General features: G+C 34.2%; 3 protein-coding genes across 3 annotated transcripts; 2 read left to right on the top strand and 1 right to left on the bottom strand.

The window, feature by feature from the left end:
• The first annotated feature begins 22,082 nt into the window (after positions 1 to 22,082).
• LOC113734510 (putative late blight resistance protein homolog R1B-14) lies at positions 22,083 to 25,727 on the top strand. Its single transcript, XM_027261088.2, has 2 exons — positions 22,083 to 24,515; positions 25,225 to 25,727. The coding sequence occupies exon 1, from the start codon at positions 22,083 to 22,085 to the stop codon at positions 24,477 to 24,479; it is 2,397 nt and encodes a 798-aa protein (XP_027116889.2). The 3' UTR covers positions 24,480 to 24,515; positions 25,225 to 25,727.
• A 970-nt stretch (positions 25,728 to 26,697) lies between these two features.
• Positions 26,698 to 31,749, top strand: LOC113734509 (heat stress transcription factor A-5). Its single transcript, XM_027261087.2, has 2 exons — positions 26,698 to 27,098; positions 30,333 to 31,749. Exons 1-2 carry the CDS (start codon positions 26,856 to 26,858, stop codon positions 31,554 to 31,556), a joined length of 1,467 nt encoding a protein of 488 aa, XP_027116888.2. The 5' UTR covers positions 26,698 to 26,855; the 3' UTR covers positions 31,557 to 31,749.
• An 11,379-nt stretch (positions 31,750 to 43,128) lies between these two features.
• LOC113734508 (adenosylhomocysteinase) lies at positions 43,129 to 45,671 on the bottom strand. The gene is made up of 2 exons (XM_027261086.2): positions 44,834 to 45,671; positions 43,129 to 44,213 (listed from the first exon to the last, which is right to left on the bottom strand). The coding sequence occupies exons 1-2, from the start codon at positions 45,542 to 45,544 to the stop codon at positions 43,467 to 43,469; spliced, it is 1,458 nt and encodes a 485-aa protein (XP_027116887.1). The 5' UTR covers positions 45,545 to 45,671; the 3' UTR covers positions 43,129 to 43,466.
• Between the last annotated feature and the right edge of the window lie 18,854 nt (positions 45,672 to 64,525).

Genomic DNA, 64,525 nt, shown 5'->3' with positions numbered 1-64,525 from the left:
CAGTAGGCTATCAAATTAAATTAAATACCCGGTCGTTGATATTCAATTAATAAAATACCCATGAATAATTAATCCAAGAAACGCACGAATAGTAACAAATTGGAAGAAATAATGAAAGTTTGATTAGACCTCACAAATGTTATGGACCGCGCCCTCGCGTCAACCTTTGGGTAGAGGAGAAAATTAGCCGCTCCTCATCGTGTCAATCCCGCGTGATTTAATTGAATTCATTCAATTAATTGCCGAAGAATTGGGGAAGGTGAATTAATTGAAGAAACAACAGAGAAGACCCGGACTTCACCTTCGTTTTGGAGCCGCAATTACAAAGCAAAAGTCTAACCAAAATTGTCCAGAGCAAGGGTTAAAAGTCAAAAGGAAAAAGACGTCTAGCCTATTCTAATTGCTACTGAAGAGAAGAAAAAAAAGGGAAAAAGCGTCTGACGGTACAAAAACAAAAGCTAGCCTAATTAATTTCTACCTAAAAGAAAGCAAACGTCTGATACTATAATTGAAAACCAAAGCCAATGTCCCTATTAGATGTGAATCTAGCCTTTTTATATCTTCAGTAGCCACCGCAGGAGAAGTCCACCCAAAAGTCCTCTTCAAAGCTTTTCTCTTTTGGGGTATTAATCCCATGTGTCTGGTCCACGTGGACCACTTTTGGTTTCCTGATGTTTCACTTGTTTTGCCAATCCCGCGGGTCCGGCTTTTAGGTGTAGCTCTTCAATTTCTAGAGTGGGCACGCCATGAAATAAAGAGTCTTCTGAAAATTTGCCTCGTGAAAGCACTTTTTACACCAATCACTTACAATTCATACAAATATGAAATATGAGCAATATCTCAATACTTAGCACAGTAAGTAGCCAAAATTAGGACAAAATAATAGTGTAAAATGTGCCAAATAATTGCTCTATCAGAGAACCAAGAAAGGAATGAGGGAGAAGGGGCGCAACAAGGGAGAAGTGCAGCATCCTCTTCCTCACAACTGGATCAAGGAATAAATATCCATGGTGAGTATTTAAAGTTTTGATAAGAAAAATCTGCATGAAATGATCTTAGTTATCATCTTACTTCTGATGAAGTGCATCAAGCATTAGACAGAAAACAATGAACAAGGATCCATCATCCATGTAATAGTCGAGTTATTCTCTCAAATCTAGCTTCTTTGATTCAACCCTTTCTTTAGATCTCCAACAGTAGAACTTCTTTACACATTAAATCCTTTTTTTTTTTTTTTTGGTTGGGCCTTTACACATTAAGTCCTGTGCAGAAAGGGTGAGAAAGTGCCGGTGTTGTGTTCAAATTCTTGCATTATCCTCAGGGTAATAAGCTTGTTATAAGTAAACCGGTCTCTGAATTGAATAATGGCCTAGTCATTGGAATCAGGAAATCAATGCAACAATTATTCTCTATTTGTTACTCTTCTGCATATTCCCCTTTCTCAGGCTGTTTATCACTCCTCTACAGCACATAAGATGTCTATTTGCTTTTTGTCCAAATAATAAATATTTTGTCTCACAATTTTGTTTGTCAGAGTAACATCTTGTCAGCCCGCAAAGATGGTGATTTCTGGCTCTGTTTGAACTGAGACGGTGTCCAGAAACCATGAGCAAAGTCTTTCTGATGCAGTACAGAAACTGCTTTCTGTATCTCCTTTAGCTGCTAAAGCCAACAGGCTGGGAGAATTTAATATTGCCTATCTGAGAAGCTGAATCTGAGAGGCCAGTGGAGGCCATGAAATAAGATACTTTTCTACCATTTGCTTCTTGTGCTGCTGGTTTCTTGTTTCTCTGTATGTGTCAAGCTTTCCTTGGTTGCTGTGTCCAAAGAGTTTGAATTTGTCACAAACTTGCAATTCTGTCTTCTTTTCTTGCTGTGAGGTCCAAAAACAAGTTTAATTACTATGGCCTAATGTACGCTGATGATACATCTTTATTGATCATTACCATCTTCTGAATGAAATTATCTTTAGGAGTTGGAACATCTATTGACGTGGATTTAGATAGAGATTAGAAATCACGCCTTACAAGTATTTAAAGCCAAAGGACATGGTTCACTCGTAATATCCAGAAGAGCGAATGAGCGATTGCAACAGTGTTCAAAAGGCGCAGAATTAGACACGGAACCTTTAAACACGCTTTATTGTGGTATAAAGCCAGTTAACGAAGGCGTAATTCTTCTAATGATGAAAAAAACCACGCCTTCAATAGCAACCATTCGCTGACCAATCTCCTCAACCCCCAATGGATACACCAAACGTCCCCTTCCCATTTGAAACCCCAATTAAACCCTTTGCCATTAAAACCCCATTATAATATCTCTATCTTCATGATCCGCCAGCCCAACACCTACGTGTGTAAACTCTAAAATTTTTGAATTAATTAATTGATCATTTCTACATTGTATTTGATTTTGGATATATCAGGTTTATTTATGTCTAATGTTAACTTGCCACAAGGGTTTGCAATGATAAATCCTGCGATTAATTAATGAAAAACATTAAAGTTTTACGAAATTGTCGAAAGAAGACTCCTTCAAATGCCAAGTCAAATACTAGTGGAGATGATAAGATAGCCTGTAATCTAGTGTAAATAAATAAAGTGTTATTGAAGATAGGTCTAAGACAACCCACACACACCGTATTTACTTCACCTTCGCCAGCTTATGGGCGTAATTTTTTTTTCTTTAATAAACAGCGATTTTAAATCCAAAATCTTCTACTTACAATCTATCTCACCTTATCGTCCAATCCAACCGCCCCTCTCAAGTGCGCAATATAACTTCACAAAATGTGTGAAAAACAATTCTACTCTGTCAAATAGCAATATTTTTGTTATTTTTATTTGGGGGTTATAATTGGGATCCTCCTCCGATCCCATGGACTTACCTTATAGGTGTACTTTTTCCGGTTTGAGCAAATGCTCACTTCTAGAGTTCCTCTTGCATTGCTGGGTTCTAAAAAGTATGGTTTGGATCACTAATCCGCATAAAGAAGAACATGAAGGTTGTTTAAATCCTCATGCAGAAAATTGAATGACTCAAACTTAAGTGTGAAGACAGAGCATCCAACTCACATTTTCATAATTTTCAGTTGCTGGTTAGCATAAAGTACCGCGAAAAGTAAGCATTTCAGATCATCAATTTGATAGAGATATTTTGAAGGAAATCAACAGGGAAAAAAAAAAGAGTAAAGCATTAGTAAACATCAAGCATAAGATTTATTTGGTACAATGTTTACACTTAAATATTTTCATTTAAACATATATATTCCATTTCTTAGTATGACCCTAGAACCAGGGTTTAAAAAAATGCAAGCAAATTTTCACATTTTCCTGGAGCTAAATCCAAAATTAGAAAAGGCGAAAACCTCATTAGAATTCACCCTCCCCTACAAGTAGAGCAACAAACCTCTCCTGGTGGCCACCACCTCTCCTGGTGGGGTGGGAGGTCAGGGGTTCAACCCTTGCCTCCCACCAAATTGTCTGCCCCTCATGGGCAGCTCGGTTGGTCACAGCAAGCCTCCTTAGGAGCTGGTGTCCAGTGCCCGCAAGGGTCCGAGTCCCGTGATTATCGTGTTCGGGGAGATGGGGCATCTCCTCCCGGGCTGGAGTGGGATTAGTCGGACCCTATAAGAATTGACCCGGACACCCACTCCGTCAGCAAAAAAAAAAAAAAAATACAAGTAGAGCAACAAAATATTTAGGCCTTAAACATGACTACCGAGTACCAGCAAGTCAGCAACCAACATTTTCAAGGAATGGTACATTATTATACTTGTCCCAAGGCCCTAATAGAAGAGAAAACGGACACGCACATGTTCAAGATTTCACTATTTTGGCTCCTAACTACCAAGAAAAGGACCAAGTACCATGTAAAGTTGAAGAATCTTAGTACTGTAACCTCAATCAGTGTAATCTCGTCAAAATTTACACTTTCCCACTGAATACTTGACATTTGATTTGATGATACCTACGCCAGAATGAAACCAGCCCACAAAAACAATCTGATAAATACGCATTTACAAGCATACAAATGTGTCAAGCCATCAAGAAGATACATTTATCCATTCTTCAGATAAAAGATTCAAGAAATAGTTTCTAAGAAAATACAAGCCAAGAATTTTTAAACAGGATTTTTGTGATTTATGGACATAAAAAAATCTTGAACAGCAAATCAAGTGCCCTGTATTGCAGAAGTTACATCTTAATGGCAGTGAAAATCTTTGCCAAAATGAATTTCTTACAGTCAAATGCGCCAGAAACTAATTAAGTTGTAAAGCCAACAGTAGCCTTTTGGAAGGTTATAAACCTTTACGTGCTTCATCATGTCATACACATGGTTTTGGTAATTCTCATTCAAGTTTTTGACTACTTTGCAAAATCATGATCTTTCAATCAAAGCAAGAACTTCAAGAACACCTCTTTAAGATGGCACCAGGTGGAAGCAGGAGTAACCAAGTATTGAGATAATTATAGAAGCTAAAAGGATCAAATCGAATTTAAATAACATAGTCTAACAGCTTTTATTGCTGCAGTGTTCTGCTATTGATTGACATGGAGTGATTTTCAATTAGGCTGTCTAGTTAACTGAGTTTCTTTAGTCGAATTGAATATTCAGGAGTCTATACTACTTCTCATAATTTGAACCTTCTTACTGTAGTTTACTTTGATGCGCTTATGTAGGCATGTCAAAAGAACAAAAGCATCCAAAGGTGACTGCTGATTTGTGGATGTTTACGCCTCTTCCAATCATCTTTTCCCGACTACAATGAAAGACCAGTTCAGTTTGAAATCTACTATAACAATGCCCTGTTCAAGTAAATCTTTCTCGAGCCTGTAGAGACATTAAGACCATTTTATGCTCATTGTCAAAACCATTGGAAACCTGGGATTGATCACCTTGATCTTTCTACTTGTTTCACACCTTCGTAAAATTTGTAATTTTATGGCAGCTATAGTATGTCATCATGACACTTCCTAAGATTGCTTGTCGTAAAACTGGTTTTTTGAAAGGTTATCTTTCATCTCTTTCCTGTTTTCTCTTCCCAGCCCCCGCAAATGAATGCGCCCAGCACTCCTTTCCCGTTTAAAAATGCAAAACCCAACAAAACCTTCTCCATCAAAATCCATCAAACCACAACCAATTTCAGCAAACTAATCAATGGAGGCAGCTGCGGTCGGTCTGATTTCCATGGTTCAAAGAATCAGCCAAGTTCAAGATGACTCGGCCGAGTCCTCACCGGATCGGAGCTCTCCGTTTCGATATCGGGGGACGAGATGACTCTGAAATACATGGATCACCGAAAAATCGGCTGAGTCACCGAAAACTCGGTTGAGAAGTCTCTAACAAGGCTAGACTCGGCTGAGTCATGCCAAATCGCCCCGAATCAACTCGAATCCCACCCAAAAAATACATTTTACAAATTTTCTTTTGCTAATTTTTATTATTTTTGTTTAGCATAATTTTTTTATATTATTCACAATTTTTAGAATATTAAATATTTTAGAATTTGCGTCTCGCTGAAATTGTGATCGATATTCAGAGATCGATGTAGAACGGTCTGAACCGCGACTGCAGCTTTAAACCGCCCCAGGCGGCTGAGGAGGAGCTAGGCCGGCTCTGTTCTTGTTGAAAACGCATGACATGGTGGATGATTCGACCCCGGACAACACAGTTGCCTGGAGTCCGACTACAAAGACCTTCATCGCGTAGAGTTGGAAAACTGCTGCTGGGGTGAAACACTTCCACCATTTTGGTCTCCTTCCTCAGCTCAAGATTTTTAAGATCATAGGGATGGATAGTGTCAAAAGTATTGGGAAATAATTTTTTGGTTTTACCGATCTCTATGGTGAAATCAGTGATTCTATTGGTGAGAGTAGCAGTTCTACTGGTCCTTCTATAACATCTGATGTATTTCAAATGTTAAAAGAGTCACTTTACAGGGGATGATAAGTCTACAAGCAGAGTATCTGTCAACTAAATCGATAAAATTGTTTCCTTTCTTGGAGAAATTTGAAGTTGAACATTGTCCCAAGTTGATATCCTCGCCAGACGTGATTCTAGTTAGCGGCTCTACATGTCTCCTGCAGACAGAAACAGCACTGTGTGACAAATTGAATCATCTACCACATGGAATAGGAAGTGTCAGAAACCTCAGAAGTCTGACCATAGGTTCCTTCTCTGGTGATTCAAAGGAAAGTTCCTTTCAAAGAGGGTCGACACTACAGAGCTAAAATTTTTGCCACAGCAAATTCAGTATCTTTCAGGTTTGAGGAATTTAACCATACGGGGATATGCTGCATTGGAGGCTCTTCCTGAGTGGGTGGCCAATCTGAAATCCCTTCAGATTTTGAACCTTGAGTTTTGCTGGAAACTCATGTATCTGCCACCAGCTGACAAACCGAGACAACTCACCCTTCTTGAGGACAGATGCACCAAAGCTAGCCGCCCAGAGTGGAACAAGATCTCCCATATTCCCATAATACGATAACTTGTGAGACTATCAAATCTCAGAGGAAGCTACAACTTTAAATTGTAAGTACGTGATTCTTTCTTAATTGCTTGCTTCCTTTTCTGGTGACTCAACTCCCAATCAAATTTGTCAAACTCTAAAGCCCATTTTAGAGCTTGGATTTGTTTGTTAGTGTCATTTGGCAGGTCTTATGATCGATGATTATCACACCAAATATGTGGTTAGAGCTTTAGTTGAGTTGAGGGCGGCCAGAACCCACGATTAATAGCAGATGCTAGTGGGTACATGGTTCAAAGTCGCGGTCGCGGTTTGGACCGTTCCACATCGGTCTCGGCATATTGGTCACAGTCTCGACGAAACGGGCGAATTTTTGAAATATTTAATATTTTAAAAATTGTAAAAAAATGATAAACAAAAATAATTTAAAAATTAGTAAAAATAATAAAAATTCGAGTTGACTCGGGATGATTCGGAATGACTCAAAGTGATTCGGTGTGATTCAGCCGTTTCAATCTTTCATGGTGACGTTTCACCGAATTGAGTATCTCGGTATCGTTTTGTCACGGTATCGTATTGGTGAGACCAAGTCGTCAGTCTTCGAACCATGAGTGGGTAAGATGAAGTTCAGAGACTGTCTAAGCTTCTGTTTGGTTTATACAAAGCGTCAATCTTCAAAATCCAGTCAGGGCAATATCAGAATTCAAAAGCACATCTTGACTTGCAACTGCCATGCAAAGGAAGGACCAGGAAAAAGATGAGCAAAAATTATAGTATGGTGATCCAAATGCTCTTGCAAATGTGCTTCCTAAACTGTTGAAGAATCGCTTCGTGCAGAGCCTCTGTTTTAAAACTCAGCCTCGAGGCTTCTTGCAACTGTTCATTACATCATTCTTGGCTGTATCTAGTAGCCAAGTTGGGAAGCAATCCTTCCAGAAAACATCTTCACGCAAGTCAATGGCAAATTTGTTTGCCCTTCTAGTGAAGGAACCGAAAAACGACTCGCATTCCACAAACTCTAGCCCAAGTCTACCAATACCCTTTAGCACGGTATTCAATAGGATTATAGTAACGTGACAGACAAAGTTACAGACAAACTACGACACCGTCAATCCTTAATTTTGCACTCAAAAACACAATTTGGAAACTGGGTTACCCCAGTTGGCCGATTTAGTCAGATTTGAAAACTGGGGTTCACAGCTGAGAGTTGATTTTTAGGATGTAAAAGTTTGGGTTTTTAATGTGAAGGACCAATTTGTTTCGTTTTAAATGTGAGGGACGAAAAAATTTTTTTAACTAAATATGAGGGATGAAACAGGTCATTTTTCCTTCTTTTTTTTTTCCAAATTTTCATTGGCAGATTTAGTTGGTCATAGTGCATTAGTACTTGCCCAAATGGAATTGAGTTGGTATTGATATCAAAACTTCTCGTTTTTCAAGTATTTTTTGCATTCGCCCTTTACTTCTGATCTCTCAAAATAGTTTGGGACTTATTATATTGACTTCAAAATTTTTTTTTTAGACCAAAAAGTTCAAGAATGTTCAAGATACCTTAAGCAGATGAAAACTCAAACACAAAATTTGGGAACACATACAATGAAAGACACCAGTTTTGTTTCAAGCAATTACAAGCATCTTCTACCCGAAATATGTTGGGCGATAAAAACTTTTTTAGCACAATGCTTTTTTCTAAACGAGTTATAAATCCTACTCAATTTGATTCATTAATTGGTATAGATATTCAATTTTCAAATTTGAGTTCGGCTCATTAAATTAAACCAGGTGAATTTGAGCTTGGGTTCAATTTCAAATTTGAGTTTGAAAATGATTTAGTTACTTTTTTTTTTTTTAAGTAATACATGGTTTAGAATAAATTTGAGCTTGGCTGCACTATTAACGATTGATGGCAAGTGAAGAAAGGTTATGCTGGCACCGCCCGACTCTGGAGAAATTTTTACCGCTGAATTTGAATGGAGTAGAGGTAGGAAGAATACTCCACCTATCATATATATATGTGTGTGTGTAATCATTTCTTTTGAGTAGACAGACAAAAAAATACATCAACATTTTTTTATGATGGCTCCGATTGTTCTTGACTTAATTAGGCTTGAATAAGTAACAAACATCACGGACAAGCCAGTTTTCCAAGACGTGTTTTACAAAGCTCCACCATCCGAATAGCCCCAGTTTTGAAAGTACAACCATGCAAATGGAAGATTTATTTTTTGAACGCATCTGCTATAAATATTTTCTGAAAACACCCAAGACAAAACTGATCCAGCTTTTATTATTTGTTAAGAAAAAATTACTGTTTTATTCATTTTTAAAAAAATAAAATAATTATTTTTATTTTTTAAACTCGAGTAGGCTCGACCTCGAGCTCGACTCGGCCTAATTTGAGGTCGAGTTCAAATTCGAACTTTATATTGAGAGTTCGTCGAGTTTGAATTTGGTAAAATTGAGTCCAAACTCAATTCAATTAAATCAAAACTTGACTCGAATCAACTTGTTTGCAACCCTACACCAGCCAAAAAAAAAAAATTACTCCCAAAAATTTTGTACACTTAAAACACAGTCGGATGAACTCAATATGTTAAAAAAGGAAAGTAGAAATCCAAAGGAGTAATTTTCAACCAATTCTATAGGCAGAATTAGTTGGCCATAGTACTGGCTCAAAACAGAATTTAATTGATTTTCTGTCCATTTGAATTCCAGTATTGTCTGCTTCAGGTTTGTATACCCTTCTCTTTTCCTGTTAGTTAAAGGGCAGCAAATGTTTAAATTAAACTTGGCCTTCCTAGTCTTGTAGATATCTAAGTTTTGCCCAAAACTTCCCATTCTTCTCTCCTTTCGCCTTCCTGAACTCCCATCAACACGTTGTGGTTGACTCGGGATCATGACTTTAATCAAATGGTAATAGCTTTTATATGTCTTCCAGAATGATGGAAAAAGTAGGACGAAATTGAATATGGAAATTATTTGGAAAGAACCCACAATTACACTTAAGTTCAAATCGAGTTGCCAAAGATCGTTACTTTGTACCACAAACGAAACTAGTACTTATCCCAACTTTACAATTCAGGGAAGACTTCGGAAGTATTCTGCTTTGGTCCCTCTCTCCTTCCCTTTCTTCTTCATTTTTATTTTTTTTTTAGAGTGAAACATATAAGATGTCTATTCCAATGGGCCAAGAAATTTAATGCAATATTGAAATGTTCGATGAAATTGACCATTTTTGTCTTCTATGACTAGTTCTCCCTACTGTGAATGGCTTGAATAGGAAAGGACTTTCCAATTTGTCTATTTCATTTTAGTGTTTAATATGGCTCGTGTAAGCGAAAAAACCCTTTATCTCTAGGATACTCATTCCAAATTTTTTAAATTCCACTAATTGACTACTACATTTTGGAAGCTATTGTTGACAAAAAGAAATTCGTCTAAGAGCGATGATGGCTACCCAAGTCTTTTCCTTGAAGTAATTCCACTAATTGATTACTACTTTTTGAAAGCAATGGTTGAGGTTGATGAAATGAGTTTATTTTTGAGAGCGTTGATGTATCATCTTGACTAAAAAAGTCTTTTGGAATAGAGTAAAAAAGTCTTTTTCATTTTAGAGAACTGATATATATCATCTTGACATTTTTAATCGAGAAGTTCACTTAAACTTACAAGTCTTTCAAAAAATAATAATCAATTAGTCGACACTAAGTTCTCGACACTAAGTACTCATTCAAACTTTTTCCTGAAATCTCATTCCTCATAAAAACATAGGAAAAGTTCTTTCCACATTCATTCTAGATGCCCATATAGTAGGATGTCAAATCTTTATACTGCATCATGATATCTTAGACTATTTGTAAGTTCAATTAATATTTAAATGTAATTTGCCATAATAATTAATTGTCTTTTGTATTTAAAATAATTTTTTTCTTATATACAAGGAAACAAATGTTTTAAGATATTTTAAATAAACTTTATTTATAATTTTTTTATATTACCAAGTATTTATAAATATTCTTTTATTAGGCCATTGGTTGAAGCAGTGAACCATCCATGTCGTCTGTCTGTCGACTTCCTTGTCGGGCGAGTTTAATAAATATGATTAAATATAATTTTTTAGAAGATGGTAGTCCTGTTTTTCTACAAATTTAATTTGACGCTAACGTTTACTGTCAAAGGCCTAACAGACTTTCACAGTCAATGTATATTTTCAAACAAATTTGATGTTGGGCCCTTGTTCGTAAGGGTCCGGCCAATCGTCAAGATGAATCCAGTAGCGGTCGGCTTCCTGCAATTGTCACATTGGGTCCTTGTGTACGAAGGTCCAACATATAGGATCAACTTGACGAAAATTTGGATGGAAACAGCTGATGTTTTCAAACAAATTGAGTGGTGGGCAGCTTTGTTTTGAAACTCGGACCGGACCGGCCGGTCGAACCGGTCGAACCGGGAACCGGCCAGGTAGCCGGTCCGAGTCTTATTTAAAAACCGGAAATTTAAAACCCGGTCAAAGCCGGTCAAAAACCGGGTTTGACCGGATTTGACCGGAAAAAATCGGTTTTTTCGGTTCAACAGTAATTTTTTTTAAAAAAAAATTCAAACTTTATAATATTATGTTTTGACCCCCTAAATTGTTAAAACTTATCGATATACCTCAAATATTTGATACTTTATAAATATTGTCCTAAAATTTGATGTTTTTTTTCAATTAAACTCATAATTTTAATTCTAAATTTGTTAATATTTATTAAATAATATAAATTGCTACTTAATTGTTCTAATTTCTTTATATTTTCTTGTTAAATATATTTGAAACATCAAATATATATGAATATACCTTTATTAATATCAATATATTATTAGATATTATAAATATAATATTTTAATTTTTAAATAATTTTTATTTATGACGTCATCCGGTTCGACCCCTATCGACCCCCGGTCGAACCCATTGACCCCTGACCCCTGACCTTGGCCGAGTCGCTATCCGGTCCGGTTTTGAAAACATAGGTGGGCAGTTGTTAGTAAAAGTCCCATAGGCATGGTTGATTTTAAACATATTTAATGTTGGGCCTTAATGGCAAAGGTCCAAAAGACTTTTCAGTCAAGATGAGGTTGGCTGTCCAAGTCTTTTCCTCCAAGTAATTCTCTACTAATTAATTACTACATTTTGAAAGCAGTTGTTAACGAAAAGAATTTATTTAAGAGCTCGAATATATTTATCATCTTGACTAAAGAAAATCTTTTGGGATACAATAAAAAAGTATTTTTTCATTTAAGAGCGCTGATACATATATCATCTAATCGAGGAGTTTACTTAGACATTTTAAGTTCTTTAAAAAGTAGTAATCAATTAGTGGACGCTAAAAAGACATTAGTTGGAGGAAAAGTCTTTAAGGGGATAATGACAAAAGATCAAAAACTAAAACTAAGGAGTGCCAAAATCTTCTTTTTTTTTTTTTTTTGACTCTAGGAGTGCCAAAATCTTAAACGTGACCCGACGTACAATTGCTTGATATGTCCCGACGTACAATTGCTGGTGAACAATCATGATGCATGTAAAATAAAGCATGAGCGATGCCTTGGATGGTTTTCAACTTCTTTTGCCAGTCTTGTTCCTTGGCTTCTTCTTTGACGCTCAAAATTTTTGACAAGCTTCCTCTTTCAAGGTACTAATAGACCAAATATGAGTGCTGAGCATGAGCTTGAGCAGCTTCTCAAGCTTCTAGGTATTGGACGTGTAAGCATGTTCTTAGACACAGAAATGTTTTGGAGTGTGCCATTTTGACAAAGTAGTTCTGGCAATGGACTAGATAATTGATTTTAATCCAATTCCAAGACTACCAACTATTTTAGGTTTCCAAGCTCTTGTGGGATGGTATCAGAATATGGCCTTTTAGGAGATACTACGGTTTTTCTAAGTTACTCGAGTTACCAATTAAAATAGGGTTGGAACCATATTAAGTTGGTTCTTACCTAATTCATAGCTAAAAGGAATTTTTGATCACCCAAACTCTTTGGAATTGAACCAGAATGTTGTTGTCAAAGAGATATAAATGCATCAAATTGGTTAAAATTGCCTAGCGACTTAGGGATTGAACCAATAAGATAATTTTGAGACAAGACAGGAAACTGAAGTGAGACTAAGTTTTCGATCGCATGAGGAATGGAACATAATAGGTGATTTTTGAATAGATATAAGTTGACTAACCTATCGAGATTCAAATAGACTTTCAAGTTTGACTCAAGTTGGCTTGTTACTTCGTATAACAAATGATGCTAGTATTTAATTATCCCAACAAAACATGTAAAATTTCAGAGGTCTTCTTGTTCTGTCCCTTTCTCCTTTCCCTTCTTCTTTGGTTTTACTTTTTTTTGAGATTTAAACACGCATAAAATGTCTATTTCGATATCTAAGAAATTTAAAGCAATGAAATGTTTTAATGAGATTGACCGTTTTTATCTTCCATGACTAATTTTTCCTACTGAATCCACAGAAAAAGGTGATTCGAGTAGCTTTTGGAGAAATATCTAAACCATGATCAGTCCATAGGCTAAGCCATTTATGTTGTAGTTCTATAATTTCTGGTGACAGATTATGCTAGAAAATTCGATAGTATTTTCAAGACAAATTATGCTATTTATGTTGTAGTTATATATTTTCTAGAGACAGATTATACTAAATAATTCGTGAAATTCAAGAAAGTCAGAATAAATTGGCTAAAGCTAAATTTTTATCAATTCCAGGCAGATTTAGATGGTCATAGTACTTGTCCAAATAGAATTTAGTTGGTATCGGTATCAAAACTTATAAATTTTTCTATTTATTTTTTAGTTTTTTTGGCTTCAGGTAAATATACTCTTTTCTTTTCTTTTCTTTTTAGTTAATAGGCCAGAATTAGGAGAAGCATTTGATTAGAAGGACAATTTGATTAAATTCAGATCTGAAAGTTTAGAACTATTTATGCTGATGGATTCCAAAAATTTTATATTGTAACTAAAATCTCCGCCAAAAAGTTCAAGAATGTCCAAGACAACATACATATAAACATGAAACACAACATTGTTCAGAAAAAAAAATTTTTTTTTTTTTGTGAAGAGTGGTTTTCTGTTGTGCAACTTTGATCATTTTATGTTCTTTGATAACGTCAGAAAGAATTGTTTACGCTCTATAGAATTTCTTTATTACGCAAACAAAATATTGGCAGTTTAAAGATGCATTTTGTTTTCTTTTTAATGTAAGTTGTAAATATAATTACTTTATTGATCTTCAAGAAATTTAAAAAGAAAAAAAGAGCTTCAAGAAATTCGTACACCTTGGTGAGAGAACAAAAAAAAAATCATTACTATCAAAAAAATATTCGTACTCCTAATATTAATATAAGGGTATTTTAGGAAAACATTATGCTAGATTTACCTTTCTAATAAAGTTAACTAATTTTTCTTAAATTGTGTGAGAACAAAAAATCAATACTATCAAAGTAGAATGAAAGTAGTAACATCTAAATAAACTTGATTTATAAATTTTATACATTACCAAGTATTTATAGATATTCTTTCACTGAGCCATTGGTTCAATCACCTACTCAGTAGTGAACCATCCATGTAGTCTCTCTGTCGACTTCCTTGTCGGGTGAGTTTAATAAATATGATTAAATATAATTTTTATAAGATAGTAGTCATGTTTTTCTACAATTTTAATTTGATGCTAATGCTTACTGGCTAAGGCCTAAAAGACTTTCAAGTCAATTTATATTTTCAAACAAATTTGTTGTTGAGCCCTTGTTGATGCACTTATGTAGGCATGTCAAAAGAACAAAAGCATCCAAAGATGACTGCTGATTTGTGGATGTTTACACCTCTTCCAATCATCGGTTTCAATATTGAGACGAGATGACTATGAAATATATAGATCACCGAGAAATCGACCGAGTCACCGAAAACTCGGTTGAGAAGTCTCTAACAAGGCTAGACTCGGCTGAGTCACACCAAATCACCCCGAATCAACTCGAATCCGACCCAAAAAATACATTTTACAAATTTTCTTTTGCTAAGTTTTTATTATTTTTGTTTAACATATTTTTTTATATTATTCACAATTTTTAGAATATTAAATATTTTAAAATTTGTGTCTCGCTGAAATCGCGACCAATGTTCAGGCACCGATGTAGAATAGTTCGAACCGCGGCTGCGCTTTAAACCGCCCCAGGCGCCTGAGGAGGAGCTAGGCCGGCTCTGTTCTTGTTGAAAACGCATGACATGGTGGATGATTCGACCACGGACAACACAGTTGCCTGGAGTCCGACTACAAAGACCTTCATCGCGTAGAGTTGGAAAACTGCTGCTGGGGTGAAACACTTCCACCTTTTTGGTCTCCTTCCTCAGCTCAAGATTTTTAAGATCATAGGGATGGATAGTGTCAAAAGTATTGGGAAAGAACTTTTTGATTTTACCGATCTCTATGGTGAGATCAGTGATTCTATTGGTGAGAGTAGCAATTCTACTGGTCCTTCTATAACATCTGATGTATTTCGAATGTTAAAAGAGTTCACTTTACATGGGATGATAAGTCCAGAGGATTGGTCTGGAGCTGTCAACTAAATCGATAAAATTGTTTCCTTACTTAGAGAAATTTGAAGTTGAACATTGTCCCAAGTTGATATCCTTGCCAGACGTGATTCTAGCTAGCAGCTCTACATGTCTCCTGCAGACAGAAACAGCTGTGTGTGACAAATTGAATCATCTACCACATGGAATAGGAAGTGTCAGATACCTCAGAAGTCTGACCATAGGTTCCTTCTCTGGTGATTCAAAGGAACGTTCCTCTCAAAGTGGGTCGACAGAGCTAAAATTTTTGCCACAGAAAATTCAGTATCTTTCAGGTTTGCGGAATTTAACCATACGGGGATATGCTGCATTGGAGGCTCTTCCTGAGTGGCTGGCCAATCTGAAATACCTTCAGATTTTGAAGCATGAGTTTTGCTGGAAACTCTTGTATCTGCCACCAGCTGACAAACTGAGACAACTCAAAAGTTTGAAAGATCTAAACACCTGTTGCTGCCCCCTTCTTGAGGACAGATGCACCAAAGCTAGCCGCCCAGAGTGGAACAAGATCTCCCATATTCCCATAATTACGATAACTTGTGAGACTATCAAATCTCAGAGGAAGCTACAATTGTAAGTACGTGATTCTTTCTTTTCAGGTGACCCAACACCCAATCAAATTTGTGAAACTATAAAGCCCATTTTAGCGCTTGGATTCGTTTGTTAGTTTCATTTGGCAGGCCTTATGATTGATGATTATCACACCAAATATGAGGTTAGAGCTTTAGTTGAGTTGAGGGCGGCCAGAACCCACGATTAATAGCAGATGTTAGTGGATAAGATGAAGTTCAGAGACTGTCAATGCTTCTTTTTGGTTTATACAAAACCTCAATCTTCAAAATCCAGTCAGGGCAATATCAGAATTCGAAAGCGCATCTTGACTTGCAACTGCCATGCAAAGGAAGGACAAGGAAAAAGATGAGGAAAAATTATGGTATGGTGATCCAAATGCTCTTGCAAATGTGCTTCCTAAACTGTTGAAGAATCGCTTCGTGCAGAGCCTCTGTTTTAAAACTCAGCCTCGAGGCTTCTTGCAACTGTTCATTACATCATTCTTGGCTGTATCTAGTAGCCAAGTTGGGAAGCAATCCTTCCAGAAAACATCTTCACGCAAGTCAATGGCAAATTTGTTTGCCCTTCTAGTGAAGGAACCGAAAAACGACTCGCATTCCACAAACTCTAGTCCAAGTCTACCAATACCCTTTAGCACGGTATTCAAGAGGATTATAGTAGCGTGACAGCCAAAGTTACAGACAAACTACGACACCCTCAATCCTTAATTTTGCACTCAAAACACAATTTGGAAAATGGCCCTAATTATTTTGTCATAATTTAGAAATTTAATTTTTAAAAATAGTAATTTAATTATAATATTTATGCTTCTCTTTTCAATCTTATCCCAACAAATTCAAATTTTGAATTTAAATGATAGCATGCATATGATTAAAGGAAAAGATTAAAAATTGTTTTGATTTTTTTAACGTGAAAAATATTTTGAAACATTTTAAAGGGAAAAATATGACACTTTCAATGGGATAGAATAAGTATTTATTACGTATTTGGTTTCTCTCCATCTTCTTCTATATCTTTCTTTCCCTCCGTCACCTCTCTCCTTGTCTGCAATTTTGTCTCGCCAGTGTCATCATTTTTCTTGAAGACAATTCTCTCATAGTTATTTAATATGTCTTTTGAATTAAATTGCGTTCCAGGCGAAACTCCACGTGTACACTTTCGCTCATAGTTATTTAACCAATATTGCATCTTTGAAAAGAATTTTGTATTGCGTCATATGATTCAACCTGCCCCGCTAGAGGGCTATGTTTTCAGAATCGGACTGGATAGCGACTCGGCCGAGGTCAGGGGTCAGGGGTCAATGGGTTCGATCGGGGGTCGATAGGGGTCGAACCGGATGACGTCATAAATAAAAATTATTTAAAAATTAAAATATTATATATATAATATTTAATAATATGTTGATATTAATAAAGGTATATTCATATATATTTGATGTTTCAAATATATTTAATAAGAAAATACAAAGAAATTAGAACAATCAAGTAGCAATTTATATTATTTAATAAATATTAATAAGTTTAGAATTAAAATTATGAATTAAATTGAAAAATAACATCAAATTTTAGGACAATATTTATAAAGTATCAAATATTTGAGGTATATCAATAAGTTTTAATAATTTAGGGGGTCAAAACATAATATTAAAAAGTTTGAAATTTTAAAAAAAAACACTGTTGAACCGGAAAAACCGGTTTTTTTCCGGTCAAACCCGGTTTTTGACCGACTTTGATCGGGTTTAAATTCCCGGTTTTTTAGTATGACTCGGACCGGCTACCTGGCCGGTTCCCGGTTCGACCGGCCGGTCCTGTCCGAGTTTCAAAACAGAGCTAGAGGGAGCCATTTTTGCCACGATAGTCTGATCAGTAGGAAATACCCTGAAGACATAAAATGATCAGTAGATTCCCCTTGTTAAGGAGATCACATATTAATTCTAAAGCAATTAAAGATTCTGTTCATTTTTTTTTTGTTTATATAGTGTAAGTAGGAGGACTCGATTCTATTCATGTATTTATCCTCATGCAACTATTTCTGTTTATGAGTTTGTTCCGCAGATAGATGCGGGGCTTGTTTTTCTGGCTCTAAGTTTTGGAATTGAGTTTTTGCTTCGAGTTATATTCTCAAACCTATCAATCGTGACTTTGTAGATGCTTTGGAAAATAATGGAGAACTGACAAATTAAAGTTGAAAATTGTTCGCTTGTCAAGGAAAATTAGGCGATAATAACATTTCGGTATTACTCATTTTTTATCCCATAAAAATAGATCCAGATGTTGGCATATTAAATCAAGGCTAAAAAATAGAAGTTTCCATGTTGTTGTATGGTAGTAATATTATAGTCAAGTCAAGTTTTTAGTAGTTTATTAGAATCAAATTACAGTTGTTCTGTTATATACGAATCAGCATTTTATCCGATAATTTCTTGTGGTTGTCAAGACTTGTTTTCCAAATGATGTAATCTATAAATAAGGAATCTCAATTGAGAACAATGAAAATTTGAGAATATTATTATTATGTGTGATTAATGATCAATTGTCGACATTATTCCTCTTCTCCAAAAATATATCCTGTTTTCGCTGCCAAAATTGGCAATATTGGCGTATAAAATCAATGCTAAAATATAGAAATTTTCATGTTATTGTTTAGTACTGGTATTTTAGTCAAATCAAGTTTTTAGTAGTTCTATTGGATTCAAATTGTAGTAGTTTTATTATTTAAGGATCAGTAATTTATAAGATAATTTCTTCTTGTTGCTAAAATTTGTTTATGAATTCATTTAGTCTATAAACAGGGAGTGAAAATTAATTTAAGAGTATTATTATTATTATTATTATGGATGATTAATGATAAATTGTTGATATTATTCCTCTTCTCCTACTCATATTTTCAGTTCAATAGAAGCCACTATTAAAAAGTTCATACTAACCAAAAATTAAAAAAAAATGAAAGAATTCAAAAATGTTACAATAAAGGCATTTTTAACTACGCCTTTAACTAGCTTTTTCCCCATGCAGCAAACCAGATTCTTTTTTTTTTTTTTAACGTGATTTACAATAAGCTTCAGAATTTTGTCCTTTTCATAAAATGTTTCGATGAGAATGATAAAATTATAAATTAGAAAGAGCCCTTAAGCAGTGTCAAATGAATGTCACTTTCCTACCAATTTGGACTAAGACTTGGTCCACATTAAAAAAGGGAACACATAGAAGTATATTCATTGTGGTAAGACACTAATTTTGTTATTAATTGTTGTAAGATAATAATAAAAAAAAAGGTGACTAGAACCAATGTTTCGAGGTTGGAATCCTTTGTTTTCCAAAACGAGAATTAGATGGAGTTAAAAATTCACTATCAACATTCCAGTCTTCTGAATGCACTAATTTATTTAAGAACTTATTGATTATCTGTTTTAATATTCATCATGATGAAATTAGACGATGTTAATTAGTGAGGGTACTCAAGAAAAGTAAAAGGAATTGATTACTTCTTAGCTTGACTTTTCCTCAAGGGGTAAACTGCTTAATTGTAAATTATCTTTTATTCTCCTGCGATTTGATGCTTTACCACACAATCCCTCTATAATTTAAAAATTTATATATAACTCCTTCGTTATTTGAATTAAAGTGTTACCAATAGTTTTTCATTAAAACTAACAATCAATAGTAAAAATTTAAAGCCAAACTAATAAATTGATAAAATTTACATCTTTCATTAATTCTTTTTTCCCTTCAAACAAAAAAAAAGAAGAAATTGAAATAAAAAATAGATAAATAAGAACTAGAAAATACCATTAAAGATTTGGTTTAAAAATCTATAATGATATTTGTAGTAAAAAAAGTTTTGGTATTTTTTGTTTCTTATTTATTCGTTTTATATTTTCCTTCCATCTTTTTTGTTTCTTATTTATTTGTCTTTTTATTTTTCCTTGCATCTGTTTTGCATTTGCTGAAAATTAAGATTTTGTAGGCCAACATATAATTTTTCAAAATCATCTCCTCTCTCCAGAGAGAGAGAGAGAGAGGGAGAGAAGGGAAAAGGAAAAAAGAAAAAAGAAAAACATTAATGAAATAGTGATCAATTTATTAGTTTGATTTTAAATTTTTACTATTGACTGTTAATTTTACAAAGAAACAAATCACGACAATTTAATCAAAACTACGAGGAGTTCATATATATATATATATATATATATATATATTTATTTATTTATTTATTTAAATTTACCCTTTAGTTAAAGAGGCAAACTGCAATTGTAGTATTCTTGTTTCAAATTTCACCATTAGTGGTGGCTGCGTTCTACTTTATCTGTTGTTCTTTTCCCGTTTCTTTGGAAGTTTCTTTCAGTCTTCTTTGGAAGTTTTTATTTCAAAATCATTCTCAACTGGAAAGAAATCATCTGAATAAGAAGAGAAGACTAAGAAGCAAGCTGGAGATGGCTTGGAGATCTTTTGAACCGCAGTTTCACCTTGGTCTAGCCTTAACTGAGCTCCATCGGCAATTGCAGCAGGAGGGATGGCGTTTTGGCTACGAGGGTGTAGCTGGAGTTTCAGGTTTGCGAGGATTACTGAATCCAAATTTGCGCAGGATCGGCGATCAGAACCTGTATAATACTCTAGATGATCACATAACCAAACTCCAAGACGATGCCAATTTCTTGATAACTTTCAGGGATTGCATTCACAAGTGGACTGATCCAGGCTATGTTATTAGGAATTCGGGATTTCTTGTCTCTAAGATTAACGCTGAAATTGTTGATATTGCAGGCAAACTCAGCATCGCCTGTCGCAAAAAGTATGTTTCGAAATGTCCTTCCAAGCTCATTGATGTGCTCAGCAATTTGCTGACCAACATTCAGAAATTGAAACCGGAAATTGCACAAGCATGTCAGGCTCTGTCTGCCTCCCGCTCATTTCAGGTTGTTTCTCCCTTGCACCGTTATTTTCTGTGGGTTGAATTTGTCCACTCCGTTGCAATCACGAACTTCAGGCCTCTGTTAAAGAGGGTGGATCGTTTGGATCAACAAGAAAACTTAGCAGCCTTGGTAGAGAACCTAAATAAGCTCATATCGTTCCTTAATCGTGCACAAAAAGGTTTTGAAGATGGATTTGTAAGAGACCGCAGCATAATTGATGGCTTCTTGGTTCATGCTGCATCTGTGGTGATAAGGGCAGCAAATCTGTCATGTTTTTTCTGGTCCAAACATTGGGCAGATCCAACATCTGATCAGGCCATGGTAGACAGTACTATTACTGATCTTTCAAATCTGCGAAGCAAGATTGATTTTACTACTCCCAAGATGATAGAGTTCGCGATCAAGTTCCTCAATGCTCTCAATAAAATCAGCCATGGACGAACTGCGAATCATGAGGTGGATTTAGCAGCTAATTTTCTGGAGCATGTTCTTTGTGGAGAATCCAAGACTTGTTTTAGCAAGGAATTGATGCCCCTGGTAATCTTTGTCCTCAATGAGCCAGGGGAGTCCCTTCAGCCTCTGGACGCCAAGTGTTTCTCTGCAGAAATTAAACATTTGATCCTAGAGGTGGCATTACAAAGACAACGTTGGGTCCCAGGAAAGATTCGGCTTATCAAGGAAAAGATGTTGCTTCTGGAGGTACAGATTTTCCTCAAGGAGCAGCTCGGCAACAGCACTATATTCAAGCAACCTGCCGAGGACCAAATTAAGGCGCTTCATAAAAGGCTGAAGGACCTGCCAAATGATCGCTCTGGCCTACAAGAAGCGGAATTTGAAAATGGGAAGCTGGTTTTTGACTGTATCGAAAAAGCCACTGCAGAGATAGAAAGTCTATATCACTCCTTTAAGGCAGAGAAAATTAAAAAAAGCAAGGTGAGGAGTTTGGTTTCTCTGTTGCTTTCCCAGATTCTGCTTTTCAAGGCCAGTTGGGTTCTAATGGAGCTACGAAATGGTGAGGAAACTTTGACGGGTCTAAAATCTGAAGATCAAATTGAAGCCTTTCTTATTGGGGCGAAATTGTTTCTAGCTCTTCTTGAAGATAAAAAGGAGAAGAGCAAAGAACATGAGGAAAAGATGTACATGATACCAGTGGAGGCAATTAGTTGGAGGATAACACATTTGTATTACTTAATTATTGCCCAAAAAGTCAACAAAGAGGTGATCGAGAATTTGTTTTCAGGTTTCATAGATGAGATGGAAATAATCACGGCAGAGCTGAGAGGGATCTGTCCAAAAATTTCAAGGTCCAATTTCCCAAATTTCATAGGGATTCAGTTCCTTAATTTTCTTTCGGCCAATCTTTTAGAACTGATAAAGCGTAATCCAGATTCAATCGCTCTAGTGAAAGATCACATTGAAAAGATTCAACTGGACCTGGCGTTTTTCATATCTCTGTTCACAGGAACTTCGTACCCAGACAATGAGCCTTAAGAACTGAAAGATCTTACTACATGTCTCACAGAGATGGCATACGAGGTGGAATATGTCATTGACTCGATTGAGATGGGGATAGGTGCTAATTTGCAACATTTGCTATGGATTTATGATCTCCAAGAAAGGATTAGATTCATCAAGCATCTGGCAAAAAATACTGGGGTCCTTAGTGTCGCCCAGATTAGGGGGCATGTACGACAAGCCAGTACACCAAAAACTGACAAAATGGTGATATCTCTTGGTGATCAGGAACAAGAGGTAATTGATAGGCTAACACGGGGATCATCGAAACGAGATGTTGTATCTCTTGTTGGTATGGCAGGTATTGGAAAAACCACCCTGGCAAAGAAGCTATACAATGATCCAAATATAGTCTATCACTTTCACTGCCGTGCATGGTGTTCCGTTTCACAGGTATACCTGAAAAGGGACTTGTTGCTCAACATTCTGAGAGATATTGAAGGACTTACAGATGAGATTCATGAGATGAGTGAAGCAGATTTAGAACAAAGGTTGAGGCAGCGGTTGTTGAAAAACAAGTACCTTATAGTTCTGGATGATGTTTGGGATGTTGAGGTCTGGAATGTCTTGGAAAGATCGTTACCTGATGATGGAAACGGAAGTAGAATCATGATAACAAGTCGCCTCCGCAAGGTGGCTTTAGAAGCTAAACCCGACAGTGATCCCCATTCTCTTCGTCTACTAAATCGTGATGAAAGCTGGAAACTACTGCAAATGAAGATATTTCATGAAGAAGGATGCTGTCCTGAGGAACTAGTCGACATTGGGGAGCAAATTGCTGAACGCTGTGGGGGGCTGCCTCTAGCGATTGTTGCAGTGGCTGGTATCCTAGAAAAGACTGAAAAGGAATTGGAGCAGTGGAAACTGATTGCCAAAGAGTTGAACTCCCGAGTAATTGGTGATGCAGAAACTCGGTGCAAGGACATATTACAGTTGAGCTACAGTCACTTACCAGCTCATCTAAAAGCATGCTTTCTGTACTTTGGTGCATTTCAGGGAGAAAAAGATGTTAGGTTCAGCAAGTTAATACAGTTGTGGATTGCAGAAGGCTTTGTACAGAAAAAGGAGCCAAGGAGTTTAGAAGAAACTGCTGAGGAATACTTGCTTGATCTAATTGATCGGAGCCTAGTAATAATTTCCAAAAAGAGATCCAAGGGTGGAGTGAAAACATGCCGCATCCATGATTTGCTGCGTGATTTGTGTCAGAGCCAATCATCAGAAGATAAGTTTTTACAACTTGTAACCAGGTACGATGAACCGTATGCTTCTCTTCTTGATTCAGACCACTGGGTTGACTTTGATTCTTATTATCCTTCAAATCCTGTAAAATATGAGAGCCATCGACTGTGCATATGTTTGAAACGTAAGGTTTTTGTTGATTCAAGACCTTCTGGTCCAAGCACCCGTTCTTTGATATTCTCTGCCTCTAGCGATACATATCCAAGACGTCCATACAATCTCTCATTCATTCCTCGGCATTTCAAACTGGTTAAGGTTCTTGATTTGGAATGTATCAATATCGGTCATTCCTTTCCTGCTGAAATGGAGTTTCTAGTTCAGTTGAGATATCTGGCAATCAGCGGTGATGTGGGTTCTATTCCGCGCTCAATATCCAATCTCTGGAAACTTGAAACTCTGATCGTGAAGGGATTAAGTGGCATGGTTTTACTGCCAGATAGTTTGTGGTGCATGACAAGGCTAAGGCACATCCACGTTAAGAAACAAGCTGCTTTCAGCATGGAAGATGAAATGTCTGGAAATTCCTTCCAACTGGAAAACTTGGTCACTTTTTCTTCACTGTCTCTCTCTTTTGGGATGGATACAGAGAAGATACTAAGGAAGCTGCCCAATCTTCGAAGCTTCAGTTGTATATTTCTGGATGCTAGGGATTCCTCTCAGAGTTGTAATCAGTTTCCAAGGTTAGATTTTTTACCTCAGCTGGAGTCGCTGAAGATATTCTACGCTGGTAGGACTCGCAAGCCTGGGGAATTCATTCTTCCCCTAAATTTAAAGAAATTAACTTTGTCAAGCTTTGGCCTACCATGGGATCATATATCTTCCATCGGGAGGCTTCCAAACCTTCAGGTTCTTAAATTAGTTTCTGAAGCCTTTGATGGGGAAAGTTGGGATATGAGGGAAGATGAGTTTCCTGAACTCAGATTCCTGCAGTTAGACTCTCTGAACCTCGTTCAGTGGAATGCCTCTTGTGATCACCTTCCCAAACTTGCGCAGCTGGTCTTACGAAACTGCAAACGCCTTCAGGAAGTCCCATATGATTTTGCTGATATTCCTACGTTGGAGTTAATTCAAGTGCAACGGTGTGGGAAATCCCTTGAAGAGTCCGTCAGAAGTATCGATGAAGCAACTGAGTGCATTCAAGTCCTCATCAGTCGCTCATATTCATAATGTCAGCCAGCCACTATGGTACCTTTCTGCTCACTTGTAAGTAAACTTGCCAAATCTTTAGCAACTTATTCATCACTTCACAGCATTTCAATTTGAAGACATTGCCTCTAATAAGCCAAACAAAAGAGCATAAATTTGTGTTTTAAATCTGGATCAATACCTGTTCTTTTCTCTGTTTGGACTTGGAGTGACTGCAATCAATGTTTTTCTCTTTATTGTTTAAATGCTTGCTAAAATTTTAGAATCAAATCACTTAAGATCTTACTTCAGTGAAAGCATTTAACTTCTGATCTAGATGTGCAGGAATGCCTCCAACCTCTCTGGAATACGAGCATTTTACGATTTGAAACCTCATGATGGTTTTAGTATTAATCATGCATTTTTATCAATCCTAAACATAGTTCACTTTACATGAGATCAACAGTCTAGTGGAGTGGTCCGGAGGAGAGGATGATCTCTTGTGACTAAACCATGGAGGGATATAGATGTGCATGAATCCCAACTTGTAGTCCATCCTCTTGCATATGAACCTGCCTCATGTTTAGCAATAGTTTAATTCTGCGAAAATGATTCAACCTTGAAACTGCTCATTGTGGAATTTCAGGTTGTTAATTTAACATAGAGTATCTTCAAACTATTTCGGATATTCTAGTGAATGTTAATCAAACAAAGTAATTACCTCATATGTCCCCTCTCTTTATTTGCTATGTCTAATTTTTTTGTTGCCCAATTTTGTTATTGACAGTAACATCTTCTGAAGGGCTTCTAAGGCTTTCTGGCTTTTTGTGAACTGAGAAGGTGTCCACAATCCAATTTCAGAGTTCACTGGTTCAACAACTTCCTCAATTATCTGCTCTAGACAAGAGAATCAAGAGAACTTTCATAGCAAAAGAAGGGGGGAACTGGAAAAAAGCCAGTAGTGTTTCACAGGCTTGACTGTGACAAGCCTTTGGAGGGCTTGAGGAATGAGATACTTCTCTGTTATTTGTATATGGTGCTGTGGTTTCTTGCCTTTATGAATGCTTGTGGCTCACAAGTGCTGCTTCTTTACAAAAGGAAAAAAGTTCCATTTATAATGGAAGGAATGATAAATGTTGTATTACAGTCTTGAAGCACTGTAAATTTGCATTTCTGCCTTGTTTTAAACTTCATCTTGAGTGATGCAAAAAAGTCTTTATTGGGCATCACTCTCTTTTGGATTAACTTCATCATGTTGGTAAATTGATGACTACACTGGTTGACATCTCATCTACTGTATTAGACTTCTTTTTTTTTTTGGTCAAGTATTAGACATAATGGATGTTGAGGTTTCCTGGATTGTGTTATTTGTCAAATCTAAGACTGGTGTTTTTTCTTTTATTTTTTATCTGCACAACAGACAATAGTAAAAGCTGTAAATATCAACTAAACATAGTCCAAGATGTAGCAATAGCATATACAAGGGCTACTGGTCCCATGGTACATTCTTATCTAAGAATCTGATCATATATGATGTTTAGATTCTGAAAATTCTTCCTAAAAACACCATTTATTTCATTCAATAATCTTTAATTCAAAGGGTCAATTCATGTTACATTTGCCAAAGTAAGTGCTAAAATATGCTTTTCGTCAAAAAATTATGTATGTAGAACGTATTAATAATTATTTTTTTTATTTCTCTCGACATTATTCAAGTTTGGAATGACAATCAAATTGTTCCACAAATTCAACAAATTGTTCCAAATGTCAAAAAAAAAAATTTACCACAAATTCAACAACCTATTCTAAGAGATATTCTATAAATCCACTATGCTAACCTATCATTGTGTCAAAAGAGATTTTGTTTTTTCTATTTTATCCTCAGAAAATAAAGATACACTACTTATAATTTTCTCACAATATGAAAAAAGTTTCAACAAAAAATAATTCGGTGATGCTAAAGTATATTTTGTTCTGATATAACTAAAAGAGACTTTTTTTAAAAAATTCTTATTCCAAAAAACAAAATTGGTCTAAATATGAATTTTGATTCATCTTTTTCCCATGGAGATGAATATAGAAAAAACAAATTCACCAACTAAAATTTGATACCAAGAAAACAAATATATATATATATATATATATATATATATATATATATATATATATATATAACCCTTTTGAAGTTATAATCCACAGCCAATTGTGAAGGCGTGTACTAGTTATTTTATTACAAAGGTCCACGCCTTTGTTCCAAATTGACAACTCATTTGCTGACTATTCTCCAAGACTCTTTCCAACCCCCAAATGAATGTGGCCAGCACTCCGTATCCGTTCCCATTCAAAAAAGCAAACCCCAACAAGAACCTTCTCCATCAAAATCCTATCAAACCACAACCAATTTCAGCAAAATAATCAATGGAGGCAGCTGCGGCGGGTCTGATTTCCGCCCCAGGCGGCGGAGGAGGAGCTGGGCCGGCTCCGTTCCTGTTGAAAACCTATGACATGGTGGATGATTCGTCCACAGACGACATAGTTGCCTGGAGTCTGACCAGAAAGAGCTTCATTGTGTGGAACCCACCTGAATTCGCCCGACTTCTCCTCCCTACTTATTTCAAGCACAATAATTTCTCTAGCTTCATCCGCCAGCTGAACACCTATGTATGTATGTTCTTTAGTTGATTGAATAGATTACTTGATCATTTCTATATATATGTATTGATTTGGGAATTTTATTAGTATATTTTTGTTTAATGATTGAATTGATTACTTGATCATTTCTATATATATGTGGGTTTCTTTTTTTGGGTCTAGTGTAACCGAGGTTAATTTTGATGGATTAGTAAAAGGATGTCTCTTTTGGGGTATGCTTGGTTCTGGATTGATTTTTTTTTTTTTTTTTTTGGTTGATGCGTGAATTTTTAATGTTGTGCTGAATTTGAAAAGGGAGGACTTTGTGTGATATGGGATATTTAGATTGTTTCCTATATGAAGAAGGCTTTCAATTGAGTTAAGGTGGAATGATTGGGAAATGTATTGAATAATTGGTATTATTGGTCTGTATGTTTATGACCCTGTTGGCATTTTGGCACTGCACTACTTTTTGTGGGGCTTTTTTATGCAGGCGGTGATTAGCACTCGGAAAAGTCAGTTTTTGAGTACTAGTTTTTGTTAGAGACATGGAAAGGAAGGGTTGCTAAATTAAACTCTCCGCCATGGTTAGCAATATCAGCCAATTCCGATACGACTCAGCCGAGTAGTAACCGGAACAAAGGGGACCGGTACGATACCTATCCCCTAATCGCAGATAATACCAAATCCGTGGCGACTCACTCTAACTTGGCCAATATTGGCCGATTCGATTTTGTGATGCATGGTATCGGCTGAATATCCGAGTCAACTCTGACTCGGATATTTACTCAGATTGTGTCTTTTTTGGTATTTTCTGATTTTAGTAATTTTTTCAAAATTTTTGGAAATTTTGATGTGGTATGATGTGCGTATCACCTGATATTCAACCGATATGCCGCGACGGATGTGGAACAACCGCAACCACGACCCGCGACGGCAAACCATGCTCTCCGCTATTGGAAGTGGGCTTTTGTGATTTCCTTGTATTTCTTGGTGCTTAAATTTTTCTGTTGCGATCCTTATAAGACATGGATGATCCAAATCAAATCGTGATCACCTGGCTTATTAAACTTAGAAAGATCTTATACAGCAGTATACTATAGTGGCATCACAGTCTTCAGTTGTTGTCTTTGGCATATTTAAGGAGATAATTTTTTTCGCACACATGGTTAAGGAGATGTAATGAGTTTGATTTGACAATACAGATGAAAAAAGTTAAAAGAAGTGCATTTCTAACTTTAGTTTAGTCCCTAAGATTTAAAAGGAAGTGAGTGTGACCGTCAACATTTATAAAGCGTGTTTGGCTGTCTCTTGGCTCATATTCTATCAGCTATAGATCCAAGAAGCACTTCCAGCTGACATGGTTACTAATATTCTAGGACATGTCAAAACCCATGATTCTCCTCATCAAGTTCTCACGTTAATTTTTGATTTGGGACGGTATGCTTTACGTGTCTGGTAGTTGTTGGAGGATGCGTCATTCTCAATTTTATCGTCTATTACTAACTAGGCTAGGTTGCTGTGATTTTCCTACTAGAAGAGTGTTCAGATTAAAAGCCGTAGGAGATGGTGTATGACTTTTTAAATTCTGATGAGTTCTTTGTTTTTTATTTCAATGTATCAAAACAAGATTATAGAAAGATTCTAGGGAGTATTTCAGCTATATTCTGTCTAATTTTTGAGATGATAAGAATGGAACATTGGATCTTTTGTCTAATGAACTAGCATTTTAGGTATTGAGATTAACATAGCTGCCTATGTTGATCAGCTGACTTGTCCTTGAGCTGCATGAACCCCTTGCATTCTTTCTCAAAGTTAAGGAGCTTTTGCTCTCTTTTTTGTGTATAAGTGCTCTTCCTGTAGAATGTATTCTATTGGTTTTTATCTCCCACAAGTCTGCACATTCACTAAAGAATAGATGGCAGTTTTTTTATTGAGTTTTATCTCCCTAAATTGTTGAAATGAGTGGGAAAATGCGGTATTGAGTCCATGGTTAACAGTGCCATTAGAAGATTACAGAGTTTAAAGATTTTATATAAGACTAGAAAATGGATATTTAGCCATTCTTTATGTTCCTTCCTGTTTACATTTTAAACTCATTAAGAAACTACTCTTCACCAAGTTTCCAATCTTGTCACTTGCAAACAGATACATTCACCATTCCAGCGTTCTAAACACTATTTCCACATGAATGACTATGTTAGTTGCTAAGTAAATAAGCTAGGAGTGAACTGCAGAATAACCAATTACCCCATCATCACTTTGGTCATGCCTTCCAACATTCAGTATTATTGCCACCCTGCTGTTTAGTACTTTAAAGCTCTCCACTCTCAGACATTGAGAACTCCAATGGTGTCACTATACGATGAAGCATTTGATCAAGTGCTTTTGTTACATATTTAGGATTTATTTGTAACTGATTGTTTTCTTATCTTTTTTCGTGAAATATTGTTTCTTGCTTTTGTAGTTATTGTCACATGAATGAAAAATTGCTTCAAACTTTTCCTCTCTCTTAGTTTTATTCTGCCATTAATGCTTAATGGAGGAGTTTGAGTTTTAGTTGTGCATAGCTATTAATGATTGATGAAATTTTATTTGAATTTTGCGTATGTATTAGAAGTAAGAAAGAATTTTGCTTTATTATAATACATCAAAACACAGTTGAAAATACCATGGTTGAGATGGGGAAATATTTCTTCACAAAAAGGGATAATGGATCAAAACATGCTAAAGGAAATGTTCACCAAAGAAAACAGAAGAAATCCAGAAACTGAACGAAATATCTGCAGTTGAAATTGACAGACAGAGAAACCTGCTAAATTTGTGTGGATTAATTGTGGCAAGTATACTTTCATGGTTTATGGTTAACTGCCCAAATAGCCAAAAAAAATCCTGTTCCAGTATACACTAATTAGAATATCTGAGTTTTGTTGGTATCTTATTTTGGCCCCTCTCCCCTCCTAGATATGTAATTCTGTCCATTATCTGAAGAAGAAAAATAAAAAGGACTTTTGTAATAGTTTGTCTGTGTTTTGGTTTGGTGAAGCAGGATGTTACTTGGTTTTTCTAGTTAAGTCTCTTCTTTTACACACAGATTTGTAAAGCTCACAACATAAACACCTTGTAGCAAGTGGTATTGTAAAGATACAACTCAAGATGGTTTTGTGTTATGAAATAGTTGGTTCTATTACTTAAATGGCCCTCAAATCTATTGCATTAATAGTTTTCCATGTTTATTGTGTGAAATGAATGATATTAATTCAGGGATTCCGGAAGATAGATCCTGAAAGATGGGAGTTTGCTAATGAAGAGTTTGTGAAAGATAAAAAGCATCTCCTTAAGAATATTCATCGTAGAAAACCCATTCATAGCCACAGCAACCCTCAAGGTACAGTGGTTGACCCAGAACGGACAGCTTTTGAGGAAGAAATTGATAAGCTATCACGTGAGAAGGCTGTTCTTGAGGGGAATGTCTTAAGGTTTAAACAGCAACAGTCTACTGCAAAAGTCCAGCTAGAAGATCTAACTCAACGCCTAAGTGGCATGGAGAAAAGGCAGGATAATTTGCTGACCTTCCTTGAAAATGCAGTTCAAAAACCATGTTTTGTTGAACTTCTTTCTCAGAAGCTTGAGTCTATGGATGTTTCAGCATACAATAAGAAACGAAGATTGCCTCAAGTTGATCAGACCCAGTATGTTCAAGAAAATATGATGGTGGACGACCATAGCAGCTCCAGACCTGAGTTTGGTAACAATTCAATACCTCAGGACTTCTGTAATAAGCTCACATTAGACTTGTCACCGGCTGTTTCAGATATTAACTTGCTCTCACAAAGCACGCAAAGTTCAAATGAAGATGGGGAGATTTCACCAAAGAGGATATCTGAAGGGTGGCCAAAAGATGTCCAAAAATGTGGGGAAACACTCTATGCCCCTGAAACTCTAGACCTGTCAGATACTGGGACATCATTTGGCTTGAAGGTGGATTCCCCGTTGCCACATAAAGCAGCAGATGCTAAAAGCCCTCAACTACATTCCTTTCAACCATGTTTAACTTCTAGCGAAGATGGTGATGGTCACATCTCCTGCCATTTAAACCTGTCTTTGGCTTCTTCTGCATTGCCAATTGGCAGGAGTCAGTCTTCAGCCAAGGTAGACCATGTGGTTGAGGAAACTGGTAAATCTTCAGAGGCAAATTTGAATGCTGATGGTAACGAGGCTGATCTCAGTATTCCCATGGAAAGCAGAAAACATCCTGATGGGGATACAACTTTATCTTCCTCGCAGAACAAGCAGCAAGGGCCTGCTACTCAAGCCCGTGTGAATGATGTCTTCTGGGAGCAGTTCCTTACTGAAAAACCGGGCTCCATGGATAATGAAGAAGCAAGCTCTAATCATAGGGCTAGTCCATACGATGAGCAAGAACACAAAAAATTAGGCCGGGGATTACCACGAAGCATAAAGAGTGCTGAGCATCTTAGTCTTTAGTGAGCGCCAAACTTATGACTGAACTCTTTGGGGTGTACCTAACTTTAGGTTCTTGTCATGCTTTGAATAATAGATCTGGCAGCCATGCAGTACGTTTTGTAAAATATTTTGTTCTTGGTGCCTAGGTTCTGTCTTCTTTGTTTGTAATGGTTCTTTGAATGATAGCTATACAATAAATCAAAGGGTTGACGCATGAACCGTGTAACAAATAAAAATTTCCAGGTGTCTAATTCTGCTGACTCCAACCCATGTTCGTCGCACATATATTTCTCATTGTTTCACAATCTCCCTAAAGCATATGCTGGCTGTCACACCACGGTTCCTCACAATAGTTACCTGAAACTAGGAAGCATAAGTTTTGACCACTGGGTAACGGATACTAAACTATGTTCTACCCCTGAATCTCCTTCGAAGTTTCATGATCAAGTTTCTGTTCTCTTGTAATTGGAAGAGTAGTAATAGGGGGAAGCAAGGGATATCCTGGCCTTCTGCTGGTGTTTCATCTCGTTTCTGCAGATTCTGCCATCATTCATCCATGCACCAACCGAACACGGTTGTTTGATTCGCTCCATCAGGAACTACGTTTGCTGTTTCCAGGTCCCATTGTGCTGCATCACCATGTTCAGTTCGTACATTGATATTTCCGTTTTTCAGTTGGCTATATGACAATGAGTTTGTTTATTACGCTTAATGTACTGCCTGACAACAAATTTTTTTTTCAAGATAGGTCATTTCTGATGTCCTGAAAGAAAATACGGGTGAAAGTCTTGGGGTAGATGTTGTAGGGAAAGTAGCCAAAACAATGGTAACTAAAGCTAATAAAATGAAGCTTGAGTCGTGCTTAATAGCATTGTTCTAAAAAACTATTTCAAGAGGATGAAATATTTCCTCGGGATTAAACAAGTCTTTTTCTTGTTATAAACAAGAACGATCAAAACTAGCAAATGTTGCGCAAATCTAGCAGAGAGTGGAAGAAGAAGAGAGTTGACAGGAAGGTTTCTACTGTAAACTCTGAGCCCACGCTAGTTATCAATCTAACATAAACCCAAATAAAAACTAAGCATTATAAAATGATGAGACGTCTTTTTGATTTTCCAATGTAGGGCAAGATCTTTTGAAATACTCCTTTATTTACAACAGATATATGGTCTATAAATGCTTACTTTGGATGCTGCCAATGAAACAATAGTTGCATTATTGGTACATTTTAAGTTTACTTCACAGAGAATCATGTTTGTTGCTGCCATGTTCAATGTATTGAATATCTAGAATCTGGATATAGGTGGAGTTTCAGTTTCCCCATTGTTGACCACAAGTTCTCTCCAGCTGCAAGTGTATTGCTGCTCATAATTGGCAAATTCCAGGAATATGGGAGACAGTGAGGCTACTGCTTTTTCTCCACTTTAAGTAGAGATCAACATTGCAATTAAGCAATAAAAGCTGTCAAGGACAGCCACCCAAATTGTTAAAAACACGTTATTGTGTGTTGACTGATGTGTTCTTCTGGCCAGAGGAACTGTTGATTTTCTTTTCAATTTTAGCAATTGCTTGCCTCTTATATGTTTGGTGGCTTTGCTTTCTAACTTTTGTTAAAACTGGACGGTGGCCAACATGGGAAAGACTCGCTGGACAATATCATTGCTTTGCACTATCTTAGGTGCAAAAGACTGGAAGAGAGTATTTACATAACATGATCTACTCATTCAGTTTGAAAACGTAAAGTATTTATATAACGTGATCTACTCATTCAGTTTGAAAACTACATCACTTTTTCCATTACCAAGAAAAGAAAAAAGAAGGAAAAGAAAAATTTTTATGTTTTTTATTAATACATTTCTCGATCATCTTTTTATCTCATATGTATTAAATTATTACACTGCATTTTTTATAACAATTCTAGAAAATTATCAATCCAAACGGGCTTTTAGTTTTGACGACATATAGAGTATCACGAGAATATTCTTGATTGTCGAATAAATCGGTTATGTATGGATATCAAATTTTTTCAAATAATATTTCGTTTGTATAATAAACATATTTTTTAACTCATTACTTTATGTTCTTAATTACCTTTTTATCTCATATATATCACATCACAAAAGGTGCTACAATAATTATTCCAAATAAATATTTCAAATAATACTCTTGATTTACAGACAAGCTAACTATATAAATCCGGTGCAAAATAAAGCATTTGATCAAAGAGCATGAACGATTAAAAAAGTTAAAAACATGAACTTTTTTTATAAAGCTAAGAGAGAGGCATTTATTCAATAGAGTAGAATTACATGCACTTCATTATAGAGAGTCGTCTGGACGAAATATTGGGTAAAATTTCTTCGCAAATAGTAACATAAGTTCGGCAAAAGTTTGAAGACCGATTATCTAATTAATGTTTTAAATGGCCTGTCCAGGCGAGGTGTGCCTAAGACTCCGAGAGGCTATTGAACGAGGCGCAAGTGTTGTAAGGCATTCTTGGGGCCTGTTTGGCACCCTAGTTTTTTACCAAGTTTTTTAGCTACTAGTTTTTTAACAACTTTTGCTACAGGAACCCCAAAAAACTTTTCAAAGTTTTTTACCTAAACACTTCAAAAATCTATACACAAAAAATTTCTCAAAAACTTTTCTTCCTCCCTCACCCAACCCACCACACCAGACACCGCCTCCACCATCTCTCCCGGCGCCGATCACCTATTCCGGCGCCGCCGGTAACCTCAAAATTTTTTTTTAATTTTTGAGTCCCTCACCCTCAAAAATTTATTATATATATTATATATTTATAATATTATATATTTATTTAAACATATTATAAATGTTTTATTTTATTTAAAATATATTTTTACATATTTATATAAATATTATATGCCATATAAATTAATATTAATATAAATATGTAATTATACATTTATATAAATATTATATATTATATATTTAATAAATATAATACATATTATATATATTACACATTTATGTATATATATTTATGTATATTTATATACAATTATATTATGTATTATGTTATTATGTATAACATAATACATTTATACATAATACTAATACATTTATATTAATTATATTAATACATTAATACATAATATTATATATTTATATATTTATATATTTATAATATATTAATTTATATATTTATATAATATTCATTTATAATAATATACAATTATTACATTTGTAAATATATTTATATTATGTATTATATATAATATAATACATTTATATATTTTTATATAACTATATAAATATATTTATTTATAAATATATTATAAATGCATAAATATATAAATATTTAAACAATAAAAATTATAAATTATAAAAAATATTAATTATACATTTATACATAATATTAATACATTTATACATTTATATTAATTATATTAATACAGTTATACATAATCATCATATATATTTATAAATTATAATTTATACATTTATATAATATTCATTTATAGTATATACATTTATATTAATTATACATTTATAAATATATGTATATTATGTATTATATATAATATAATACATTTATATATTTTTATATAACTATATAAATATATTTATTTATAAATATTTATAAATGTATTATAAATGCATAAATACATATAAATATTTAAACAATAAAAATTATTAATTATAAACAATATTAATTATACATTTATACATAATATTAATACATTTATATATTTATATTAATTATATTAATACATTTACACATAATCATCATATACATTTATAAATTATAATTTATATATTTATATAATATTCATTTATAATTTATACATTTATATTAATTATACATGTATACATTTATAAATATATGTATATTACGTATTATATATAATATAATACATTTATATATTTTTATATAAATATATTTATTTCTAAATATTTATAAATGTATTATAAATGCATAAATGTTTAAAAATATAAAAATTATAAATTATAAAATACTCAAAAATATGTTTTAAAAATACCTCTAAAAATAATCCAAAAACGTCTACAGTAACATTTCAAAAACTTCTACAAAAAAAAAGTTTTTCACTTTACAAAAACTTCTACAAAATTTTTTCAAAAACTTCTACAGTGCACTACAGTAAAGTTTTAGACAAACTCCCAAAAAACTCAGGTTCCAAACAGGCCCTTGATTCTTGAAGGAGTTTCCCTTTCCCCTCCTCCCTTCCCCCCCCCCCAAAACAACAAAAATGTTTCAATTTCACTTTTGATGTTTTTAATTGTTTTGGTTTTTTTTTTTTGTCCATTTTACCTTTTTTCAAAAAAAAACTTTTTTTTTATGGATTAATCTTTCCTACACTGACAGTGTATACATTATCAGTATTGGATAAATGACAAATGTGCAAAATTTGAATTTGAAATTCAATTTTTACACACATGTCATGAATCTAACGATGATAATGTATACACTGTCAGTGTAAGAAAGATTTACTCTTTTTTTATTCTAAGTAGAAAATATCAAATTTTGAATCTTTTACTTACAATCTCTTCTCATGTCCTGCTCAACTCATCTCTCCCCCTTTGTCCATGTTACTTCTTTATTATTAGACTTGCATTGAAATAAATTAATTGGTGGCAAGGAAGAGGCTTCATTCACCGTAATTTGTATTTTAACAATCATAGTGGTCATATTTAATAACTTTCAAAAGAATTGCAATTTGTGGGTGAGGACAGTGTTAGACAAATTTTATATGTTTTTATCAATTTCATCCCTTTTATGTATTTATTAGTGGTCTTCTTATAATTTTTGTAATTTTTTATATATTTAAAAATTCAAAATATGGAACTTGCCCAAAACTACACTAATAAGAAGATCATCGCGTTTTTGTTGTCTTCACTTTTAATACACTGATAAGAAAAACCTCATTAATTTGTCTCTTTTGGAATGCCATTTTTTGAAATTTTGTAAAAAAATGTACTATAGCAATTTGATCTATATGAAGCACAAAAGATGATTGAAAAATATATTCATTGAAAAACGTTAAAATTTTTCCTTAGAAACTAGCAATCCTAACATTTTTGTTGTCTTTTTAGTACTACCTTATAGTGATTTTTACTTTCAATTAAACTTACATTTTAATTCTTATATTGAAGTAAAACTTAAAGGCCCCGTTTGGGTTATGGTGCTTTTGATAAAAAAGCACTTTTAGCTGCTAAAAGTACTCTTAAATTGTTTGGTGAATATTATGTCATATAATTAGAAGTTTAGTTTTTAATGTTAAAAGCACTTTAAGCAAAAACTCAAATTTGGTACTTTTAGAGTAGCTTTTTGTGATTTAAAAATAAAACATCAAAATTAATTATTTTATCCTATATTATGAACCAAACAAAGAAATAAACATTTTTAAAAATTTTCAAATTATAGATTATCCAATACAATATGTCTCCAAACAATATATTTAAAAGTATTTAAATAGTTTATAATTATTTTTATTAAAAGTTTTGTTAGGGAAATACTTTTCAATAAGTTACTATGACCCCAAACGGGTCCAAAATCTTCAATATTATGTCATCATTTACTTACATATAATTGACCTGCCTATACCTTAAGTCTTATCTGATTCAAAACTTTTAATTACTGAAGTGCTTACTTTACATTGATAAGCAATCGTCCCACATTTCACGAGACTAATATGAAGCCATCAGTCAATAATCACTTCCAAAGGATATGTTAAATAATCATGATAATTAACTCTTGTCAATTACATCCTGTCAAATAGTCTTTTTTTTGTTTGGATATGAGGTTATATGAAATATTTATTTGAGATAATTACGGTAGTATTCTTTGTGATGTGATGTATATGAAATAAAAAGATAATTAAAAATTATATATATATATATATATATATGTGATACAAGTAAAACAAAATTTAACATTTTTTTTTAAAAAAAATCTCGTAATTCAAACACATCCGGCCAAAATTTCATAGTTTTCATATAAGAAAACGCATCTTACTTTTGTAATATGCTTTGATTGGCACTAGTACATCATGCCTCAAATGATTACAGTTTCGACCACTAACCCACCAAGATTATCAACAAAAACAAGCCAAAATAATGGTTGTGTGTCAACATCATTCGCCAATGACTCAACAATAGTTGCGTATACTTAGTAGTTGACGTAGGTACACACTGTTCACTGTGGCCACTGCCAACATTAATGTCTAAATGCTAATGTCTGCTTTACTCATCTCTGACTGCCATGTTATAGAAATTGAAATCTCACTTTTCTTAGGCCTCTCTTCTACTGACAAGAAAGAAGAAAAAATCTAAAACAAACTTCAACCCACAAAATGCTCAAAACTCAGCAGCACCCCTTGAATACGCTCATTTTGGTAATGCTAGTGCTTTTCTTGGTGAAAATGTGTTGTGGGATGTCAGTTTTGGACCTGAATTCAATGAAAAATAGTGAGTTGGATGCCATGGTGGAAAGGGCTTGTGCTGGAAAGATGAGTGATTGCCCAACTGTGTCTCTGGAGGAAGAGGAGGAGGAGATGGATTCTGAGAGCCACAGAAGAATGCTGCTTATGCGGAGGAGGTTCATAAGTTATGATACATTGAGGAGGGATTTTGCTCCATGTAATAGGCCTGGTTCTTCATACTATAATTGCAAGGGTGCTGGTCCAGTTAACACTTACAACAGAGGTTGTGAAATTATCACAAGGTGTGATAGGGGAGATTAGTATTAGACCTCTAGAATGGAGGATGCCCATTGAATTGGTAAAGTAAGAAATTGGTATTTTATGAGTTTCATGTCTAGTAAATGTTGGTGGGTTCTGGTTAACTCTGATTTTATGATCTCTAGATAATGATCCTAATGTTATATTCCACTTGGAATTTTAAGGAGATCCAGAGCTTGTTTTGGCTCCTAAAATGGTGGCTAAATGCCTTTGGGGCTATTATATTGGGTTTATCCTTGTATTGAGAGTTATTATTTGAGGGTTTCGTTCTCTTATGCCCAGAGTTAATATTCTGGAAGATTAATTAACATGGAATGAATGTCTTAGGTTAGATATGCGTAATAGTAGTACAATCCCTTTATGTATGATGTCTCAAATAAGTAATGCTTCATTGTACTCCCCAAAAAGGGTTTAGCTTAGATCAGGTCTTTATTCATAAATTCTGAGTAACTTAATGGTATAAAGTATAGAGCATAAACGAGAGGTAGGTAGTTTTGCTTGCTCTTCTATGTTTTCTACATTTACTTGAGCAGTTTGGCTGTTAAGTCAGAGAATTAAATTTTCTGGCCAAATCTGGATATTATATTTTTGTTTCTTGGTTGTGCTTCAATCTTCGCTTTCAGATAAACCGATTAACTTCTTTTAGAACGATAAGATGAATGCCAATTTCAGTTCCAATATCCAGATACCATCCAGAAACTTTAATGTGCCTCTCGAAGGATGAACGTGTTATCTTAATACAATAGTTCTGGCAAATGGTTGCCAAAGAATTCCGGATTATCCATATCGACATGGCATGAACTTTTCTTCTTTTGATATGGTACCTTGTTTTATTATTGCTGTTCTTCACATTATTTTCCAGCCTAGTTCAGTAAGAATGGAGAGCAAATTGATGACATAGGAAAAATATTACTGCTTTGAGAGCAAAGAAGAGGCAGGAGCTTGCTGATTGTTGTTCTCTATTATATGTAACAAGTAGTATCCCTTTTACTGAAGAGCTGTTTATTTTGGATCCTACAGACATCAGAATTGTAAGAATGCTGGAATCATTCATGCTGATTTTTGTTTGTTATTCTTTCTTCCTATTCCTATCTCTGTTTCCTTCCCTTGTTTATTATGTAGCTAATTTTGAACAAGGTTTTCGATAATTTTCTTTTTTGGAACATTTTTTAGGCCGGGGGGGGGGGGGGGGGGGGGGGTTGTGTGTGTTGGTTGGTAGTAGACTTAGCTAACTAACTGTTGCTAGTAACCAAACTCTCAGTTCTTTATCACTGAGAATATACTTTTGTTTCAAGTTGGAAGTAGATACATTCATTGTTCTGATGACTTAGCATTCACTCTGTGAAATGCATGATCTCATTGTTCATTCTTCATCACTTCAGCAGTATTCTGAATTACTGAATTCTGTCTCTAGTACTATCCTATCTTCCTCTCATTTTAATTTGGTTCTCTACTCGAATTTATCTTTCACATATATTCCTTTGCACAATTCAATGACTGAAAAGCTTGTTCTGGGTTAAACTGTCTGATTCTGAATGCGATGCTGCAGTCCTAGCAATGTGTTCATTTGAGTACAGAATAGGAAAGAGAGGTTTTCTGCAAGTTGCTTGTCGGATATTTGTTGGTATTCCTCATCTCTGAATTTATTTGACCTCTTGTTTGCTGGTTCTTCTTGTTTCCTTCCGTTCTTTTTTCGTTTTGGCGAGTGGGTCTTTTTGATTTAGAATCTGTAATACAATTTCCCATGAACACAACCTATTGCTTGCTAGCTTAGAACTTAAGATCAATGTCGATGATCTACGAGGTTGGAGCTGTTGACAAGTTTTCAGTGAATCAGCCCATCACCTTTGTTACTTTGAAACTTTTTCCTCCAAAGTGAGAGTCCCTTCTTTTCATTTTTCAGTAGTAGTATTTCCACCTATCCTTCGCTACAGTTTGCAAGATCACTACTTCAAAAACATTCTTCCATCTTCAAAATTTTTGCACTCTATCAATAGCTGAATTATGATATCCAAAAGAAGTCCATGACTAGTGCTGCAACTTTGTTTTACTATTTAACTGTCTGGTGGCAGTTGTTATCTCTGTTTGGGGCATTCAGTCATAGCTTGTCCTTTCACGTTGATAAACTTTGCTCCTACAGGCTGTGATTTGTACAATCATAGGTGAAATTTTCACTCAATCAAGGCCTATAAATAGGCAAGCAGCGGAGGAGATTCAAGTGCTGAAATTTTCACTTCTACAGGCTGTGATATTGAAGTGCTGATGCATTAGAGCTTTAACATTTTCGAACTTGAGAAGCAGTAGTACACTTCTGAACCTCAGTTTTTTGTGACTGATGATTCTCTCTTTTCATTTGTGCTTTTGCCTTCTACCTGAGAACCCTTAAAACCTCTGAAAACAGAGAGGCCTTGTTCGGCAAACAAGTTTTTGATCAAGTTTACCTGCTACAAGTTTTTTAACAACTTTAGCTACAATAACCTCAAAAAACTTCTTTAAAACATCCAAAAATTTACACACTTCAAAAAAAATTTCTACAATAAATTTTTACAGTAAACTGCAGTAAAATTTCAGACAAACATCCAAAAAACTCACTTGTTAAATGGAGCAAGAAATGCAGTAGCTTAATTCAGTACCTTAAAGTCTGTACTAAATGCAACCCAAATCAAGAGATAAATTCCGCCTACAACACTAAGTAGCATCACAGCTCATGATATATGTGTTTATGGAAAAAGATGTCGGCCAATTGTTAATATTTACCAATCAAATGATTAGTACATGGGTGCAGGTGGCCGACCAATGCCTACCAAACCAAAAGAAGAAGACAGAAACGAAACGAAAACGTGAAGATACAGCAAGTTCAGAAAATCGGCATGTTGAAGTTGATTGCGTGGATTGAATTTCCTTAATTGATAATACATTATTGGTTACCTCATTATGATCTTGCACCCATGAGTTTTTTTATTCCATACTTTCTACGGGCATATCTACAGGGAGGCAAACATGAGCGCGGATCCTTTGACAAGGATTGGGGGGGGGGGGGGGGGTGGGGGGAATATATCACTTCAAAATTGTAGTTTTGGTCCCAAATGGATGTTTAGAGTACAAGCAGTTTTAGTCCTGGAAACTTGGACGAAAGTAGATGAAGTTTCAAATGTTTCAATTTTCAAACACATTTAGTCTCATTCATTGATTTTTTTGCTAATTGTTACCGGAATTCAGTCATATACTATCACATGCCAGTAACTAATTTTTTTTTTTAAAAAAAAGATAAATATTGTTAGCCATAATATGTAATAAAAGAGGATTAATTACCCGCATGCCAATCACGCGAGTAATTAGTCTTTTATCGGGGGTAAAAAGAAATTACTCAATATCGACATGTGAGTAATTAGTCCTCTTTTATTATCAATTATGGCTAACAATATTTTTTTAACATTATTTAAATTTTATTCATAAAATTAATTACCGGTACATGATAGCACGTGATCTAATTCTGGTTGCAATTGACAAAAATCATATTAAACATGACTAAATGTGATTAAAAATTAAAATAATTAAAATTACATTTGCTTTCATCCAAATTTTAGGGATTGAAACCGCTGATGTCCTAAACATAAATATATTTGAGAACAAAACTATACAATCCATCCATCCGCTGATGTCTTAAAGTAGTGTTATTGCAGGCTGATGTTGTAAGCTGTGAATTTTATTTTATTGATCTTATTCTTACCCAAAAAAAAAAAAAAAAGAATCATGAAGCACGTGAAAGAACACGTGAAATTAGCCGGGAATTTCTTTATATTATTCAGAAGAAAAATAAAAGAAATGTCATTTTTGTCTCAATAAAACCCTAAGACAAGGAATTGACGCCACTTAGGGAAACTAAAACCAAGAAAAATGAAATTGCAGAAATCTGGAAAAGTGAAATGCTTCAGCTAGCCAGCCACAAGCTAACACGTGTCCTGTGGGACTCCAAATCAAAAGCAGGTGGTGACGGGTGAGTGGTGAGTGATGGGATACATATAAAATATCCCCTACATTCCAAAATTGTTTATCACATGTTGAAATTCTAATTTTTAAAATTAAAATAGTAGTGATTTGATAATGATGTTAATAAATTTCGTTTTTAAATTGCCCTTAACAACTCAAATAAATAATATTTAGAAAGATCAAAAATAATTTACAAAAATTTTAAAACATCTCAAAATGATTTCATATAACGCTTTCAATGGAACTTGTTTTCTAGGGAAAAGTATGAAGAATATGATAGATAAAATCTGAGGCATGAATCAAATATCTGATTTTTCTGATGTTGAGCAGCTCAGAAAAATTTGTTCCCTTCACCACGAAGCAGCCAGTGATAAACCGACTACGAGGCAAAAGACAATTGCAAAAATTTGTTCTCTTGCCTGGAACTGGAAGTCACCCCGTGATGTACTCAATAATTTACTCCTAGACAACATGATGTATCGTACTCTACTTTATTGCCGACTAGACATTTTCCCCATCGGGCCACCGGTCCTTAAAGGCTGGTCAGTGGTCACCACCAGTCTTTGAAGTCAAATTCAACTTTTATCTCCCATCAATTTATTACTATGTAACTATCTAAATTAATCATCTTCGGCAAAATTTCTATTCACGTCGACCCTTCTTCCTAGATTAACTTAAACAAGATTATAAAAACAAAAATTCTACCGCTACGAAAAAAAACCATTTTCCTCGTTAATAATGAAAGCACACCATTCAATTCTATCATTATATGCATTCCATGTTACAGAATGAATGCCGAAAGGATCTGCAGCCTTTGTAAACACTTGCCTACGTCTGCTGCCAAAGAAATCAATTCAAAACATTCACCAACCCAAACAGCCTTGGTAAAACATTGATGCCATTATGTAAAAGACTTTTACTAGAGAAACCAACAAAATTCTTTTTCTTTTGTTTTCTCGTGCAAACAAGAAGAAAAAAGCAATCGACCTAAGCTGGAGCAGCTAAAATTATGATCATTCCACACCCCCATACAATGCCCTTATTCAACATTTCTTGGTCAGAGACCATATTTCTTTCTTCCGATCATTTCAACACTCCCAACAACACCTCCAAAAATCAGAAAAAAAAAAAAACTAAATTCCTATTGTAAACCCGCAATGTAACAGAAAAAAATCCATGCTGTTAAACAAGATCGTTGCAAAGTGTTGACATCTCTCCCTCAGTACCTATAGTGAGGAGGCTTGTAAGGACCCTCAACGGGCACGCTAATATAGTCAGCCTGATCCTTGGAGAGCTTAGTGAGCTTAGCACCAAGCTTACCAAGATGGAGTGCAGCAACCTTCTCATCAAGATGCTTGGGCAAGACATAGACCTTCTTCTCGTACTTTCCGGTACTCTTCTCTTTCCAGAGCTCAAGCTGGGCAATCACTTGGTTAGTGAAAGAGCAGGACATCACAAAGCTAGGGTGCCCTGTGGCACAACCCAAGTTCATGAGACGACCCTCAGCCAAGACAATGATGCCTGATTTTGTTTCAGGGAAGACCCATCGGTCTGTTTGGGGCTTAATTGTGATCCTCTTAACACCTGGGTATGTCTCAAGACCAAGCATGTCAATTTCATTGTCAAAGTGGCCAATGTTGCAAACAATAGCGTTGTTCTTCATCTTCTTCATGTGGCTAACCATGATGATGTCTTTGTTGCCGGTGGTGGTGACAAAAATATCAGCTTCGGAGACAACATCTTCCAGGGTCAAAACTTGGAAGCCTTCCATGAGGGCCTGAAGAGCACAAATTGGATCAATCTCAGTCACGATAACACGAGCACCAGCTTGCTTCAAGGCAGCAGCACAGCCCTTTCCAACATCTCCGTAACCGCAAACAACTCCAACCTTTCCAGCAATCATCACATCAGTGGCTCTCATCAACCCATCAGGGAGTGAGTGGCGGCATCCATACAAGTTATCAAACTGTATCCACCAAGTTCAAGAACACTCCATTAGCTCATATTGATGCATAACTCCAACGAATGTAAATACTCAAAATTAACTACCAACACAACTTTAATAACCAAGATTTTCAAAACCAAATCAAAGCCATTAATAACCTGGATTGCTTGCTAAGTACAACACTACCATATAGCATAATAAAAAGATAACATCCACATATGCTATTGCCCTATTTACATCAATAGAAAAATTGAAACAAACAGCTCAAGAAACTGAGGCAAAGATTGTTTTTCTTCTAAACGCCAATCCAGATCATAGCATAATAACCAACTCCACTACTTCAATAAACAATATGTATGCTTGCATTGTCCAACACCATATCCTACTAGAATTTTATACTGTTTGGCAACAACCAACTTTACAAAATTAATCTTCTCACTCGAACAAGAATCAATCAATTATTGAGTTCAGCATTTACCAAATCATAGATCTAAGCCAATATAAGGAAACCCAAATCAGATCTACTATACAGACCACGAATTCAACCAAACTAAACTGGATCCTGGCCAGTAAGCATAAAAAACTATATCCCAAATTCAGATCTAATAACAAATCAAATATTTTCACCATCAAAATCATACCTTGCTCTTGGTAACAGAGTCGTTCACATTAATGGCAGGGAACAGAAGAGTCCCATTAGCCTGCATTTGGTAAAGCCTCTTAACACCAGTGGTGGTCTCTTCAGACACTCCAACTAGTCTCTCCTTCATTTTGGCATATTTCGTGGGGTCGGTCTTCAACCCATCTCGAATAATAGTCAAGACAATCTGGAACTCAGCGTTATCAGTGGAGGCTGGATCGGGCAACTTCCCGGACTTCTTGTACTCTTCCTCCGCCTTCACTCCCTCATGAATCAACAATGTGGCATCACCACCATCATCGACAATGAGATCCGGGCCACCGCCGGGACCCCAATCAAGGGCCCGCTCCGTGCACCACCAGTATTCCTGGAGGGTCTCGCCTTTCCAGGCAAAAACGGCGGCGCTGTCGCGGGCAATGGCGGCAGCAGCGTGGTCCTGGGTGGAGAAGATGTTGCAGGAGCACCATCTGACCTCGGCGCCCAATGCCGTTAGGGTTTCGATCAAGACGGCGGTTTGGATGGTCATGTGCAAGCTGCCGGTGATCTTGGCACCCTTGAAGGGCTGGCTGGGCCCGAACTCAGCCCGACAAGACATGAGCCCGGGCATTTCGACCTCGGCTAGCTCGATTTCGAGCCGGCCGAAGTCGGCTTGGGACATGTCCTTGACTTTGTACTCCCTACCGGAGGTAGTTTTCTCTACTAGCAAAGCCATGGCTTAAAGCTGATGGGGTGAAATGGGCTCGGGCCGGGTTGGATTTAGTGTCTGGTCTTTTTGTGCACTCTCTCTTCTTTTGGGGGGTTTTCTGCGGTAAAGAAGAGAGCGGGACAAGAGGAAGGATTGGGAATGGAGGTATATAAATAGGTTTTAGAGATGGGAATGGACTTGATCAAAAAAAAAAAAGATGGGAATGGACGGTGGAGATTTGAGATTGGAGATCTGGGGATATTTGGGGTTTGGTGAAGTGATGTGGAAATCTGCATTGATGATGATTGGAGGAGGGATTTGGTATAGGGATAAATAGAAAATATCAGAGGAGAGGTTTATCTTAATATTACTTGACACCCCTAAAGTTTTAAAAATATCACTTAGCTCCCTTACTTTTGTTATTTGTGTAACAAAATTTTTAAAAGCCCTAAACTATCCCTTTCACTTGCTAAATAATAATATTTCTAAACCACTTTGTTCACTTCAAGAAAACCATCATCTAAAAAATAATTTTTTATAGTACTACCATATCATAATACTATGTCCCATAAAAAATAAATTTAAAAAATAAAAAAGATATTTGAAAAGAAATACACTTGCACCAATTTAATTCTATATGTTTAAAACCAATTTCTTATAAACTTTACATTTTTTTTCAACTTCTTCTCAACCCTTCCCCAAACTATTAAATTGTACCAATCATTATAAAAATTAACTCAAAATAAGCAAATAAATCATAACCCACTTTATCACAATCACAAAAAATAAAAATAAATAAAATTTAATTTATTATAATTTACAAATAAAATATTACATAGTCATCCAAAAATGAGTAATAGAGAATGATAGAGAAAAAGAAAAGAGAAGAAAGTGACTTTCGTTTCTTTTTTTTAACTTTTGAGTTTCATTTATTTGATATGTGAATTATGTGCCAAGTGAGAGTTAATATAGTCTTTTTACAATTATTAGGAAAGGTAAGTGATATTGCAAAATTCTCAAGGGTGCTAAATGATATTAAGAGAAATCTCCATGGAGGTTTTGATATTATCCCTTTGGTAAATTAGGAGTTTGAATTCACTGTTGAGATGTGGTTAAAGTGGAAACAGGGTAAAAAGAAAAGTAACAAGTTTCCTTTTGACAAAAAAAAAAAAAAAAAACTTTTATACATTAACAGTGTAAACATTAGCGAATTTAGATGCATGTCACATGTATAAAATCTGATATTCAAATTAAAATGTAAATAATATGGCATACATCTAATGCCGTCAGTGTATACACTAATAAAAAAGATTAATCTAAAAAAAGTTTTAATCTTTGATAAGTGATAAATGAGGTTAAAATAAGGTTCTGAATTTTAATCTCCTATTTCCTCCTCACTTCTTAAATCTCACCTTTTTAAAAAAAAAAATTAAAAAGAGCTTAAAATAAGGTTTAGACTCCAAACACCCAAAATGATATGTTAAAGAGGTATAGTTTTAACCATTGAATCAATTGCTTTATTACTTTATTTGATTTGAAGGGAGGCTTTAACTTCTACCCAAAAAATGGGGAAAAACATAGGGTTTGTGAGTTGAACCATGAAACTCACAATTATCTTACCGGAGTAATATTTTTACTATCTAATTTGATTGGTTTTTTACTTTACATATACATTTTAGCACACAATTTTCCGTCCTTAACCGTGTTTTCCACAAAGTTTATTGACATTTATACTGTTAATCATATTTATACACTTTTTTTTTGTGTAAGTAACAGGTCTCGAACCCAGGATCTCTCACTTGCACTGTCCCTTCCGTACCATCCAACCCATCCCTCACCCGATGTTTATACACTGTTACTGATATTTTCACAAAGCAATGGGGCTGCGGAGCTGGAGATTTGATGGATCAATATGTCATAAATGAAGTGTGAATGACTACATACAGAGCAAAGACTACTAACAACACAAAAACGTAAAAAATGGAATTTGGCTAAAAAGGAAATTTGAAGTGAAAGGTAATAGTTTAGACATGAGATTCAACTAATTTAAAACACAATTCCATTGCTGTTTTCTGAAGTATTTGTAGAAAATTACACTATAGCAATTTGAGATATATATATAAATTAAAAATGTAATTATGAAAAATATAAAAAAATTTATGTTAGAAAATTGCAATTCAAACAACACCTTAATATTTCACTTGATAATCCACGGACACAACTAAGAACTTGTTCTCTATTTTCTTGATATACAAAAATTGTTTTCAAATCAAAAGCTAAAACCACGTCTTTAAAATCATTTCAAAACAGAACTTGAAGATGGATATGGTTATTTTGGTCAATTAGGGGTGTTTCAGGGGTGGTTGACCAACCACTCATGTTGATTCTTTGGGTTAACGAGAGTTAGTACAGCACAAAGCCAAAGGATTCCTTTGAAAATTCTTGCAAATATTTGTAAAAATTGAATAAACTATTCTTTGAACATGTAACCAAAACTTTTCCTTGTAAACATGGCATATTTTTTTTTGTCTTAGGACCACTAGAAAAGGATGTTTTTGTCTTGTCCTCCTTTTAGGTAGGAAACTTTTTTAGAAATGCTTCAAACAACAATTGATTCTCCAACTGAATGAATTTCGTTATCTGGCTCAATTGGGTAGGTAAGTTTTGGGTAGGTAAGTTTGGTGATCCTGTTTCATATTTTTTTATCGGCCTATGAAGTACTGAAATTTGGTTGAAGACTAGATCTTGGTGCCTAAGTTCCTGGCATTTCTTCATTTCCGGAGTCCAGGAATTTCTGCTGCAAAAGGGGAATCAAATCCTCTAAACTTAAGCAGTACCAGAAATTGGCTACTGGAGTTTTTAACCGTTAACCTTTTTTTCAGTTTACTCGAAAGTGTGTGCACTCTGTCCGGAACACCACATGACCGACGGCATACTCAAAACGTTGTAGTTTTCGGTCTCCCTTTTGTGCGGGACATGGATGGTTGTCGGTCCCTAAAGTCTAATTTGTGAGTTGAGGATAGAAAAGAAAAGAAAGGAAGAGCAAGGTTAAGTTATGAAAAAAAAGAAAGGATAAGAAAAGAAGAGAAGAGATTTTAATGTTAGTTGAGAGTTTATGAAAGAACAAGAAGATGATTTTGTGCCCATTGATCAATAAATATTCCATTCAATAGCTTCTCAAAGATAGAATGGGCAATTTAAAAAATTTTTGCAGCCTTTCCATAGCTTTTCTTTGCTTTCTGCCTGATTTGGGTTGGAAATTTTTTTTAACTGTAGCAGGTCTCTGCTTCCTCCGAAATCAGCCGTATTTTCTTTCTTTCTATTTCACTAAAACTCTCAAACATGGAAAATGTCTACCTTTCTCTTCACTTCTTTTCTTTTCTGCTCAAATCTCATCTCTCAAACTAGGCTTAAATATTGATTGCCATCATTTGACAAAAAAGAAAGGGCAAAAAACCTAAACATCTACTAAATTATTGATCGGATCATGTTTTGGCCATTAAACTATTGTTAATCAATAATTGAACACTAAATAATATAATCAGTAAACCTATGATCATTTTGTCGATAATTACTCATAATTTGTGAAATTAGCAATTAATCTGTGAAGGCAAAAACTTGTGTAGCCTCGGTCAACGGCCACACCTATAGACCATGTGGTATACAATTCACCACATCATCAATAATATGAATCAAAACAATTCACCACATCTGTTATGGTTTCTTTTGCTTTCATTCCCACTCAACATCCTTCAAAGTACCAAAGCCCAAATATTTTTCTTTAATACCTAGTTTAATTTTTGGTTGAAATTTTCTTGTAATTTTGGGGTATACATTTGGGTTTCTCAATATAGCTTTAACAAAAATTTTTTAAACCTAGATCTTGTGTGAGAGGCGAAGAAGACACGGAGGAGATGGAGAATGAAGTGGCCAATAAAGCAACTAGTTCAGAGGAGATGGAAATGACCACTATCCCAGAGGAACAAGTGATTTGGTAGTGGCCGATGACGGTTTTTATGGGAAACAAGACTATGGCTATAAGGGTCTACTGAATGATTTTAATGTCCTTGGAGAATTTTCCAATGAGGAATTTGGGGTTTAAAATTAGGAGGGAGTATGTGAGAAAAGAGTCATTAGACAGCCGTGGTTGTGAATCCATCTTTGTCGACGTTGCCACCAGATGGTGGAGGAGGGGTAGGAGCAGGAAAGTTGAGGCACTTTGCAAGGAATACTGCTGATTGAGGGTCTAGTGGACTGTCCATCTCCATATGGTGGTGGCAGGTTGGTTGGTGCCTTTGGAGAGACGGGAAAAGGGGAGATGCTGGGGAGAGAGTCAACCAAAAATATTTAATTTCATATGCACGAAGTGGCAAAATTGCCCCGCTTTGCCACGTAATCTGCTAATTTCGCAGATTAGTAGTAATTATCAACCAAACGATTACAGATTTAATGATTAAGTTATTTAGTGGTCAATTACTGATGAAAACTAGTTTGATGGTCAAAACATGATTCGATCAATAATTTAGTAGTCGCTGAGATTTTTTACCAAAAAAAAAGTTCATATTACATTTTTGTACATTGATTTTAATATCATATGTGGGTTTTATAAAATTTTGTTCTATACTTATAAGTTGTTAAAAATGAGTTGCATCTTGAACAAATGAGATTACATCTTGTGCATTTAAATAAAAACCGACCTAAACGATTTTTTTGACAACATTTGAACCCTAGTCCTTTGTGACACTATGTTTTTATATTTTGCAAGTTTAGAAATTTTTAAAGTCACTCTCTATTTCCCCCCTAATATGTATAGAACTCCCAAAGTCCACAAAATTCTTTTTCTAGCGCACTATCCTCTCCACCCACTCGCTCTCCCCCTCTCTCCCTTCAAAAAAATAATTAAAAATTTGATTATTATTACCCTTCACGAGAGTGTTAAAAGTATAGCTATTAACCCAAGAATAAGGTCTTCCGATGCTTTCAAACTGAAATTGATAATGATTCTTATTGGTACATTCGAGCAAAATTTAAACTCGAAACATATTTTTCATAGGGAAAAATTTTATGTTTTACATAGACTTTCATTGATTTTAATTCATTATTACTACATTCCATGTGAAGCCAAAGATTAACCCCTCGATCCTAAGATCCTGAACCAAAGGTTATTGCCCACCACCAAAACATTAAGACTTGGTGGGGTAGAAGGTCAAAGATTCAAATCTTATCTCCCATCAATTGCCATAATATGTGATTTTTTCAAAAAATCCATACGAGTGCATAGTGTATCTGTATGATCTGATGGTAGTTCAATCTCCCGTAAACCCAGTTGTAAGGCTATCAACAGGCCGGAACTAATAAATCCGGACCTAGGATACTATACCAGTTCCAGATCCGGCCCGAATACCCGACGGGTCCTATACTCTTTCTCCCGGATCCGGGTCGGGCCTACCCGAAAAAGGGTTCATCAAAAGCCTTTTTTTGCAACAACACTTGTCTTTGGTGTATTTGACTATATGGATAATAGTCAGAGAAGTAACTTTGGGGTATTATATTAATAAATATATATTTTTAAAATTATTAGTCAATTTATATCCGGATTCGGGTCCAATACGGGTCGGAATACCATATTCCGTATCCAATTCGTTTTTTTTTTTGATAAAATAGATCCGGATCCGGATCCGGATCCGAGTAACGGAATTATATCTCTACCCGTACCTGAAATTATTTGACGGATCTGGTCCGAGTCCGAGTCTAGACCTGGACCGTTGATAGGGCTACCCAGTTGGGCTTTCCCTTTAGATTAGTTTAGAATAGGCTAGTATAGATAAAAGTGACGATGACAAAAAAATAAAATAAAATCTTAAGATCCTGGCTCTATCACTGCCTACCCTCCCCAACAAAAAAGGAAAAACTTTGCAATGTACTTTTCTGCGACCAAAAATGAATTATTTCCGTGCCCTACGTACGGTAGTTTAACTCCAAAAACATTCAGATTATAAAAAAGTGACTACAGTACAGGACATGAAAAAATCCTCAAAACTACCAAGTTCTTTGTTATAAAAACATGCCTAAGTCCCAATCCCACCCTTTCACTACATCTAGGAAACTAGTCAGATTTCTAGTATTAGATCTATTTTAGTTCCATGAATTATGAGACTGCCCAAAAAACTTCTCACTTTTTCATTGATCTAGTGCAATGTAAAACTTGCATCATTAATTTATTTATCTCTACCTCCTTAAGAGTAAGAATTTTGGATTTTTTGGCTTACACTTGTAAGCACAAGCTTGGCAAATGATGAATGTTAAACTATCAGTTGTGGATATATTTGTTATTTTGTAGAACTTGGTTTCGACTTCCATTTCAACTAATAATTTTGAGATTTATTTAACCATGAGAATGAACAATTAATTTGCACAAGTTACAACGGAATTTCCATGAATCCTCTCTTGAAAGTATACCTTTCAACAATTTAAATGTAAATCTCTGAGATAATCCTATGACATTGGATTGGACTAATGCACTGCAGATTCTTGAAAATAATAGCACCATTTTGAATGGGTTACTACTTAAATTCAAGTTGGCAATAATTTTCTCAATGACCGTTCTTGTCTCGTATCATTTGTATTAATTAAATATCAGCACAAACTATGTAATTATACATATACATACATATATATGTATGTATTTATGTGTCTGCATGTTTCCCTTTTTTTTTTTAGCAGATTTTTTGTAATTATGATGTCATCCAATGATCCATCATTCTTGTGACTAAGCCGGTCGATCAAGGGTTTTGATAATTACGAATTCTAATTGTTTGAAACCATGAATAAGTTAAAGCAATAAAGGTGGACACTAAGGTTTAAGGGTTTACGTGATTAGTATTCATGCAGGAGTCCTATCATATATTCTAAGCTTTCACAAGTTCCAATTTCCACCACACATTTTTCAAAATGAGAAAATCCAACGTGAACTTTTGCATGTAACTCACTGCAAAGCAGTTCAGAATTGAGATTATGAAGGTTTCTTCTACACAATCAAATAAGTACCATGAAATAAAGGGAAGAGTTCATGATTAAATGATGTTTGCCCAGAAATGTATTGGATTAATCTTTTCTATACAGTTAACGTATTCACTTACGAATTTAGATTTATGTCACATCATCTGAATTTGAATTTGAATAACAAGCTTTATATACGTGACATGTATCTAGATTTATTAGCATATACACTGATAATGCATAAAATATTTATCTAAATGTATTCCCAATCTTTCATTTTATAAAGTAATTTGATTCAGGTTTTGGTTGGTCCAGAAGAAGTCAGAGCCAGTGGCTTCCACCATCCTATAAATAAAATGATTAAATGAAGAAAGTGAGTGTTCTTGAATGGGATAGCTGTGCAACAAAGATAATAGTAGTAAGAAAGATAAAAAATTGAGGGTAATGTGGAAGCCACGACTACAAACCAGATCAAGATTTATACTGAAGTGCAACATCCAAAATGGTGCTCCTTGACCTGCCAACTTGTCTACAATTTAATGCTAACGCATTTGTGTCTAGGTTTATTGTGTGATATATTATTTCACTAGAAAATGCGGATAGATTTTATGCCAAATTAAGTAGATATCAACTTGTAAACAAGGTTTGTAAAATCGGGATTCTACATAGGATTGATTTTAGTTTCACAGAATCGGATCGTAGGATCGTAGGATCGTAAGATCCTACCAAAAAAGCTCCTAATTGTAATTAAAGGCTGCAATTCTTTGATAAATTACAAATATACCACAAATATTTTCATTTACTTGCAAAATGGAGCCTCGTATTTCACAAAATTACAAAAAATTGTAGGATCGTACGATTCTACTACGATCCTACGCGATCCTGCATAGATTAATATGATTTGCGACTCTATATACGATCCGGATCGATTTTGATTATCCGGATCGTAGGATCGTAGGATCGATCCTACGATCTGGATCGCGATTTTGACAACTATGCTTGTAAATCATTGCATGGTCAAGCAATCAGAGCTAAAGAGCAAAAAAAACAAGAAGGAAGAAAAAGAAATTGACCGGATAAGACCATAACATCTTTTATTTGTCTCAGCAGACCTAGTTCTTGTCCCTATTTCTATATGTTTTTAGTAACTTCAACTAGACCTCAAACTAGAGTGTTTTTTTTTTCTTCATTTTTGGGATAAACTTGGGGGGTTAGCGGTGTGTTTGTGAGTAATTAACTGGGAAATGGAGCCTCTCCAATGCCAGTTCCTTCCAGTTGTGTAAATTTTACAACCTTAGTATAAATGTGTACAATTTTGGTGTAAACATGACTTTTATATTAAATTGATGAAAAACTCATGATCACAACAATGTTGTACCAATTTATACCAAAGTTGTATTAATTTAATTGGAGATGTAGAATCCAAAAAATTCACCAAAAATATATAAGAGATATATTTCATAAAATGAATATAAACGGAGATGTAATTAACACATATAAAGATATGTGTGGCAGAAGATGAATAATACAAACAATAATCTATTAATCACATCATATGAACAAGGATCTCAACTCTTCACTTTTATTAACTAAGCACGATAATATGACTCACTATTTATAGATTAGATGACTTGATAAACAAGTCTTACAACCATAAGAAATTTTCTAATAAAATACTAATTTCTAAACAATAAAACTATCATAACTTGGCTCCAATAGAATTACTAAAATCCTAACTTGAATAAAACACTACTAAATAACAATATTGAAATTTCAAATTTTGAGTCTTGATTTAATACTGTTTCAGAGGCCCTGGATCCAATTAATTGATTATTGTGTGTAGTGGTGTGGGAACATTGATTGAATCTATAGATCTCACCCGAGTTAACGGAGGTGGAGTGGCGACTAATAGTTTAATAGCAAGGATCCGTGGGTTAGGCTGTCGGCCAGTCGGTGGTCATGCCCAAATTACCTTCAAACGCAAGTGTCTGAGTTTTGTATTCTTGTGATCCAAATTTTCATGTATTGCTGCATATAAATTTGTATGGGAAAAAATATATTCCTTATTTTCATTTGTAATTCAAGAATACAAATGCAAAATGTGGCTATCCAATTGAGGAAAATATATAAAATTAGCGAATTCAGTTGACATGTTTCCATATTGAAAATGTTCGGTCTTCGAGACATGCTTTCCATAACTTTAGTAGTAGTACACTCAAGCGCCATTTTTTCTTTTTTCTGAATCATGCTACTCCCTCTGTTTCACTTTGATAGTCCTGTTTTCCTTTTTCGTCTGTCCCAAATTATAGTTCACTCTCTAATTGAAGAATGTGGTTATTTTTTAATTTCTCTAAAATGCCCTTATTCAACGTAAGTTGTTATTACTATAAACTACCTTATTTAATATTGAATATAACCTACCCCATTTAATACATTAAGATTTTTCAAAACATATTGATATATGAAAAGCCAACTTTATTTAATGTAAAGGTATTTTAGGAAAATAGCAATTTAAATTTATTTTTCCAACAAAATTAACTATTTTTTCTTAAACAACTGTGTGACAAAAAATTAGAACTATCAAAATGGGACAAAAAGAGTATTAAAATGAGGGGTTTGCTAGATTTGCAAGTCATTTAAGCATACATAACTGGTTTGTTTATCGGATTGTGGTATCATCAATTTGTGCAATTTATAAACGGAAGTTGACCTAATAGGTAAGATTTGTGTTGCTCAAAACTCGGAAAAAAAAAGTTCGAGTTTGAGTCTAGTGGCATCAATTTCTCATTCGAAGCTAATTTGTAAAGGTTGTGTGTTCCTCAGAAAACACTATCGGTTCGAATCTCATTACCCTAAAAGAGTTATGTTGGTAAGTAATCTATAAATACTTCATTAAGGAATTTGCAATCATGAGGTGATATCTTAATCCATAATGGTGATTGGAGTTAAAACCACCTAATTTTCTATAAAAAAAAATTTAAAAATCGGTTAAAAGAGTACATCGATGACATGCCCTAATCTTGGCACTAAATGACTTTGTCTCATGCTAAAACTTTTTTTTCTACCAAATAATCAACTTCTTAAAATCTAGGTTACGTCTACGGTGGAAAGTTCACTTTTCTGCCCACGGTAAGCAGAAGCAATGCAAGGAGGCCGGGGTTCTGTGGTTGGGGAAAGCCGGTTTTGAGTGGATGAAATAATGCAATACATTTTAAAATTATAATAAATATCCTCTTAAAAATTTATTCATCATCTAATCTAATGCTCAATACTTAGTAAATATTTTGTGAACACTCAAGCCAAAAATGCCGACTCCAATGAAAGGGGAAGAACGAAAAAGTGAATGTCAAAGAAATGTGGAACAAAAGACACGAAAAGGTAAACAAGATTATTGTAATGGAAAATTGGTGAAATTTTCCATATTAGTTAGTGAGTTTTATATGTGTCAAAGCAAATGTTGTGGTAGTTTTCTTTTTTAATTGAGTTTGATATTTGAAATAATTAAAGCGTAGATATAAAAGGAAGAGTTAGGAACTCAAACATGATTAAAATAAAGGGAGATGTGCAATTTTGATCCCCCAATGTTTGGTCTATGAGTTAAATTAGTTCCTAATATTTCGACTAAAATAAATATGGTCCCAAAATTTTTATTTTAGGCAAATTTATGACAACTAATAGAAAACTACAATATCTGACCGTCAAAATCAAATCAGAATTATATTTTTTGGTCCCTAATATTTGAAAATTTAATCAATATGGTCCCTTATATTTTAAATGAAATAAAATGTGAATTAGATTAAATGCATAAAAAATATGTTCTCAAATCTCATAAAAATCCTTAAAAGTACTTTATTTCAATTGAAACTTAATTGACAACTAGTTGAAATGCCAAAAAAAATGTATTCAACCAATTCAATGACATATATAGTTATTCATATTATAATAGAATATTTAATTAACTATTTTAATTTATCAAATATAAGTATTTGGCATTAGCTGAAGAACAAATTTTTATTGTGATTTTAAAATGTATTGCATTATTTCACGCCGTACAACTGGTGGCCAGTGCCCAGTACGTCCTTTTGCTGTTTGTCTCTGTGCGTCCCCACATAACACAGTTGGCCCTCCTTGCATTGCTTCTGCCTACCGTGGGCAGAAAAGGGACATTTCCACCGTAGACGTGGATTTTCCATTTGTCCAGTAACTTCATACACGATACCAACAGAGACAACGTAATTCAACTCCACGTAACTTGTCTCAGTTGATAAAAATGGACAACTTTCTCACCTATAAGTGATTTATGATCCCATGGACCAGCGGCGGAGCCAAAAAAAATTTTAGTGAGGTCAAAAATAATATTAAAATTTTTATTTATTATTTTTCTAGTTTTTTAAGCAAAAAAAAAAATAAATTTACCAACAAATACAAATGATACGTATATTTCATGAAAAATATAAAAAAATAAATTCAAAATTATTAATGTAATAATAACTTTATTTCAAAACAAACTAAACTATTTATAATTGCTCACGACGAGTTTTCATATTTTGATAACGGTTTATAATTTTCTCATTGTAAACTTCACAAAGTATATTTTTTTTTAATATAAATAACAAAACTAAATTTTGTGATCCATTCTTTCACATCTTTTCTAAAAAAATTCTGAAAGCACATTTAAAATTATGTCAAAATTATATAAATATTATAGAAATTTAAGGGTTTTCATGAAATAGAGAGCCGTGATCTGTAGAATGACATATTCTGATCTGTAGAATGACCGAGGGCCGTGATTTTTTTTTACCAAGAAATAGAGAGGATAGAGGAATCTTCTTTTACTACCACGAGAGAGAGAGAGAGAAAGAGAGAGGGGGGGAAGGGTCTACACGATCATAGCATGTGAGCTTTCGCAGACGACGACGAAAAGCGAGAACGCGGCTACAAGTTGACGACATCAAAGGCCTTATTTTCCGCAGGTTAACCCGGCCCTTCTTTTGAAGCTGCAAAACTATAAACAACTAACCCTATCCTGTTTAGATCGTAATTTTTTGGAATTTTTGTAAAAAAGTTTACTATATCAATTTAATATATATGAGATAAAAAATATTAAAAAAATATAAAAGTTTTTTTGATAAAAAATGATTTTCCAAACAAGGCCGTGTCACAAAAAAAAAAAGAGCTAATTAGTATATAATTATATCAATCGTAATCGTTGTAATTAAGTACTATAATTTACTCCACCAAGAGTAGTTAATACCAAGCAAACTAAGAGATGGTGGTGGGTCAAGTGATGTCTACGTTCGAAATCATGGATTTTTTTTTTCCCACCAACAACCTCGACTTGTTTGCTAGAATATGCACGATCTACACTAGACTTATCTGTAAATGCAAATGTCCCCTATTGCATCTATACATTTTTAATTTTATTTAAAAAATTAATACTCCAATTCTATCTTAACAAGTATTCATTGGGTATATTATATACGATTTTTGAAGATTTTGCGTCACTACATATTTTTTCACTTGTTGTGTTCGTACTTATATTTGTTGTCACTTTCAACTTTTTGCGCTTTCTTATTTGATTTCACTTTTTCAAGAGAAAAAGAATTCATAGTGCAGGAAACAAGAAGGGAAAAAATGACACCATAATGCGCACTTTAAATTTTTGGTATCTTTTTTTTTTTAATAATCTTATTTATAGTTGTTGTGCATCCTAAGTTATAGTTATGCAATTGTATGGATAATAATTAGCTGTACGACCTGGTTCAAACTGTTTCTCAAAATGGTATCTAGAGATGATATATTTAACGAGATTTATTGTTATAATAGTTCTTCAAACTTGATTTAGTAAAGTCTATTACGCTAAATTATGATAAAATCACAGCAAATATCAACAGCATTTTATTAGATGCATCAGAATAATTTCTCCCTTAGTTTTGCACATAATACATAATTTTCTCGTGTCAATTAGATAAATCATTGTTTCCAAATCAAGAAAATTTACATAAATAATTAAATAGCATTTCCCAAATTAAGAAAATGTGTGTTGCCTTTTTTTTTTTTTAAAATAAAACCGTCAACTTGTGATATGTAGAAGAAATATGCATCAGAATCCAGTGCAAAAACAATTGTCTAGTTGCAATACGCGAAACGATTTGTCTAACGAGTGTTCTAAAGACACCCGTTAAAAAACTCGAGGTAAAATATCAATCAAGATTTATTAAGAAAGTGCGCATTGGAAGTGCAAGATTGACTTTTTCAAACCAAGATATTAGGTATGTAAAAGCTAGGAGGCTGTAATTAAACCCACCTAATCTAAGTGAATCAATTGAAACATACGTGCACAAGAATACATCTCCTCAACTATTGGACAACATCCCTTATTGGGTTGTTGCGTGTTTGGTGAAGAGCTATTAGTTGGGATGGCGGCTAATGGGGATGGGGTTGGGGCGGGAAGTGTATTCCAGTCCCATTTCCTGACCCGCCGTCCGCTTTAAAAAAATAAATATATATAATATATATAATATATAATTTAATTAGTTACAAACTTATGATAATAATATTATTAGTTATATGTATTATATAATATCTATTAGTATGTATAATATAATTGATATTATTAATTATACTAATAATTATATATGTGTACTAATATAAATTATTAATTGGTTATACTAAATTTACTAATACATTTATACTAAATCCCTAATTACACTTAATACAATAACATTTTTTTTAAAAAAAGCACAAGTACAATAATGAATTAGTGATTATATTTGTGTCAAAAGTGAAAACTTGACTATTTTAGTTATTTATGTTATCATGTTGGATTGTATTCAAATAATTTTTATTTGATTGTTTTTATAAGTTTCAATTGTAAAATTACAATGAATAATAATTTGATGATGTGTTGATATTTTAATACTTGATTATTTGCTAAAATTTAACCATAATAAAATTATATAACAAATTTTTATTAGCCCCGCGGGGAAAGTGGGACGGGGCGGGGGAGCAGAGGACGGGGGATGGGGAAGGGGTCCCCCACCCCGTTGCTGTCCCTAGCTATTAGAAGTACAATGGTTTTACAATGACACGACAACAACCATGTTTTTGTCTTCATTTTGTTTAAGCTATTAATGCGTGTGTTTGGATAGGGAATTATTTGGAAAAAAGATAAAGTTGAATAATAGTGTAGTATTTTTTGTAATTTGATATATATGAGATAAAAAAAGTTATTCAAAAGATAAAAAGTTAATTAAAAACAAGTTTATGATACAATCAAATCCTTTTTAGTAAATAATTCCCTAGAAAGAAGTATGGTGTACATAATTTCTACTATTGAATTTCTTACGTGGTTCATGTATGAGACAAAAGGAGGAGAAAAGCAAATTGAGGTCAGCATCAAGGGATATACATGGGGTTTGGTAATTCAAGAGGACCACAGTCTAATTCACCAACCTTTACCAACTTTTTTAGTTATTTTTCTAAACAAAAAGATTGACACAAATTGGTTTACCAACTACATAGATGACATAATGACCACATCATTTGATAATTATATTGTCAAATAAAGCAGCCAGTCATGTAATTCATCCAGATTTGCATTTGCCTTTTAGACTGAGATTTTTTTCTCCATTAAGTTTTTCTTCCATTTTATAAACAAGTTGTTTCCCATTAAACTACAAAATAGGTGTACTTCTCCGGTAAATCAGCCAGATCCAGAAATTCTGGGATGTTGTCAATATCAGCAAAATCTTTGTTTCTTTTTGGAGTGATTAAAATGCGCAAATTCTATTTACTAGTATTATTAACCCTCCCCCCTCCCCCCCCCCCCCAAAACAAAAAAAAAAAAAGGTCAAATTTCCTATGCAATAGGAAGGTGAAAATCTATCTTCAAAGATTTATTGATTTGCAAAATGAACATGTGAAAAATTTTAGCTGTGTGATCTTGATTGGAGAAATTGGAAGCCTTACTGAAGATAGAAAAAAGTTTTTTTCATTCTATCATGTTTCTATATCATTATTGGTGGAGCTTAAGTAGAAAAGCTAATACAAGCATTAAGCAATTTTATTCAAGCTTGAAATGGGATTTTTTTTTTTTTTTTGGTCCAAGAAAATTATGCTAGTCGATCTCAGCTTATTTCAATTTGACTCACAAACTGCATAAGACAAGAATTTAGGGCCATGTCCAAAACTTGAAGAGTTCGGTTTTATGTTTTATTGGTACTTCACAGCAAATTAAAACCATCATAAGTACTTTAAACAATAAAATACAAAAAAGTTTGTGTGTATTCTCACACTTTGTTATCTTTAACAGCGAAAATGCTCTATATTACACATCTAAAAAAGAAAAAACTTAATTCATTGCACTAATATTAACACTAAGATTTTACTTTGTGATATGTCAACATGTGGTATATTAAAAAGGGTTTGACTGAGGAGTGCTTCCGGAGGACTCATAATACAAGAATTCAGATGTTAATATTTTTGGCAAAAGTGTAATTATTTTGGAAAAGTGTCCAAATTTAAGAAGTATGTTCACATAATAAGTCAGATCTAATTTAGGCATTTTAATAAATGCCTTGTTAGAAAAATCTTATTACATTAATCGTTCCTAATTACAATTATAGTGTTAAAAAAATCAAAATTTCAATTCAAAATGAAAAATTTAACTAATTTAACTATACTTAAACTATTGACTAGCTAACTAATTTAACTATAATAAAATCAAAATTTGAATTCAAAATGAAAATTTTAACTAAATTAACTATGCTAAACTAAAACTATTGACTAGCTAATAGTAGATGATAATTAGAATTTAATTGAGTGTTGACTAGCTAATTAGAATTTAATTAGAATTTAACTAATTTAACTATACTAAAACTGATGACTAGCTAACTAATTTAACTATAATAAAATCAAATTTTGAATTCAAAATGAAAAATTTAACTAATTTAACTATACTAAAACTATTGACTAGCTAATAGTAGATGATAATTAGAATTCAATTGATTGTTAAAAAAAATCAGAATTTAACTATACTAACTTAGTTACTACCTAAGTTATTATATGAGCCTAAAAATTAGGATAACTCATAAAAAAAATTATAACATATCAACGGAACAATAAAAAATAAAACAAAACAATCCTTTCCAAATTATCAACAAAAACCATTTAGGCATGACAAACCTAATACAATTAATTATCTCCCCTGTAAGTATATTTACTCCAGATTCAATAACACGTATATCATTATTATAGACAAATATTCGCACCACATGCACATGAATTTCCATTTGGATACCATTACATGCATTGCATTATAAACAGAACCCTAAAATTATACATGCTAAGCTTAAACCTAGCCATTGCCTTTTAGTGGGGCTTATTGAATCGGGTGCATGTGAGTGGGTGCTGTTGTCGGTGATTGCGTGGCGCTATATTGTGTATATGGTGCGTTGAGTCATTGTCCAGCTGGCTGCTGCATGGTACGTTTGGTCATTGTTGAGCAAATGCTGGATTGATCCGAGGTCGCTGGGTGACTGTGATGTCAGTTTTAACTCTGTTGTTTTTCGCTTTCGGTTAGGCTATAGGGAGCTTTCTTCTCTTCTTTCTTTCTAGTTCTCTTCTATTTATTAGTTTTTTATTTTTTCTTTTGTATGTGTTGCCCCATAATAACTAAACCCTGTCACGCCATTGCATCAGTATTACCATACAACACTCTTCTCATAAATAACACCAAAATTATATATACATATTAAACACAAACCTGGGCAGTGCGTGGCACCCCAAAACTAGTAATGAAGAAAAAGATGTACTAAACATCTAGTTGCAATAGTGGTTAGATTTGAGGTTATGCAGATAATAATTATATTCAAGTGAATGCCTACATAGTTTGGCCAAGAAAGTGTTTCATCATAGTTGTTAGAGAATGGTATAGATCCAATTAGGGTTAAGCATTAGATTTGTTACCATTATGGCCCAATATCATTTGCTGCTAATATACCTTCCAAGTTCCCAAGAAGCCAAAAATGGAGTACTACCATAGAAAGTGAAAATTTCTTTTTTAACTAAAATATAGGATCAACTGTAGGATCTGGCTTATGAGACCCATGAGAAGATTTTAATTTTTAAGAACTTAATTTTGCGCATAAAAATTAGTCCGAAAATTGAAGATACTGCAATTGAATATCATCGTATTTGAAGTCAAATAATGGAGTTTTTTTTTTGTTCCCTCGACAATGTCATATATTTTCAATGTACATAAGAAAATTATATGCGTAGCTATCGAACAAAATTAAAATTTACAATGGCAAAAATTAAAGACCACTTAGTTAAAAATTAACTTCAAATGCATTACCAACTATGGAACAAACCCCATCAGAAGGAATATTAGACTATACCATTATCCAACTTTAGTCCAACACTATAGTTATGCATGACTTTGCCCTAAGGTCTCAAAGTCAAAGGCACTGTTTGCATTGAAGGAATGGAAGGAAAAGGAAAGAAAATGATACCACTTAAAAAAAAAAAAAGAAAGAGTAAAGGAAAGTGGTTTACATCCACATTGTTTGGTATAAGGAGAATAAAGAAAATATTGATTTTTTGTTTGGATTGTGGAAGGAAAGAAAAAGAAAAGATCAAGTGTTAATTTACTGAAAAAGATAGGCACACATCGATCTTTGAAAAAAATTTAAATTATTTTAATAAATTTAATTTTATTGATGTTTTAAAGTCGGTGAAAACCATAATTCATCAAATTAATTAGATCCTTTCCCTTTCTATCCCTTCCTATTCTTTCCTTTCCCTTTTCAAAAATTGATCCAAACAATCAAAATCAAAATTTTCCAATTCCTCTTCTTTCTTTTCCCTTCCATTCCCTCAATCGAAAATGGTGAATATACTTTGTGCCAATTTAAATTGTTTTGGATGAATTTGTTGCATGTAATGTTTGGCATTCTATATAGAAACATTCAAAATTATAAAAAAAAAAAAGAGAGAGGAAACATTCAAACTTTTAAGAGATTGGTCATACTTTCTTAAAATAAAGAGAAAAATGCAGTTTTGGTACCTAAACTTTGACACATGAGCGGTTTTAGTTCCCAAATTTTGCACGAAAACAAATTTGGTACCCAAACATTCAAATTTTGAGCACATTAAGTACCCTTGACGATTTTTTTCCAAATTGTTACCAGAAACAGCCATGTAACTGTCACGTGTCCGGCCAAAATGGAATAAAAAAAGGTCAAAATGCTGTTTTGGTACCTAAACTTTGACGCACAAGTGGTTTTAATCCCCAAATTTTGGACAAAAACAAATTTGATACCTGAACTTTCAAATTTTGAGCACATTAAGTATCCTTGATGATTTTTTTTCCAAATTGTTACCGAAAAAAGCCATATGACAGTCACATGTCCGGCCATAATTGTATAAAAAAAGGCCAAAAAATGTCAAATGCCATTATAATACTAAGTATTAAATTTAAGGACTAATAGCGTAATAAAGAAAAAATTCAAGGACTAAATAACATCACATGAGTCAACAAAACCCAAGAACCGATACAAATGAACTCCAATTCCAGACAAATTTTGTGACTTGATTCTTAGATTAATGTACTGGAATTGGAGTTCATTTGTATCGGTTCTTGGGTTTTGTTGACTCATGTGATGTTATTTAGTTCTTGAATTTTTTCTTTATTATGCTATTAGTCCTTAAATTTAATACTTATAGCTAGTTTGGGAGGAAAGAAATGGATAGAAAAGAAAGGCTTTGTAAGGATTATAAATTCTTTCCATCGTTTGAGAGCCAAAAAGAGAAGGAAAAGAAAGGATTTGGACTTCCTTCACTTCTCTCTGTGTATTGGAAAACTTTCCGCCCTAAGTTGGGCGGAAAAGAAAGGAAGGGACAGTGCTTTAAGTGAATTTTTCAATATGACAATATTACCCTCAAAATCATGATACAAAAATTTTAAATTCCGGATGAGTCCCTCAGCTTACTTGATTCACATTTATT

The sequence above is a fragment of the Coffea arabica genome, chromosome 3c, assembly GCF_036785885.1.
Source record: "Coffea arabica cultivar ET-39 chromosome 3c, Coffea Arabica ET-39 HiFi, whole genome shotgun sequence".
Classification (NCBI taxonomy): Eukaryota; Viridiplantae; Streptophyta; class Magnoliopsida; order Gentianales; family Rubiaceae; genus Coffea; species Coffea arabica.
This window is presented reverse-complemented; position numbering and strand designations above follow the sequence as displayed.

Coding starts and splice junctions, on each gene's coding strand:
- LOC113734510 (XM_027261088.2), top strand. CDS start 22,083: ATGGCATACGAGGTGGAATATGTCATTGACTCGATTGAGATGGGGATA.
- LOC113734509 (XM_027261087.2), top strand. CDS start 26,856: ATGGAGGCAGCTGCGGCGGGTCTGATTTCCGCCCCAGGCGGCGGAGGA. Junction 27,099..30,332: donor TCCGCCAGCTGAACACCTAT/GTATGTATGTTC, acceptor ATATTAATTCAG/GGATTCCGGAAGATAGATCC.
- LOC113734508 (XM_027261086.2), bottom strand. CDS start 45,544: ATGGCTTTGCTAGTAGAGAAAACTACCTCCGGTAGGGAGTACAAAGTC. Junction 44,214..44,833: donor ACTCTGTTACCAAGAGCAAG/GTATGATTTTGA, acceptor TGGTGGATACAG/TTTGATAACTTGTATGGATG.